The sequence below is a fragment of the Rhea americana genome, unplaced genomic scaffold (genome assembly GCF_003343005.1).
Source record: "Rhea americana isolate MKP2758 unplaced genomic scaffold, rheAme1 scaffold_243, whole genome shotgun sequence".
Taxonomy (NCBI): Eukaryota; Metazoa; Chordata; class Aves; order Rheiformes; family Rheidae; genus Rhea; species Rhea americana.
The window spans coordinates 1,149,667-1,221,755 of NW_028186361.1; the positions used below are offsets into that span (position 1 = coordinate 1,149,667).

General features: G+C 38.4%; 3 protein-coding genes and 1 non-coding gene across 6 annotated transcripts in view; 1 reads left to right on the forward strand and 3 right to left on the reverse strand.

Annotated features, from left to right (window-relative positions):
* Nucleotides 1–10,380: 10,380 nt before the first annotated feature.
* RPF2 (ribosome production factor 2 homolog) lies at nucleotides 10,381–26,489 on the reverse strand. 2 transcript variants are annotated; one of them, XM_085306646.1, is made up of 10 exons: nucleotides 26,420–26,489; nucleotides 25,116–25,248; nucleotides 24,242–24,279; nucleotides 23,520–23,559; nucleotides 20,482–20,563; nucleotides 20,292–20,368; nucleotides 18,734–18,833; nucleotides 14,218–14,320; nucleotides 13,196–13,340; nucleotides 10,381–12,820 (listed from the first exon to the last, which is right to left on the reverse strand). In XM_085306646.1, exons 1-10 carry the CDS (start codon nucleotides 26,440–26,442, stop codon nucleotides 12,638–12,640), a joined length of 924 nt encoding a protein of 307 aa, XP_085162772.1. In that variant the 5' UTR covers nucleotides 26,443–26,489; the 3' UTR covers nucleotides 10,381–12,637. The 2 variants fall into 2 exon arrangements, with proteins under 2 accessions (XP_085162772.1, XP_085162773.1); XM_085306647.1 differs by lacking the exons at nucleotides 18,734–18,833; nucleotides 20,292–20,368.
* On the forward strand, nucleotides 22,509–22,580 carry TRNAA-CGC (transfer RNA alanine (anticodon CGC)). Its single transcript has one exon. It is a non-coding gene; the product is annotated as a tRNA-Ala (tRNA).
* A 2,547-nt stretch (nucleotides 26,490–29,036) lies between the features above and the next one.
* GTF3C6 (general transcription factor IIIC subunit 6) lies at nucleotides 29,037–36,776 on the reverse strand. Of its 2 annotated transcripts, none has more exons than XM_085306648.1 (6): nucleotides 36,542–36,776; nucleotides 35,698–35,778; nucleotides 32,783–32,846; nucleotides 32,160–32,204; nucleotides 31,905–32,018; nucleotides 29,037–29,662 (listed from the first exon to the last, which is right to left on the reverse strand). In XM_085306648.1, exons 1-6 carry the CDS (start codon nucleotides 36,653–36,655, stop codon nucleotides 29,367–29,369), a joined length of 714 nt encoding a protein of 237 aa, XP_085162774.1. In that variant the 5' UTR covers nucleotides 36,656–36,776; the 3' UTR covers nucleotides 29,037–29,366. The 2 variants fall into 2 exon arrangements, with proteins under 2 accessions (XP_085162774.1, XP_085162775.1); XM_085306649.1 differs by having other exon boundaries at nucleotides 31,905–32,015; nucleotides 36,542–36,775.
* A 20,717-nt stretch (nucleotides 36,777–57,493) lies between these two features.
* Nucleotides 57,494–72,089, reverse strand: part of AMD1 (adenosylmethionine decarboxylase 1) — an 18,639-nt gene continuing 4,043 nt past the window's right edge. Inside the window, exons 2-9 of the mRNA XM_085306650.1 lie at nucleotides 65,461–65,547; nucleotides 63,288–63,414; nucleotides 62,702–62,804; nucleotides 61,826–61,868; nucleotides 61,582–61,726; nucleotides 60,417–60,509; nucleotides 60,184–60,339; nucleotides 57,494–59,631 (exon numbers count right to left, since the gene is read on the reverse strand). Coding sequence (XP_085162776.1) covers nucleotides 59,491–59,631; nucleotides 60,184–60,339; nucleotides 60,417–60,509; nucleotides 61,582–61,726; nucleotides 61,826–61,868; nucleotides 62,702–62,804; nucleotides 63,288–63,414; nucleotides 65,461–65,547 — 895 coding nt within the window. The 3' untranslated portion in view covers nucleotides 57,494–59,490. The remainder of the gene's footprint in view (nucleotides 59,632–60,183; nucleotides 60,340–60,416; nucleotides 60,510–61,581; nucleotides 61,727–61,825; nucleotides 61,869–62,701; nucleotides 62,805–63,287; nucleotides 63,415–65,460; nucleotides 65,548–72,089) is intronic.

A 72,089-nucleotide genomic window follows, 5' to 3' on the forward strand; every position in this document is an offset into this window, starting at 1 on the left:
GATTGTCCTCGACATCTCCAGACATCTCCTGGATTGTTTGCACCCTGCCACGTTGTTCTTCTAGCAAGCATGGGAATGGTTTAAGACCTCTGTGAGAACCAGGGCCTGCAATCACGAAGCTTCTTCCAGTTTTTCCAAGGTTTCTGGATTTTTCTCATTGCTGTAGTGAAGATATAATCACCTGCAGAATTACCATCTCTTTGTGAAAGCATTCTTATATTTAAACATGTAAGATGGCTTTAACAAATCCAGCCAAAGTTCCATCAAGTCTAGCATTTTGTCTGGCAGGACTAAAAACTGATGCCTACAGAAGACTGTTAAGAATAGGACAAGCACATAGTGATGCTTCTTCTTCATAATCCCCAACTCCAGCAAACTGAGACACAGAAACCTCCTGAGAGTGTTCATGTGCTTAATAGCCCTTACTGGGATTACAATAAATGGACTTATTCTATCACTCATACTGTTTTCTGGCAGCAGTTCCATAGCTTAACTGCATGTGTGAAAAAATGCATCCTTTTACATGCCACCTGTCTCCTACAAGCTTCATTTGATGTTCCTAAATTCACTACCTCTTCCAATACAGGAACGTTTTTTTTTTCCTTTTAACTGTCTCCACATCATTCACGAATTCATGGATCTCTGCCATATCCCTTTCAGTTGTATCTTTCCCAGGCTGAAGACCTGATATGGTCAATCTTTATATAGAAGCCATCCCACATCTTTCGATTATCTTTGTCCTTCTCTGAACTACCTCTGTTACAGCCCTTTTCAAGGGCTGTTGGGAAGACAGGGTTAGCTGAACTGCATGCAGCATTCAGAATATGGGCATGCTTTAAATTTATACAGAAGCAAAATTTTGTTTTCCATTTCATCTTCCTCCTTTCATAATAATTCTTAATAAATGATTTCCTTTTTTTGACTGTACTGTAAAAAAGTCACTCTAATTTTCACAAATTCTGTAATAGAATCCCACAGTCTCAGTACTGGTTAGCTCAGAAGACATCTTTTTTTTTCTTAAGGCTGATGTTAGAATTGTTTATCATTGTAATGACCAACACAGAATTTAATCTGACTGGCATTAAAATGGTATTCTCAGAAGATTCTTTTGGATCTTTCTTTTGCCTACCTTCTCTGCTGAAATGCCTGTGTGAGTGAGGGAAGAGCAGTGGATGATGTGTTTGCCTTAACCTTACTATGCTTTTCTACATGGTCTCCCATAGCATCCTTTGGCTAAACTGGGTAGCTATTGTTTGAATGGGTGGATTATAACACGGATCAAAGATGGCTTTGTAGTTGGCACTCAACTCCAACTTATCCAGCATCATCAGCAAACTTTGTCAGATCATTTTGTTACCACTGTTCAACATTGCTAGACCACAGGATCCAGCAAAGATGCAACAGAATATACATAAAACCTGACAAAAAATATAGGAAAGTCCAAACTTTCCTATGGAAAAATTTGAATATAGTGAATAACTGAGAAGCAAAATGRCAGATTAAATTCAGTACTGAGAATCATAAATGGGAAAAGAAACCCTTCTTTGCATATGTAAAATGGTAGTCTCTAATATGCAATTATCATTATAAAGCTCATCAGAGAAAAGAAATCTTGGACTTAATTTGGCAGAAGTATCTGGCAGGCATATAGAACGTTAACCAGTATTAAGAAGAGAGAATCAAAAAGAAAATGTTGTGTCAGTCATACTCGGGCAACAGTATCTTGAGCACTGCATGTAGTTCTCAGAAAGAATATAACAAAACTAGAAAAACTACAGATAAATGCAAAGGTGAAAAAAAAGCAGTATGGTACAGCTATGTGAAGATCAGAACATTTTGCTTGGGAAAGAAGTTATTTAGAAAATTGAGGCCTAAAATCATGACTGGCATGGAACAGGGGATTACTCTCAAAGAGCTAAGGGAGATCCCAGATGATGATCAGGCCTCAGGTTTAACTCAGAAGTTACTATTTCATTCAACAAAGCTGAGTTTTGGAACACATCAATACTAAAAGTTTAAGAGGCTATAATGATAAACTTCTTCAATATGACAATAGGCAAAATCATGAAAGGAAATAACCCACAACAACAAAGCACAACAAACTGGAGATTATCTCCAGCTCAAGAGGTTTTCAAACTACAAGTTTCATTACACTAGGAAATAATGGGAAAGGTATTGCAATACACCTCTGTTCAGTTACCTCCTGTATTAGCAGTCTTTCCCAAAGTACCTCAGACTGAACACTTGTCCTCATTTTAAATTTCCAGGGTGAGGCACAAGCACTTCCCTGCTCTCACAGATATTACAGTTTATTTCCCTACATTTGGGGAAATTGCATGGACAGCCCACAGAGCATGCAAACGGTGAAGCTTACCTTCGGAAAAATCACTCTCCAAATCACATCATCTCAGACCAAATGATCTCTTGATCTAAGTTGAACACAGTTGTTTCTTTGGTCTTGTGACATGTCTGAAAATTTGAAATAGGCAGGAGTCAAAATGTCCCAGTAAAGCACTTTGTTTCCACTTAGCTGGTTTCCTTCAACTTATAAAATATTAGCATCGATAGCATGTTACACTGAATATAAAAGTATGAAATATTTCCACAGTCCCAAACCAAGTTTCTTCCTCTATCCACACAATTTTCTTTCAATGGGAAGTTATGGCTTTTCATTTTGGTTTGGAACAACACAAGGTTTGCAAATGTTGCAATTCCACTTTCCAAACAGCTCATACTTCATCACAGACTGATTATGAAATGCCAGTGTATTTGTCTGGAAAACAAAGGTTCATATCGCTTGCAAACGTTCCTCTCACTAATGCAGCAGTAGATATCCTTATTGATGCAACTGTTCATCCATAGTGATCTCACTAAGATCTCTCCCTTGATAGTAAGCTAGGATGGCAGTGAGCTTAGTAGGATTTTCTAGTCCACAGAATCTGGATCCAGAAATTCCCATATCTCATACCTGCCCTATCAGTCTAAACCAACAAGCTATTTTAATCAAACAAGTACTTCTTGGCAAGCACAAAGTACATGGAATAATGATTCTCCAAACAAAGGAACAGGAACGCTTGTACTCATTAAGCGTTTCCCTTGAATTCTGCTCAGCCGCAATAAGAGAGAGAGTTCTCCAGGGCAGACGGTGTTCAACACTGCTGCAATGTGCAAAGGCAAGTAAACAGAAGTCCTCAAAGGTTAAGATCTTAAGGCATCTTGTTTTTTTGTTTCTTTTTAAGGAGAAACTATCAGGATGTGGAAAGGCAGTGTTTGGTGTGGCTCCACAGAACCACTGCCATGCTCTGCTTCAATATCTTGGCAAGGACTTTTTGTTTATGTTGTGTTTTTCACTCGGTCTAACACAACAGGGTTATGGTATTCATCTCTACGTAGGTATTACTATCCCCCACAAAATAAGTAATTGTAAATCTTCAAAACTTGTTCTTCCAGAGGGTTCGACTGATTTGAATTACTGTTCGAGTACAAAAGTGAGGATGGTGACCTGATAAAGATGAAGAACCTGGCACCTACCTTACAATCCCAGAATAAGCTTTAAGGCAAATCCCTTCAATAAGTCAGCTAAAAAAGACTGTGTCAAGTAAACAAAGGGTTTTCTTTCTTTTTTCTTTTCTTTTTTTTTTAAATGAGAGTCTCAATGGGCTCTAAGACCTTTTATAGATGGAACATGATTAATGCTCCTTAGGTAGGAAGTAAACATCATTTTATACTTTGACACACTTATGGAGACCCACAGGACTATGTGCGAGTGAGAGAGAACGAGTTTCTTTGCATATTGTGTATGATATATTGTAAAAGATCTTAAAGCTCTTACTTCAACTTTCATTCTATAAGCTGTGATTCCCCCTCTCCTGCAATTAACACTTATTTTATGTAAACATCAGTCCTCATATAGGCCTCAAAACTGGTTTTGCAGATATGAATAGATATCATATAAACTATTCTCACATCTCCTTTTCCTTTCTTACAACTAAGATATCTAGCTCAATGTCTAAGAGAAGAGTTGAAGACCAGAAAGCTTACGATTTCTAGTTTTTGCTGCCAGAAAACACCTACTCTGAAGTCATATCTTAATAGCTTGCCTGTTCTTTCTTAGCACTCATTTGTTTTCCTGACAGAATTAGGCCCATGGAAACKAGCTCTTTACCCACCAGGTCAAAAAGTTCATCCTGTTCCACTTTCTCGTAGAACAACAAAACTTTCCTGTGAACTCAACTCCCAGAAGTCTAGTGTAGCTGGCACTAATCAAATGCTGGCACTATTTTAATAAAGCACAAATTCTGACAAGTTTTTTCCTTCTGCTGTGCTAGCATTTAATATGCTTTTGCTCAAGGCTTACTGTCGGTAGCATAAATCTGTCACAAGCACAAATCTCTGAAGGAGCAAGATTTATCTTTGATAGAAACCTATACTTAAGACAACCCTCAGGATGGATTTATTGCTTCCCATGCAGCCTCCATGTTGAAAAGGCATATCACTCTTCACTCTTTCTTTTTATTTCTTTAACTATATTTTTTCTTTAACAGGGACAGCTTTGTCTGTATGCACTGAAACAGTTCAGTCACTTTACCTTGTAAGCCACAGAACAGATTTCCTTCCAGGAACTAGGAGAAAAGAAATAACTGAGAAATGTAAGCACCTATTACCTTCTTTTGAAAAGATCAGCACAGGTCTAAAATGAATTTAAAATGTTTTTCACAACTGAAGAAAACAGCTAAATCTGTCTTCAAAAGATTTGAGGATTGTGYTAAGAGGCAGTGTTAGCTTTCCAAACATAGAATACTACCATGTAGTTTTTCTGCTCATGCTCATACTAGAAGAAGCACAACTTAATATTTTATTCAAGTTCATCAAACAAAAGCATTCAATGCGACTTAAAAGCCTGATTCATAGCYATAGCTCCACAGCATCTGGGGGAAAGGAAAGTCTATTAGAAAATCTTCGTAGCAGAGAAAACCATTCCAGCTCTAATAAAAGCCACATAAGGAGATCTGTCAGAAGGTTACAGCACATAGAAAGCAGACATTTCCCGAACATTACTTTGAAGGTTGCCTTAAAACCARTCTGAACAGATTATTTAATATTTTGCTACAGAACACGCAAATGAATTAGTGTCTCTTTTACTATCCATCAGGGCTGGGTGTCAGGGGTCTACATTGATCATCCTCACAATTTCTCTGATAATTGCAAAGTAAATCGCACTTGTGGGCAGCTCCACTTGAGTCATCCTTTTTTCTAGCCAAGCGCTGTTGCCAGCTGCTCCAGCTCCACTGTGGTACAGACAGCACAGAGCCCAGAAGAAGGTGTACAAAAGCTATCAAAAGAGACCACCCAAACTGGGAACATACAGCTTTCACAGTTTACCTTTGATTTCAAAGCAAATTCCTTCTGAAGCCCAAGTCAGGCCATGTAATCTTTGCTATCTCATCCATAAAATGGTGTTAAAACACAGCTGCTTCACAGGGGAAGCTGTGATAAAGCTCATCAGCAATTGTAGGTACCTAAAACCATTGCTTTTTATTTATTTATTTATTTATTTAAGAATAGACCCAGAAATATATAGTAATTATCGAATTCCAGTACCATCCTACAGACATTATCCCCCCAAAAATAAAATGAGGATTCTGTTTTCTGCAAACAGTCAAAAGCTTCCCTTTTAACCCTCTTCCTCCTGGTGCACATGAAAAAAAATAAGACCACATTTTAGGTTAACACCATCACTTAACTGCATGGAGGCTTTAGCAGCATTACAATCATCAGGAGTCCCCTCACCTCTCTCCGCCTTTTGTTTCCTCCTCAGTGCTGCAAAAACCTGCCAGGCACACTGTGAGCTGATCTAGCTTTAAAGCAAAGAGCCCTCTTGCGCCTTCTCCCTCTTTTCCTGTTGAGCCAGTTCAAGTCCCCAGTCTGGCTGCCAGCCCCACAAGCAGCTGCACCCTCCTTACCCCTGTGTTGCCGCAGAAGCCCTTGTACCCTCGCGCCCTTATCTGTAAAGGGTTGTTCTGTTTTAGAAATATTGTTACGTATGATCTACTGCCTCTGAGGAGCTGGAGGAAGCTAACGGCAAGAGGGGTGGGTACCTCTCTGCCTAGAAGGAAATGCTCAGCAACTGCCTGAGCTCTGAACCTCTGTTCCGATGAGCCTTTCTGCTCCCCTCTGGAGATGGGAGCACTCGGAGCACAAGGAGAAATCCCACGCTCTTCAACTCCGGAGCACGCTTGAGTTAAATAGCCGAATTTGCCTTTCTGTGCTACAATAACCTTGAAGCCCTTGGTTATCTCAGGTATTTTCAGGAAAATAAAAACAAACAAATTCCCCCCCCCCAAAAAAACAAAAATAAACAAAAACAAAAACAAAAAACCCCACAAATTTGAACCTTAGAACAATGTCTTTTCAGATGTCTTTTCTTCATAAAGAAATAAAGCCCCACAAATCTCCTCTTTCTTCTCYAAGGATTTCTTGAGGGTTAAAAGCCTGCCTAGTATTTCATGCAAATAATCCTGAGTAGAGAATTATTACTGAGTGTGAAGTAAGCTAACAGGAGCTGAAACCTATCACCTCTTATGAATTAAAAGCTCATTACTGTTTATTGGCATGCTGCATGAGCACTTTAGAGCACCTCATGAATTCTTTATGATAATCTRTTCTCAATTAAAAAAGAATTAAATGGTTATGATGGGAGATGAACCCAAGTTCTTACTACATTGCACTTTTTCAGCAAAACATCCCAATGTAAAGTTCTTGATACTGCAGATGTGAGTGCCCCTCTTTCTGCAGTGAAGYATGCTAAACACCTAGCTGTTCATAACAACCAGGAGTGCTCAACTCTTCTTAAGGAGATGTTCAGCAGTTTGGTGTGAATTCATGCTGCTAAATACCGTACATTTCTTTGTAGCAGTGAGAAGAGTTTCTGCAAGAGCATGACAAAAAGAAATAATAAAGAGAAAAGACATCTTGCCTGAATCTTTTCTTCCACCTCACTTGTGTATTCCCTTCCTCACCTTCCCCTGGAGGGGAGAGGAACTTTTGAATGCTCAAGAGCTCAATTTTGACTGGAGAAAAATATTAGCAATTTACAATTAAAACTGAAAATACAACTGCTCCTGGACTTTTTCCAAATTAGGAAGACAGATACCCCAACTTAGTACAAGGAATAGGTCTTTCCACCTGAAAAACAGGAGGGGAGGGAAGAGGCTTCCAATCTATCTTCTGATAACAGCTGGTGTTAGATCCCAGTGTGCCTATCTAGGGCTAATGTAGACAGGCACAGCTGCAGCAATAATTCACCAGTATCAAKAAATCTCCTGCCTAAAGCCCAACAGCAGCAATCAACGGTTTAATGTATGCAGGAGATTGGGTGGTGGGGGAGGGAGTGAAATCACGTCAGCATCTAAAGTAGCCATAGAATTGATCCTGAGGCCTCTGTCCTCAGCACAGGCCCTTTCCACTGCACATGTGCTAAGCACAGGACTGTCCGTGGCCTCCTTTTCCATGGAGTCCATGTTAACCTCAAGAAAGAGRGAGATAAAGACAGATTTTTAAATTCTTTCTTCTTACTTTGCATTACATCCTCATGTATGTGAAAAATCCAGCTATTATGTTAAGTCTCCTAGAAGGAGATAATCTGTTGAACAGCTGGTTCTGCATGTGCTGAGCACTAGCCTGGCGTCCCCTTCCCTGGGGCTAACGGATCAGTGCCCTTGCTTGCATTCTCCCATTAGGTAAYAGCTGCAAAAATGGGGCTGTTTAGGCCTTTCCTGCCCGAGCACATGGCCATCGCTGGGCTTGACAGGACAGCTCGTAATCCCATCTTGTCTTTTGATTCTGGTTCCTGAYCCCTGGCTTTCAGGTTTTACTCCTGACCTGAACCTAACTCAGGATTTCTTGCTTCAGTTACTGTTCTGTGGTTTTCATTAGCCACCTTGACTCTTACGGTGATCAGCTGAATGGGGAATTAGCAAGCAGTGGTCAGTACAGAAAATACCTGTGAAAGATGGGGAAAACCAAATGTATGTTTACTGGCAGAGTAGAAAGAAGAGATGAGTACCAACATCATCAAGAGCAATAAATTCTTGCCAGCACAAAGGGATGGTGTGGACAAATAATAAGAAATGGGTCACAGCAGCTGTATTTCCTTTCAGGGATGTGGGAGTAAAGGAAGTCAAGAGGATAAAATTATAGTAATCAAAATAGGAGACATTTAGGGCCCATAGAAGCATATTTTAGAGTCATGAAAGGAATAAGAAACCTAGATTTTATAGGTGTTGTATCACAGGAAAGATTATGGTATTATCAAACATACTAAGAATGTGRGGGAAAGTCATTGACTATACCTGCTTTGCATCAACTTTTGCTCAAACTTTGCCTCTACTTGCCATGAGTTACTTTGTGTTTATCTCAGAGAAGCTGAAAAAAACGTTGACAGAATATGATTGAAAGTCAAAGAAAATAGGAATGAGCAAAAAAACCCAGATCACTCAGAGCAATCAGTGARCACAGTAGGCCTATGCTGATCTAGAAATCCTGAAGCAGATGACTCCTACACTGTGTAGGATAAGACTTAATCCAAAGCTACCTATAAATTTCCTCTCCTCCAATCTCCATCTTCATTTCTTTGCCCACACAGCACTAAGGTCGACCACTTACCATAATCTCCTAAATAATCAATTCCCAACCTCCTTTGGAAGGTTTCCCAGTAACTCCACCTCCTCCTAAGGTGTCTTTGCCAGCTCTTCCCCTTATCTTCTGCATAAATGCATGACAGCAAACCTCTTCTTCCTGGACATGTTAGCCCTAGCTTTCACTTTGAAATACTGAACCACTTAAGAAGGCAGTCCTCTAAAGGATTTAGGAACTGCATTGTATTTATTTAGAATTGTATTTAGGAACTGCATGGCTCCCCTTGTTTTTATTTTTTTCAGGAAACCTGGCTTCTGGTACAACTGATCTATTTCTCAGCTACGTCTTTTGATTGCATCTGGGATATGTCAGCAYTGGTAGAGGTAGTTTAGCAATGTCTAAGAGGAGAAAATTTGCACTGGTGACAGAACTATTTGCACCATATTCTACATAAGTTAACATGTATTATGTATAGCTAGTATTTTCCACTTCCTTCTCTTTAATATTTAAAATGTCTCTGTAGTACAACTCTGCTTTGGTTTCCTTATCCTGCCTATGTTTGGTAACATCTGGAATAAACCACGGTCCTCTCAGCCTTTCACCTTGTCTGGAGGATGCAGCAGTCAATGCTGTACCTATCTCTTATGTTAAACTTTCCTCYCTTCAAACTCTTTTCTAACTCTCCCCAGCTGCAACCAGGTTAGTGGGGGAGGGAAACCCATCACTGTCAAACACAGAAAATACTTAATGAAAACAAATAAGGTTGTTAAGGAACAGTAAAAATAAACTCAAACCTGCAAAATCCAGAAAATATAAGGGAGTTCATACGCTCCTCTCAAACATATAGCTCATTCCCCTGTGCTCACTCTGTCATTATGTTCCCACAGAGCTATGGCTGGGATTACCCTTGCCCAGGACTGATTCCCAAAAGCATCGGCATCACAAGAAGCTTGCACACAGTGTTGCTCTGCAATATCTACCTGTCTCTCTCCCTACRTTTTTTAAATTGTGCCACACAAAAAGAGTCGAGTAAATTCATAGTACAGGTAAACTATGAATTCTGTGTATATAATTAATGATATTACCTTTCATTATGGCAGCCTAGGTAACAGTAGCAATAAAGATGCCAGTAGCACAGGTTGGCAATATAAGTATACAAATAGCGCAGRTTTGACCACTGATTTGCAACGGCCCCTCCATTTTACTGCACAGGCACAGCCTCAGGAGCCACACTCTGCCTGCAAGGATTCTCCTCCTTGGAGCAAACTCATTCCTGGGCTCAAGGCCCTAATAAAAGTTAGCTCCAGTGTGTTGGAAGGTAAGAGGATGAAAGTCAAAAGGAAAGGAGTGAACGTGCCAGTCCCACCTTGCCCACACCACATGCACCCAGCAGCATGGCAGGCTCTGGAAGAAAGGGGCAATTCAGGCAACTCGAGCCCCTTTCATCAGCCACACTTTGAGCGCAGCAGGTTCTGTTCCCCAGCTACATTGCAGCACCTGACAAATTTCCTCACACTTTAAGACTGAGAAATAAGAGCATACCACTAAAAGGTGTTATATTTAGCCCTACTATCTCCATTCACCTTGAGTTAAATCAGATACTTAAAGTGTAGCAATCAGCTCCGATACAGAGGTGTGGTTGTACATGCTGWACGTTTGAAATAGTATTAGCCACTGCTCCTGTGGCTTAATCATTGCTTCACAGCAAGGTTGAAACTGCCCCGAAAGAAAGGTGATGAGCTCTGTTGCTAATCTGTCTTTATTCTATTTTCTCACATAGGAACAAAACAAGCATTTTCACTTACTTCCCACTTAGTTTGCACCAAAGTGGCACTGCTTTGATGGATAATTTATTAGAAACAGAGCAAATTCTAATCTCTACTAACAACATAACTTGAAAGTGATTAGTATGAAAAAGCATAGCCTAAATATCCCTATAACTCTATATCCAGGAGACTTTCCTCTTGCCTCATATAGCTAATATTTTTTGTACTGGTAAAATACAGTCATGCGATGGACAACATACAAGAATAAAAAGGTATTCAACAAAAAGCAGACATAGGTGTGGGACACCAGGTGCCTCAGGGTCCATCTYGGGTCAGCAAAAGACCAGACAAAAGACCCTGCAAAGGGTGAGTTAGTGTACCTGGGTCCTCCGGTGAGCGACTGCCTGCGCTCAGGGGTTCTGCATGTCTCTTGAGCTGGCAATATCCACAGGAGCAGGAGACTCGGTTGTGAGCTGGTACAGCCCTCACCTGTCTGAGCCTCCTCTCTCTGAGGAACAAACCAGCAGCACTGAACGAAATCAAACCCAGGATGCAACAGCCTATCTCTGAGGGTTGCTATCAAATAAATAAGTCTCACTTTTTGCATGAAGATATGACAGGATGTTGATTCAGATTATTTCCATGACAATCAGRTTTTAATGACCAAAGCTAGCTTCCAAACTAGGAAGAATATTATTGACCAGAAGTTCTTAAAAGACAGTATGTCTTCTAAAGCTATTACCAAACACAGCTTTCAGTCAAAAGTGTAGCAACTTGTATTTTGAAAAGATAGTGGGAAATGCAAATAAGTAATTTATGCAATTAACAATTTTTCAAGCACGTGGTTATAGACTGGAAAAGAGGAACAGTGTGCCATTTATTTTGCATAATGATGCAAAATATTTTTAGGTAATAATTTGAAGACAAATATACATGTTTGTATTAACTATATCCTCAAAAGGCTAAATCCTTGAGGCCCCTTGGTTGTCACACTGCCAATTTTATCAAACTAGCATAGCAAGAACAACATTGTGGCATTTACACAGCCACAATTACAACTCAGCTCTCACATAAGGAGAGCAAACCTGCCCAACAGCTTCCATCTAGGATGCAGGAGACAAGTGAAAACAACGATCTACCTAAGGATTGAATACACTTTGAGAAAACTAACAAGAAAAGAKGAAGTATTAAAAACGTATAAACTGTGTTCAGGATATACACTTTCATCATAATTACRTTGCAAGCATAGAGTAATAGCTTCCAAAGAGATAAGCAGAAAAAGTTATTTTATGTTCCAAAATATAGAACACAACACAGAACTCTGAAACTGTTTTCCCCTTTAGCTGTGTCTTTAACTGACTCTTCACTAACTCACTTAATCACATTGACTCCTGGGTTTAAACTTAGGAGGGAAGCAGATTTCAAATCCAGGCAAGAAGAAAAAGACTTGTATCTTTCAGAGTTTCTTCATATTCTATAAAAAGGACCATGGTATACTTAGATTAGTAAAAAGACTAAGTTACCTTTGTCCCTTCCATTCTAGGCACAAATCAAGCACTAAAGATTGAATTTCAAACAGTAAAGGTTTCATTTATGCCCAAAGCAAACATTAGCTACTTTGCTACCATAGCGATGAACATAGTAAAAACACCTTAATCACCACTGATTCTGCAAGAGTAAAGTAGGGCTTGGTGCAATAGCTGAAAACAGAGTCTGGCTTCTGACACARGCACATATATTTTAAGAGCTCACACTTAAAAAAAATGTTTTACAGTTTGAGTTTTGCAGTTGTGCAAAAACAGAAATACATAAACAATAAATGAATCCCAAAGTCATGTTGCTTAAATTATGCATATACACTACTTTGGTCCTGGACAGAATTTTTAAGATGAGTTGATTGATCAAGGTTTCCAACCTAACAGCCATAAAGCTGTTTGGGAAATGAGTCACCTGCTTGACTAGCATATGTTTGCTAATATCAACAGAATAAATATTCAGCTTTGGAAAATTAAGTGAGTTATATCATGTTACTTCTTTAAATAACCAAGTTCCAAGTTCTACTTTAGAGCTCAATATTCCTACATTCACTTTCAAATGATAAGTTACTAAAATTTCTTTTTTTTCTATAAAACTAAAGCTAGTTGCAGCTGAATCTTCCATGTCTGATGCATGCATATTACAGCATATATACTAAATTTGAAGGTATGAAGAGCTTTCAGAGCTGTTCCAGACTATCAAGCTGATTTTGTCTTCTTTGGACTAATGCCAGCATCTTCTTCAACTGACTTCTCTGCTGGCCTCTTTTTTAACCCTTTCATTTTCCTTGTCTGTAGTTTACCAAGATCTTGCTTCTGCATGTGGATTCGACCGTAAGTTGTACCAAAGACATCATGGGAGATATTCTTCTTCTTCTTCGCCTATAAGATAAGCACAACATTAGCATTCCTGAGGAGAAAACGGCAGTAGTTCTCACTAGAGACTAGATACCTGGCTTTACCACAACTACATCTACCAGTAATTAAACCTCCAAATTAAGTGCTTAAAAGCAAGGCTGCATACTTTGATTTCAGTTTAGAGATTAAGACTTCTCCCATTCTTATATGCTTTCAGAGGAGCGTTTTTATACCTGCAGATCACCACCATAGTGATGTGGCTCTAAAAATATCAGCTGACTTATACAGAAGTAACCTTTGGTTGGTTATCATACAGTAACTTCAATCACACAATATACTTCAGTTCTTGATCCTTTTACAGATCTATCTAAGATATAATACTCAACCTAAGGTACCTACCTTCAGGGCTTTCGGTTGTTTTAAAGACAGCTTATAAAGGTCATCTGAAGCTAAGTGGGTTCTCCTCATAACTAGATCTAATGAAGGTCCCATCTCTTCCAGTTCAATCCTTGGTATTTTACAGCCAGATTTCTTCAGAAGCACTCTGGAAGAGACAAGCAACCAAAAATCAACATTGCCTTCTGTGATAAATCTGTATCTGTCTTCATAAAGGGCAAGTTCAATCCTATAATTGAGAAGATAATCAAAACCAAACACTACTGCTGATTATTGAGAATTAAATCTGTTCCATCACAATTTGAATGCACCCAAAATCCAACCTGGATAAGGTCACTTTTTTACTCCAGTACTCTAAAAGCTGTATCATTCTGCAAATTCAGAATAACYCTCTGTGGATTATAGCTTATAGCAAAATATCCAGAGCTCTAACCCAGAAGGTTAGTATTTTTTCTTTTTTAGAATGGAACTGTATTAGGAAAAATCATTTTATTGTAAGAGAAATTATAAAGTAGCATGGAAAACAAGCTGTGAATGCTCACAGCCTGCAAAAGAAAAGCTATGAGCCACTAGAGTGAAAACCACTGATTGATGATCACAGATATTGCCTTGTCCTGTCTTTTCCTGTTTGTTCATTTGTATCTCTGGCTACAGCCCATTACCTGTTTTTCTTTGACAAACAGCTAAGCGAGGAGTGTCCCAGTCTGAGCAAACACTAGGTTTACAAAGTATAAATTCACCAAGTCAAGTTCACAATACCTTACTAATCTGAATATGTGAAAGAGTAGTCCTCCTAGTTAGAAATGGAGTTCAACAAGGAAGGAGGCAGTAAATTTAGGGCTTGAAGTGTTTTCCTTCTGCTATATGTTATTCTGTGTTGTGCTCAAAAACCTCTAAACACTACACATTTTAAATGCAGCAAATGATTGCTCAAGGCAGTTCAATGACACAAACACAGGCTAAGTTTCAGGAAAAAGCTGACAAGCATGCCAAAAAGCAAGCAAATAGGGAAAACACATACTCACTTATAGCTTCGCATATAAATTTTCCCATCTACGGCTGTGAAATGCAGAACATACTCTAAACCAGCCAGACGAATACTGGGTACGTTAGGACCTCTGAAGAAATCTGTGAGAATATTTAAACAGAATAAATGCTAGGTTTTTTCACTGAAAACCAAACCAATAGATGACTAACAAACTGGCTTATTTTAATAATGGATCTATACCACTGTGGTGATGTAAACTCCTCACCTAGATAGATATGAAGCAAGGCTATAAATAGATTCAGTTTTTCTAGAGCCGTCCAGTATGTTTAATAGGAACCTCACACAACAGTCACTACTTAAAACTGCAGCCCTAACAAAACACAGGAGACAGCCTCAACATTACAGGGGTTAGTTGTCTTACTGAGTTCAAACAAATTCCCTTGTGGTAAAACCAAACAAATGTAGAAATTCTTTCAGGAACAGGACTTCCCAGAGACAATTTGGTAGCAGTACAAATGCTAACTAAAACCAAGCACAAATATACTTTCAGAGTACTAACTTACAGGGGATAATGGCATTGCCATTCTTAAATCTTCAGCTCCAAAGTCAGGAAAAAAAAAGTATTTTATTTAGTGTTTAGGCCAAGTCATGCTTAGCTAAATATAGATTATTAGTACAGAAAAAACTGATAGTTCAGATAGCTATTTTAAGACTGCATTCAACAAACTCATACCTAAGATTCTTAATCAGAGTCAGATTTGGAAGAACATAAAGWAGTTATCAAAACTCATACACAATAAAAATTATATTTAAAAAGTACACCATTTAACTTTATCTTGACTAATCTTAACTATATTTTCTCTTATGGACYTAGGAGAAAAACAGTTTTGGTATAGCCTTTCTTTATATCTTCCCCCATGGCCAAACCAAGCAGTTTTGTTCTTTGTGTAAAGCAGCATTTGCCATTACTGCCATTAGTATTTTATCTATTTAATAAACAATACATGTCTATAAAAATAGAAGCTTAAAATATTTGCTTAGCTTGCAGAGAGACTACTCTGAAGTAAATGTAAAACGAATATTCAGGGTCTTAAATCAGGCTATGAAAAATACTAGGCAAYCAGAGAGCTTGCACTAAGCACAGCTATCTGTCCAACATACGCACAGGGTGGAGAAAGAATGTGACCTTGACTGAGGGAACAAGGTGTGCTAATAAACACAACAGAGCAATGCTGAAATACTGGAGAACTGCTAACAGATGTAAAACACATCATTCTCTTCCATTCTGTCTCATTAGCAGATTCCTCAGTTAGTGGTCTTTTCCTTTGCTACCCTTTTTTAAAAGGGTGTCAGCACTGGAATGACATCCAGAAACAAAGTCTTACTGCCAGATATTAGCTGGAGTCTAGCCAAAAATTTGCCTTGGTCAATTAAATACTCTCATTCTTCCTCCCCTCCTGGGTTGAGCTTGTAGCTAGAGGAAAAGTCACAAATAAAATACTTTGTTAACTTTTTGCATACATTTTACCTCTGACTAGATTCTCTGAGGGTATACAAGCTTATGTTTACAGCGGTTTTACTGGCAATATCACCCTTTGGTATTTTCCTGTGGCATTATACATCTTTTTACCCACAGGATGATCTCTTCCAGACAAACACAGGTGGTCAGGATTTTCTGTTTCCTGGCAATGTTCAACAGCTGAAGAAACCTTCCACTTCAGTATACCCACAGAGCCTAATTTTTTTAATGTACTCTTAATTTACAGCTCTTGCTTTGGTTGGACTATAGACTTTGTATTCTCCTTTCTTTCTATCTCTAGTTCTTTCCTCCCCTTGTTCTTAACATGTTTCTACAACATTTAATTTAGTTTTTCCTGCAGAGCACTTTTATATTTCCAGACTGAATTTCTAAATTATTTTGGAATATGAATATAYACACTTTGCATTAGTTCATATGCAAGGCTGATGACACTGTAGCCTGTGAAGCTACAGTTACCACTAGAGGAGCTCAAACTCTGTTCCAGACTTCTTTCCCAATCAGTCCCCTTCATGGCCAGAAGGAACCCACAAATCTTTGAGACACACAAAAAAATCTGTGCAAGGAAGGTAAGATTAAGAACAACTTGATGTTCAATATAAAAAAATGTACAGGTATCCTTAAAGTCCATGTTTTAAAAAGCATATAAGCARGGGAAGCAGCACCTACTCATTTTAAGATGGAAGTAGAACCTGATAACAGAACTAGCAAACAGGCAGCTTTGCAAGAGATGAAATTCTCATAACTTCTTGTGCTTGTATTATAAAATGTTTCATGGGCTGCATTTAAAAGACATATAATATAAAGGATTCCCAGACCACCACCTCACTAGGCAATGAAAATGCGATGAAGATAAAGAATGGGATGTCTTTCAGGTCTCTAAAGAAAAATGCAGCTGCCGTATACATCTCCTAAACAACATGTTACACCTCACAATATAAGTGGACTAAAGGGTTTGGTTGCCATGAAAATACTTATTCACTCTTGTCCTCCATYCCTTACCTTTAATTCTACAAGGAAAATGTTGTAAGATGATATTCCAAACATATAAACCCTTCTGCTAGTACAAAAGCAAATGAAAGCTTGGTTTTTCAGCAGTACAGTCAACTTAATGCTGCTTTGGCAACAAGAAGCTGTTAGGTAGCTAATTTTCTCTCTGAAATCTCAACAGTGCTGCTACAGTAACAAAGTATTTATTGCTCTTAAATTTTTTCTAACTTTCTTAGCAATACAGTGGCAGCTTAAAAGCATTATCTTTTGCAGGAACAGAAAGAATCAATTCTTTTGTATCAGTTGAGAGAGATTTTGAAGCAGGTCAAATTATTACCTGAATTATTTTAATTGGTGGCTGGTATCATTGAGCCTTTACACTCCCCTTAAGCTTTTCTTTTGTCTATTGTTTTGCATCTAGGTATTTCATAGAAATCAAAAGAACATTAAGACCTGGAGTACTTGGAGTACATTCAACAAGAAAAAATGGATGTTGATTTGAGCGCATCTGACTGCAGACATTCATTAAAGGCAAATTAATAGGAGGAGAGAGGACAGATGAACAACAAGAGAAACAGAACAGGAAAGACCAATTAGTCATTCGGCAACTAACAATGCAACTTGTCCTCCATTTAAGGCATCAAGCTGTTCTGCAGAAACCTCAACTGTATGAGCATACCTGGATGCCAATCACCAGAAGTGTGTGGATATCTTAACAGAYAAACTGATATGCTTTAGAAAATAATGCACAAGCTTTCTGCAATGTAAATATCCATTTACACTGACACAAACATGCAGTATTAAAACTCATGTATCTTCACATTCAATATTCACCACCTCAAAAGATCTAMAAGTAGTTATTAGCCTTTTATCTCTACTAAGAACTAGTCAGATGTATTAACAGGTTGCAAATTTTCTTCCTGCTTTCTTCCTTTCTAGTTTCATTCCAGATGAATCCACATCTCTAGAAAACTGCAGTAGTGAGGAAAATTTCATTTCTAAGGCATGTTTCTCAAGCAATCKCTGTCCGTTTGCCTAGAAAGGAGAGCCCCACCAATATTTATGTTATATGAAAGGGAGATCTAACAAAGCTGTAAGATTCTGAATTGGTGCAACTCCAGAGTGGAGCTTGTTCTTACTGTGCAGTTTCACTGTTTTATTAGAGTTAAAAATAAAATAAAATAAAATAAAATAAAATATCTAGTTTCAGGAAATCTATTAAAAAGCAAAAAACCACCACCCCACTTCTAAATCCAGTGTTACTGAGCAAGACACATTTTTGCAAGTATCAGGAGATACTGTATCATACGGCTCTAAATCCCCCCAAATTATCCTAAAAAAAAAAAAGGAAAAAAACCCTCTCTTTTTTCAGTTCCCCAGAATTCAATGCTAAACAACACGCCTTATTTTCCTTGAGATAGGAAAAAGCTTTTTGCCATTTTSTTTGTACAGCTCTGAGATTGCTTTGAAGTTTTGACATAGCTATTATCTAGCTAATTTTTATTGCACATGCTCATTCCAAATACTCAAATCAACAGTGTATTTGTTAGAAATGCTCAAATTTCTAACAGAAAATGCTTTCATTATTAAAACATAGGCTCAGKTTATACTGATTTGACTTCTTCTGAAAGCAAAAAAATCCACTTTCTTAACTTAATCCACTTAATTCAAAGTTAAATGCTTCAAAACTATTATTTGGTTATAAAATTGATGAACCACTGCAAGTACAGATTTCTGAAAATGTCAGAATCCCCCTCCCCCCCAACCAAAATTATGAATTTCAGTGAGCAAGTTTCAACTTCAGAGTCTTTCAGGTCATTTTTTCCTCCTCTATTCTTTTAAGTATCAGTCATGATGATTAGTTCACTTTGACTTCATGTGACATGAAATCTACAAAAACCACTTCTTCCTCGTCTTCTTTTAGCACTGAACATGAGCAAACATTTATTGATGACAAACATTTCCTAATAGATCCTATCGTTACAGCTTTATACGATCCTACTGCTCAATCAATCAAAATACTGACCAATAAGAAGGCTTTTCAGTCTTCTGTATTCTTCATTTAAATCAAACATGTCACCAGCAAATATCAACATAGGTTTTGTTCCTTCAGGACATTTACTGTTCTGCAGCATAAGAATTTTAAAACAAAACAAAAATTCAGACCATGTTATGGAGCATATTATTGACTTAATGGCTGAATATCTTTTCAACATTCAATGCAGAAATACTATGATTTATAATCAATATGGACAGACACAGATACTTTTTTTTWWWWWWWWAACTTAAATTTTTTAATTTGGAAGGATTTTGTTTGTTAGACTCTCTACCATAAAACATTGGAGATAACACCTTGCAGTGAAAACAAAAGTCAATTTGACTGCAATTACTAACAAGAAAACTATTGTTGGAAACAAACAAGTTTGTTTTACTTCTGACTGGTGAGTACACAGAGAAGGCTAAGAGAATAGTTTAGTCAATCACCTAATCATAATTTTAGTACCAACAAATACAATTACTTGACTATAATTTCCATGCTACAAACAGAATTAGGAAGATACATCCCCAAATCTGACTTCAAGGTGAAGGTTCACCTTTAGGAAAAGTAATTTATTCACTGTCCTCCCAGACTCTGCCTTCAGTTTACAAGCTGTTGTGAAAAATGAAGACCATAAGTATTACTTTTTTGCAGTGTATAAACTTTTTTTCATACAAAAATATGCACACATAAAATATGTTTTAGTGTAGCCAAAATAACCCTAACATGGCCATAATAAAATAATTTTTCTCTAGGTTTAAATAATCAAGATGTTAGCCCTCAATCTGAATCAAATATAGTTCCCTAGAAACTGGTATTTCAGTTTCTACAGAAGGCTACAGAAAGTTTCAGAATCATTTCACAACTTTATAAATTACTGTCCAAGTGACACTTGTTGGTTACAGTTTGGAAACACTTTACCCTGACAAAAGCACTGCTTGCCAAAAGAAACAATCCTGCTGTCATCTTAATTCATCCTGGAATCAGCAAATACAATTATATGGTGAAGAGGAGAGAAACGATCAGGCAACCCCTCTCACCACTGGGTTGTTTTCTACCAAATAAATTCTCCACAACATTTTGCTGCGTAACTGCACAAACCTTTTGGTCAGGACATGGCTACACAGAGGTGCCTCTTCTGGTGGCTGGCTCACATTCTGTTTTTTAATAGAACTTCAATTTTAAAAGTAAAGTCAGTTTATATAGGAACTTCAGAAATTTCCTATGGGCAGAATCTGACTGAGGAGCTTCATAAATATAATGCATTAAAAAAAAACATTAAATGCATTAAAGAAATAACCTAAATCTTAAAAAAAACCCCACACATCTGTAAAGAATCTGTATGCATACCACAATGCTCAAAAACAAAAAACMACCAAACAAAAAGCACAAAAATAACATTAAGGTACACAAAGCTAAATAATCCTCAAATACCACATGAAATATTTTTAGAAGACCCTTCTATTGCTTCAAAGCACAATAAATGCCAATGCACCAAAAAATCTACCAGCAGATGTCACTGAAATGCTTGTGCTGCTTCCCTTACCTTGACATCTTTTAGAGATACAAACTTCTCAATGCCTAGCTCTATCATATCTAAGACATGATAATCAAACATACGACCTGTGAAGAAAAAAAAATAAAAGAAAAAGAAAAAGAAAGAAAATTCAGCCATTTAAATATTTACTGAAAGCTAGACCTTTCATCTAGTTACAAACTCAAGTGAGGTATGTTACCTATTATCAAGTTATTAGGTCGCTTCTTGTTATGAGATCCAAACAGAAACAACGAACAATCCGATTTCTTGGAAAAGAATTCCTATGAATGGAGAAAAGAAAAAAAAATAAAAAACTCATGAGTTCCAGTTTGCAAGCATTTAAAATATTTGGTGAAGGTGTATGTCACAAGCATATGAGTTTAGGAGCTTTTGCTGAGAAGAGCAACTGAACTTACCAGAAAAATTTTGAGCATCTCCAGGTCCACATACACTAAAATTGACTACTGGAGCCAAGTTTCAAGTAGTAGTTCATTTCTTGTCTTATTTCCTATGCTCTCACAGACCAAGTCAGGCAATATTTTCTTGTCATTTTGTCTGTAACACCCTTTCTCATAATTCCCCATTATTTGTTTTTACATAAGGAGAAGTGRTTGAAGGTGGCTTACCTAAAGAGTAGTAAGTATTTAAGTTTGTAATGTCACATTTGAGTTACTTAGCTAAGCTTTATGCAGTATTATAGCCTTGCCTAACCACTTCTTAACAACTSGTTAATTCCTTCAAAGGGAAGCCTAGGTACATCTGCAAATTTCTAAGATTCTCTCACTACAGCATAAGAGTCCTTTTACAGAGCACTCTCACATCAATTTGTTACTTGATTAAGACTAAGATGGTGCTGAAAAAAAAAATCAAGCTACTGGTGACTATCAGAGAAGATGTTTTCCCTGGAGGTGCAGATGGAGAACCTGTCAGAGTGGTGCATCAAGAGTCAATGTTACAGCAATTCCTTCTGAGGATGTCCAACTCCAAAGCCTTAGTAGGCACTGCTGCTTCTCAGGACAGTCCTCCTGCACATTAACAGTGCTTCCTGGRTACATCTGCACACACACGATTTATCCAGTACTTCCCAAAAGTACTAGAGTTTCTGTACCTGCACTTAGCAGCTGTGAAGCAGAAAAAAGTCACAGCATCTCCTCTCACCCCAACCCCCTGGGAACAGCAGCAGCTGAGAGGCTGCTGTTCATGAGAACAATTTGTCTAGCCTGCAGCTCCTCCTTTTGGGACTTCAGGAAACATTACCACTGGGAGCAATCCCAGGCTGGATGAACTGCATATACAAATCACAGTTCATCGCTGAGCTTTACCACCGGTCACTGAAAAATACTGACTCTAGACAGATCAAGAATAGACCCAGAGGTCCCATGGAAACACTCACTCACACAGCTCCGTTAAAAATCATACAGTTGTTACAGAAGTTGCAGATATCGAAGTGCACTGATTAATTAAAAGGTTGCAACCAACTCAAATGCCTCAAATGTATCCCACGTATACTATGCATCACGTAGACTGCAATACTGCCTTTATTAAAAATGCCTCTAACCAAGAAAAGAGAAAAACAGATTCATTTGACTTTCCATGCATTTCTAGTCTCCAATTATTATTTTATTTTTTTTTTACACAGTTCTGAATGATCCTTTTTTTCCCCCCTTGGATTGTTTTCTGGTTATGAAAATTAAAGTTCCCTGTAGGACCCCTTTCAAAATATCAGAACAATTTTAGGCGCCATGTTTTTCCAGAAATTATCAGRAGATCTTATCAGTGGTCACCTAATGGTCAATTGGTTCCTATATGTTTATGAGAATAAGTCATTCAACCATGTGATTGTAAGGGGTTTAGTTTCACYAGATAACATTGCAAATCTTGCCTTGCTAACCACAATAATTTTCCATTCCAACAGAGTGTTCTACAAGATGGTTATATTACTGCGCTTCATGCTGAGAAGCAAATAGAAGAATATGCTGCAACACCTCAGCATCAATATCTGATGCAGATTAAGTATCCTTACACATCAGCACACCTATGCTTCACCTATGATTCTTTTCTGTTCCTAGCACATTAAAATTGCTTTAACTCCACTGACCAGACAACTCCATCAATTCACTGTCACTCACTGTCAGCTGCCTTCACTTTTTAAGATCTGTATCATTCATTAAGGCTCACTAGCTATTTCTCCCCTCCTCTTCCTTTCTATTTACAGAATTTTTGTAAGGGGATGTAGCTCAGTGGAAGAGCRCCTGCTTCGCATGCAGGAGGTCCTGGGTTCAGTCCCCAGCATCTCCAGGGTGGGTTTTTCTCCTTTATCTCCACCCCTCCCCAACAGGGACCAGGAGGCATTGCTCCTGCCCAGAAAGTGCAGGCTTGCCCCCTGACAGCAATGTTTTGGGGGGTTAGGTTTAGCTCAGTTGGTTAGAACGTGGTGCTAATAATGCCAAGGTCGCGGGTTTGATTCCCATATGGGCCACTCGCTTGAGGGTTGGACTAGATGATCTCCAGAGGTCCCTTCCAACTTTACTGCTCATAAATAAACTCGCCCTTAAAGCACTGGATCAAGACCAAATCCAGACAGAGGCATATCACTAAATGGATGTTCAAAAGAAAAACCCTCCAGGCCTCTGAAGAGCCACTTTTCCAACCTCACTGCAGGCCAAATATATGTATTTAACTGAAATTGTTCATTTTTTCCGACAGTTCTTGTTTGAGCGCTGCAATAGAACACACAGCTACAATCTTGTACTTGCACTGCTGATACATGCGTTGGCATGTGGTACTCCGCTGTGATACTATTTAAACATGGCCAAGAGTCACGGAAAGCAATGACTCCTTCATTTAAGTACTTTAACCTATATTTTCACCAAACTGAAAAGGAGCTGTTCATATGATATGGCATTTTAAAGGACTGACTGTTAGAAAAGCAAAATAAAATCCTTYATTCTTCCTTTCATATCAAGCACTATTACAATGCTACATAATCCTAAATCTGTCAGTTTATGGAAACATGCATTTAAGGTTAAAAAAAAAAAAGTCATAACATGAGGATTCTGTCCTACAGTCACTGGAAAAAAAAATGCCTACTGACACCTACCTTCAGCTTATCCAGATTTCCTATAAACTTTTTCTCAGCTTACTCCTCACAGAAAAATTAAAAATTATCCTCCCAKTAAGTTCTTCATGACTTTATAGCTGCGAAATCTCGTAAGTGACCATATGGATTATACTTACCAATGATGTTTGATCCTCAAAAGGTCTAGTAATATTTTTCCTGAGAGGGGAAAAAAAAGAAGGAATAAAAACCCAGATAAGAACGCATTTTTCTTCTTTTATGACTCCCAGTTCTCTAATAACAAGATTCTGCATTCTACTGGAAGCTCCATCATTAGAAATTGTTTTATTTCAAACTCCAACCCACGTTAATTCAGTCAGGTTTTGCCCTTTTTAAGTACTTTTCTTCAGATTTCCTGTCTCCTGACTTCCAAAACAACCATTGGTGATGTTAGAAAAAAACTGCCTTTGCTTGTTCATCCAAAACATATTTAATTTAGATATTACACTTGTGTTTGTACAGACTAGGCTCCCACTCCGAGCAAGACATAGCTATCATCATAATCGGTAACTCGAGTTYGTAAGAATCAGGAAGAATAACTTCATCCTACTTAGCTGACACAGAATCTCACTAGCTGTTTGCACAGATCAGAATTAGGGAAATTGACTGTTGGAGTTTGCTGAATTCTGTTCTATAGCACTTGACAAAGAACCAGACTCAATCCAACACTAATCACTTGCAGCTTGTTTCCAGCCTACTGAAACTGAGGATGAATTTCAGTCATCTTCTGCAGCCCTTTCCATTTTTTTCAATGGTAGTAGCTTGCATCTCTAATCATACTTTGAAATTATTGAATGCCATTTGTCAGAAGACTCAAAGATGTCAAAATGCAACCACTTACTTCTTATATAGKACCGCAAAAGGCTTCTTCACAGCATACTGCAAAACACACAATCAAAATTAAACGCGTATTATCTCTYGTACCTCTAAAACCCTACAATTTAGAAGATCACTTTAAATAAAATAATTGTTTGTGMAATCTAGACTAGAAAAGAAGTCTGCTCAAAAGACCTGTTCACAATAAAACCTTCCAAGTATAACAATAACCTTGGTTCTCAATTAATTGCAAAGGGAGTTATTTCTAAAAACTAAGAACTAATTAAGTAACTAAAAAACAACTGAAATCAAAGCCATGTAATAGAATCCTTTTATTTCTAGGGATRTGAGGAAAAATAGAGACTGAACAATCATCTGATTTTCAATCAGCATAAGATGGGAAGAAAACAACAAAGCAAGGAGAGAAAATAGGGTAAGAACAGCTGCAGTATTTTCGTTACAGAGTTAGGAGACGGGATGTAGGCAGTGGATTGGCAAACCTAATTTGGAGAGAGGCTGAAAGCRCTACATAAATACACAGAAGCAGTGTACAGGACCCTGGCATACAATTTCAGCTATATGATGCAGCCCCARTTCTGTATCTCCTGTTTTCAAATTGGCTGGAAACACTTTATATACTGCACAACCATATTAATAAAGGGAACAAGCTCAAAACTTTTGGCAAAGAGGAAACAGGAAAAAAAAATCACCACCCAAGAGTAGGCAATGATACATTTTAGAGTATCRATCACAATTAGAAATTTGGGGGGTATGGAGAGTACGAAAATATTGATCTTGCAGCAGACAACAGATAAACTGTAAGAAAGAAGAGAAAGTACCCCTGGTGCAKTGCAACAGGTTATAACTAAAGGCTACACACATATATCCAACAAACTTACGATGTCTTTAAGCACTTCAGTCACTGTTAAGTTTGCATTTCCTCCTTTTATAAGCATAGCATTTTTCGTATTTTCTGTGAGTTTGGGTTCTCTCTTCTCAAGAAACCTTTTTGCTCTCTTAGTTTTAGGCTTTCTGTAATGATAAATTACCAAAAAATCTAGTATTAGTTACAGCATCCGACAYTGCACAGAACAAAGATCTGAACAAACTGTGTTTAAGCAGCATGACTCTGATTCAAACTAATCCCAATCTGCAGAACTACAACCAGTGCTAAAAGTCCCTCCTGAGATTAATGTGTTTCACTAACACACCTCTTCTGCTCTTTCCCCCCAAACTAGTAAAGGTAGTTTTACAGTCTTGGCCTTTTCAGTTTCTGTCAATTTAGATTTTAAGATGTAGCATATTTCCACACACTACTAAAAGGCTGAAAGCTTTCTTTCACATCAGCCCCTTCCAAGTCAGAAGCTGACAACTGAGACCAAAATGAAGCTCCCTGAAGACCATTAGTGGCATCCAAAAGAAAAGCAGTAAAAGTGCTTAAACCTTGCATATCTGTTGATATGAACCAGATGCAAGTACCACGTGTTATTCTAGGTGATGTAAACTAGGCAGTATAAAGTGGTTATACACTATAACCACTTCTCCTGTAATCTCATGTTATAGCAAAGGAAAAAAAAAAAAAGATTTAAGTTTAGCAGCATTTAGCATGGGCATACATATACAAATAYAATGCAAATTAGTAACCACATGGCTTTAGAATCACGTTTCTTCACCGGATAAAGCTTTTCATATTTCCTCCATGAAGCAGAATAATTACGTTTCTCTTTCTTTTTTAAACCCAGGTACTTCAACTATAGGTGAAACTATAGGTGAAAAAAAAATCAAGTTCTTCCAGGTGAAGAGAAACTCGCATAACTCGCTACTAAATAAAGTGATCACCACAGTTCCTTTAAGTTACCATGGGGGTAAGTGCAGTCTTGCCASGTAAACAGATGAGGGGCGTTTGGTTCTCCTTCGTGCACGTTTTCCCCGTGCCTTTCCCCCCTGCCAACCTCCGCCTCGCTTCGTTTTCCCCATTCCCCTCCCCGCCCTCGCCAGAGCCGCACTCTTCKCCCCCGTCTTAAAGCGACCCGCTGTTTAACGCGCCCGTGCGGCGCTCCCGAGAGCGAGGGGAAGCCGCTCCGCCCGGCCCAGCTCGGCTCGCCCCGTCCCTGGCCAGCAGCCCTGTGGCCGCCCGCCCCGCGCGAGGCCGCGGCGGTCTAACGGCCGCGGCGGTCTAACGGCCGCRCACCGCCCCACTCACACCACGCGGTCCAGCGCGTCCATGGCCGCCGCGGGAGCGCCTCCCGTGACGTCACGCCCGCCAAGCGGCGCCGGGGTGGCGGCGAGCATGCGCGGACGGGGCGGGGCCGGGCCGCGAGCACGCGCTTCGGAACGCGAGCACGCGCTTCGGAACGCGAGCTCTCGCCGCGTTCGCGCCTCGGGGGAGCCCGGCGCGACTTCACACGGCCTCGCGCGTAACATGGACCAAATGCGACGGCTTTATTTGTCGGAAACGCCCAACGTTTGCCAGCATCACTTTTAAACTGTTGCCTGGCCCCTAGCTAAAAAGCTTCAGGGCTACTTTAAAGGCTGCAGACCTTTACTAAGTTGTTCAAATGGTTATATTGCATTTGCACAATCTTCTGACTGCAGGTTGAAAATCCTTGGTATCAGATACCCAAAACACATAAAACCGAAAGAGTTATAGCTCCCCCCCCTTCCTCAGCCTGTTTCTTTTAAGTCCAGGTGTCTCNAATCTTCTGACTGCAGGTTGAAAATCCTTGGTATCAAAAAAAAAAAAAAAAAAAAAAAAAAAAATCCCTATTTGCCCAACTTTCCTCAGCCTGTTTCTTTTAAGTCCAGGTGTCTCTGAATCTTCCCCAAAGGGATTTTTTCATCTTGTATTTAAGTACTAAGACAGGAAATGAATGCTCTTCTCAGTAGACTTAATGCCATATACACTGATAATTATCACAACGCACACAGTACTTAACACCATCTACAGCAAGTAGCTGTTGCGATGGTACATGTACATCTACAGACAAGGACATGAACAATATAAAAGAAACAGACAACGATGATTATTGCAGCAGCTCTACATCCAGCTATCATCCTCATACTACACCCTTTTCATTCTAAATCAAAAAAGGAAAAAAAAACTCTAACTACACTTGAAACAACTGATTTTTTTTTTCTGGTGAAACAAGTAAAGCAGTAGAATTTGGTATCAGCAGCAGTGGATTCATAGCGCMTGCTTTCTGGAAGAAAGGCTGAAAATTTGGGTAAAAAGCAAGTATGACTGCAGCAGTTAGAAATAATAAAACCAARTTTTCAAACATTTAAACACTATTATGAAGATGCTCATAGTTTAGCATGTACAAAAATGTTTAAAGAGATCAAATACAGATTTCTCAGATAAACTAGAACAGCTATATACAACTGAGAAAAAAGGTTGCAAAAAGATCAGAAATCAATTCTGGTAGAATACTCCCCACATGTAATTAAAAGACATATATATGTGTGTGTGTGTGTGTGTGTGTGTGTGTGTGTGTGTGTGTGTGTGTGTGTGTGTATACACACACACACCTATGTGGCGACAGATTTTGTAATTGGTAACACAGTGTAAGAAGGAGTTGCTATGCTGCCATGTTGACAGAGTAAATCCATGGAAGCACCTCTGCTCTCAGCAGTGTAAGACACAACCGCAAAACACTGTTCTCAGCACCCTCAGTCTCCCTATTGCAGACAAAAGCTTATGTTACACCAGCTCATAATTCCAAGATCATTATTTCCAGTTACAATACTGTAATACTACTCTATAAGCAATACAGAAATAAAGTTTGAATAATGCTTTTAAAATTCCACACCTCAATCTGAATCCAGTGTGAAGGTTCAGAGATCTCCCTGAAACYGACTGTGCAGACACTTCCATGGAATATCTATGCCCAGGCTGGAGGGCATCCAAAGCACCTTCCCTCTTCCTCCTCACTTTTTCCCTCCCTGCCCCCAGTGATCAGCTGTTTCTACACAGAAAAATGGAATAAGGGGATTGATGTTTTGAAACTGATGTACCATTTTAATGACTTACCTTTACTGATCCTGTCCTGTGTACAATGCTGGTGATGTCTCCTGTGATCTTTACTAATTAAAGTGTTAAATAATCATCACATTCATTGCACATTGTTGCAACTAAAGGGGGAAAGGAAGAAGGGTCAGGAAGAAGTCATTTTATGTTTAAAAACTTAAAAAAAARTCTTATGACTCTACTATGTATTAAACTTTTATATTATTTTTATATATTATATATTAWTATGAAAATATAATGGCAATATAAAAATGAACTATGTAATATCAATGCACAGACTAGGTGGAGACCATGACAGTCATAAGAATCAGTGTGGAAACCACTGATCCATAGTTACAGGACCTTAGGCATTAAAGAAAACAAAAGCTAGAGGAAAAAAATCAGAGCCAGGAAATTACTGGAGAAAAAAAAGCAAGACTTCCACACATATTAAACAGAAAAAGGGGGGGGGGGAGAAGAGGGACATATGTGTCATTAAGATGCAGATTTCTGTTGCTGACAGATCCAACTACACAAAGCCCTGAGCAACCTTGCCTGAATTCAGTGTTGACCTTGCTTTGAGCAGGAAGCAGGCCTAGAGAACACCTGAGGTCCCTTCCCATCTAAATGATTCTAAGATCAGTAAAGGAAGAGGAAGAAAGATGCTACAGAAAAACACAAACTAAGCCATCTGATTTGATGAGTAACAATCTTAACAAACAGGTAATTAAAAAGTTAGACTTATTTGATTTTTCTTTCTATAAATGTGGTGCAAGAACAGACATAGTATGTGACTGAATAATACGACATCACATGAAACTAYACCTGAAAGCATCAGGACTTTATTCCCCCCACTCATTACAAGATGTCCCAGAGYGTACAATATAAAGGTTTACATTCCTTCTTATGTAACTGTTTCCTTCTCTTCAATTCTGAGGTAGAGATACAYACATTTCCAATTTGCATTTAAAAAAATCAAATACTTAAAAAACTCTAACCATGATCCAGACATAAGGGCAATGTGCAAGAACACAAAGTCTTTTTTTCCACTACTAATTGCTCAGACAAATTGGTCATCAGGTCAAGGCCTTTAAAATTGGTCCATTAACTCCATGAAAAAATCCTGAAAGTATCAGAGCTGATGTCATGGTGGGGCATCATCTAAGGCAACACTTCTAAGAGGAGACTCCYCTGCCCTAGAAGCAGGGCTGTCAGGCAGAGGTACAGAGGCATCCATTTCCAAGCTGTGCTCCTTCTCCAGATCGCAATTAATGTCAGAATTTCCTCTGTCGCTCACCTCTCCCTCTGAATCTTCAGTCAATTTGTCCTGGGCCTGAGCTGACTCCTCAGAATCTTCCTTTTCACGCAGAAAGCTACAAATCATATTAGGCCTGCTGTAGGAAAAATCTCTGTCCTTGATCTGCAACCATTCCACACCATCTGTCATGAAGAAGAAAAACAGGCATTAGTGACAAAAGCAGTTAGAGTTAACAGTAAGTATTTCTTAAGGTCACTGTTCCTTAAGGCTGAGCCAGAGCAAAATATAAAGAAAAGAAGCGCTTAGGCTGGAAAGCAGTCTTTCAAGAATTAGGTCCAATACTAATTTTCGTGCTCAGGCTCACCATACGGTTGAAACTTCATTTTCCTTGAAAAGTAGGGCTAAGAGTCACAAAAAAATATTTGATAAAGAAATATAAATTTAAAATGGCAGAGAAACTTCCCTGTTGATAAATTAACAACAATATGCACAGGCTAAGCCAACTGTACTCTATATTACATAGCAATAGGTTTCTCTTCTCTGTCATTCAAGAAGAAAAGATCCTGGAGTCACTGTGGTCCCCTGAACTCAACAGCTCAGTGCCTAAACAGCAGTCACAATGGAGACAGAGTGTTAAGGATCTATTAGGAAAGTAATGAAAAGCAGTAACATCATTATCCTGAGATAAAAAAACCATGCTATGCTCATGTCACAAGTACTGTGTCCTGCTCAACCTATATGGTAAAACTAGAAAAGAGAAATAAGAGTTAGCCAGTAAGTTAGCTCTACATGGGAGAAGACACCCCCACATACGCACAAAAAGAAACCCAAATCAATCAAGAAGCCCCATAGTAAAATACTACTTTTTGTCTGTATGATAGAACTGCAATTTGAAAGCTAACTGCCATCAGAAGTGGTGGAAGTCAAAAGTATACACAGATTCAAAAAATGAATGGACAAATGAAGAGGACAGAGCTTTTATAGACTATAGACATCAGTTGTCCAGATGAGCACTCTTGCTCAGAATATTCATGAACTGCTGGCTGCTGAACAGTGAAAGGATATCCAAACAAAAGAATCACTTATATATATGCTTTCCTCCTTGCACCTTTCCCTGTAAGCATCTGCTACTGCCATAGTCAGAAACACAAATACAGGACTGAAATACCTTTGGTCTGATCCAATTGATTTGGCAATTCTATTGTATTTAGGTGTCAGACATCACACTGGAAAACTCTCAAAATAAGTTACGTATCATTCAAAATGCTGGGAAGATGCAGTGAAACGAATACAATGTTTGTTCACCTAAATCTTCGTTCGTTTGGTGGTGCAATAGGGAATGACATTAGAGATACTGTAACAATTTGTGCTATCTCCTGAACTTAACAAGCTCTTAGAACACATATCCTAAAGACTCCGAACGAAATTAGAATTCCCCTGCCCATTTCAATAGATCTCTAGGAGGTACATATTGTCAATTTACCAGATGTTTYGGTTACTTACAGTATTAAGTTTCTGTCAAATTACACAAAAACTGTTTTAGAGCAAGTATCATTGCTCCCTGGGAAAAAAAATTGCAATACTATCTAATCTAGTCTAATACGTTAGTATATAGAGACGAAAAAATGGTGCATGGTACTGATAAGATGCTGACTTGTGATTACAGTTCTAGATGACATTTCACACTATCTCATATGAGCATATTCCAGCTGAATATGCCCTCATTTAATGTCAAATGGCTACACATATCCTTAAAATACAAAGCAGTACCACTGACTTGAKGGAAAGAAGCAACCAAAAGCAATAGGACATTGATAAAAGAGTATTACTGTATGTAGTGGGATACTTTGTATCTGAATATGAAAAGAGTACTGACTTCTAAACAAAGAAACACCACGAAAATAAAGCAAATTTGTAAGTATCGAGTTCTGCCTATAGAACAAAAATCAAAATATATGGTCTAATAGGTATATCTTTGCAAGTGAGTTAAACTCAATTACAGTTACCTTTAATTCAGTAAGAACAATTCAGTTATAGTATATAAAACATGGAACTTTTTACCAGGCTATTACAGATCCAAAAAGCTATTAGGCAAATTAATGGAAGTTTAAAAAAAGAAAAAAAAGAAAAAAAGATCAATGAAAAACTACTACACAGAAAGATATCACCTCTAACTTCAGAACTAGTGTCAAAATTTTTAAGATGACAGAAAAACAAACCACAAATTATCAGCGTATGTTTGTCTTGTTCTTACACTCCTCTCTAGGCACCTCCTACTAGTCACTTTTGGAGATACTACCAGGCAGGAGGGATCTCTAGACCGGATATGAGATGTGTGTGTTTGTTTAAATACGTGTTTGTTCCCTAATGGATTACATTCCTATGCATGTCAATGTCCCTATGTGTAAAAACAGAGGTACTAACCGACATTCTCCTCGCCTTCCTTCTTCTCTGTCAGAAGTGTCCGTGTCATATTCAGTTTCTTCATTGTATGACACTTGTATTTCAGCTGTAGCTTTTGGTTGCCTTCTGCATCTACTATGAAGAAAGGAGGAAAAAACAATTCCCAAAATCCAATTATTATAGTGAATTCCATCACCAACTGAAATCAAGACGAAAACTCATTTTGAACCCCACAGGCTATCACAACAAACAGGACATCAAATTATGTTAAATTACCATGCTCTGTGTTTTCTTCAAAAACCAGACAGGTTCCCAAGGTATCTGTGGAAAACAAAGTGATAGAGTTTYAGGGACTAATTTCTATCAGACAGAAACATGGCATTCACTGGGGGAGCATTCAAAATATTCAAATTTCTGGTCCTTTCTGAGGAGCCAGCATTTGGCAGCTACCTTGCCAACTCAGAAACAGGATTATCAGGCTCACTGTCTGTAGGTCTCTATAAGGGAGTATTTCAGATCATTTTCTTCCCAGTTTTACCACCATAAGGCAAATGATAGAGCTAMGGAATGCAGAATATGTCAATCCTTCTTACATAGGACACAGTAATGCCCCAGAATAAGCACTTACTATGTCCCACACTTTTCCCTCTGAACTACCAGCTGGTACACTCCAGAGCCAGCTTTCAGRCGTCCTAGCCAGTAGGTAATGTGAATGCATGGTTAATTTAGAAGAATGAACACAGACTGGCGCTGCTCTACACAGTGTTACACAAACCTTGCCCAGAAGTTCAGCACTTCCAAGTCCAGAGTTCTCCATTTGCAGTGAAATTAACTAACTTTAAGAAAGTTCTTTTGATCATGTAAAAAAGGAGAGAGAACATCCATGTTGTTTTTCCTACCTTCATATTCTCCAGCAAAGACGTATCTGTCTACTTGCAAAATGGGCCTCTCCGTCTCTATTCCCTACAAAAGGGGAGACAAAATTACACASACTCCAGGTCTCCATCAGTCAAGGCAAGCTCCTTGATATTCGACCAGTRAAGACAGACACAGTAGAATCCAGATTAAATCATCATCCTACATCAATTCTTGAAGAGGTGAGTACAGTTTAAAAAAATAAAAAAAAAMMCAAAATGTAACATAACTTAACAGCAAAGTAAGCTTCCATCACATTGTTAAYGGGAAATAAAAAGTTTCTTTTGATACTAGAGAAAAATAAGATATTCCAGATTGTAATTTTTTCCTCAAGCTGTCAGTTTTCATAGGAATAAAATGACATTTCTAAAACAAGATTTATACAAGCAGATGAAAGTTTTGTGAAGGCTATGATTTTACAGGTAGCCAACAAACCCCTGAAAGAAGAAGGAGGAAAAACAATCAAATTAATACTTAGTTATGCTCCTAAAATGTACTAAAAATCTTTAGTCATTACAATTGATGATGAGGTCTTTCGAATAACTGAGGGGAAAAAAAAGTTGTTTTTATGGGAGGCTTAGTTAAGCAGAGGTAGTAGCTATTAGAAAGCGATTAGTGAAATCTTACTGTACAATCAGTACTTTAAAATTGAAAACAAAATAATTTTCATGACAATTTTTCAAYCATCATTATACATGTTACTTTAAGTTTAAAGAATGGGCCTACTGATACTGTTTYGGTATTACAACAAAACCAGCAATGCTGAACTGCTATAGGTTAAGTATGAGGAAAAGTGTGAAGAGAAAGAAGGAAGAAATAAAAAAAAATTAAAAAAAAAAAAAGAGAGATCAGCATACAGAGGACTGAAGAAGTTTAGATCAAACTGCAGCCAGCTCTTATTGCCTCTTAAAAAAAACCCACCACACCTCAGCTGTAAGCTAACAAACAAAAAGTGGGTGTATTTACATGAAAAATGTAGTTATTTTTTAAAATCTCTACCTAACAGAAGTTCCATAAACTGAGACTTTTGGAAAATACAGATGGTGGGAGAAGTCCAGCAAAAAGCATTACAGAATCTACTCCARTGTTAGAAGCTTCTGCCATTACTGCGCAACTACACTGTGAAAGTGCTAGAAATTGCTGTCATTCAGGGTTTTTTAAATGGGGAATGGAGTAAGGTGCCAGCAGTCCTATCAGCTCATTCCCTACCTGTGCAGTAGGGTCTCATTAGTTCTATTGGCATTGAACCCTTTCAAATATACAGGTCAGGTTCCCATCATAGATCTTAATATAAACATATCTAAAAACTACACTTTGTTAAAAATGTATGTCTGAATAGAATATATTAAGGTAAAATTCTTTAAATAGTATATGGTAATCAACATTATTCAGATTATGAACATAAGCATATGCTAAAAGTTTTCCAAGATGAGAGACTGTGATAAATCTAAACACCCAAGGAGCATTGCAGTTTGCCACAAATTTAGCAATTTTCACTAGTATTTTTAACAAATAGAAGTATTTTTAAGATCAGTAGGATTTAAGCCACGGGATTCTCTTTCTGCTGTGGAAGTTGACAGTATCAGTAGCATTAAGCTAGTATGTAGAACGTGAATTTTTTTTACTACAAGAAATCCACAAAAATCCAAAAATKTCAATAGTATACAGAAGTAATGTTTTTAATATTCAAAACAGTTTATTTCTTTGGTTAAATTAGCATTCCACTTTGGACTATGAAGAAATGGAGACCATCTTTGCCTTATATCACCAGCATCACAGAAAATTTGATAAGCAAAATAACACAAGACACAATCTTTTACCGGGGTTTTAACAACAGTTTTCCATGATGCAAGACAAAAAATCTCAAGGACTGCTTTGTGTGGAGGAGAGCAGGCATATAGAGCAGAATAGGAGGAGAGCAGAATAGGATGTGGTATAAATACACAAAAGTTTTTCTAGAAACATTACAACAGAATCCCAAAGCATAGAATTTAAAGGAATCATATTAATACTATTARAAATATGCAACAGTTCAGTTACCACAGAATCATCTGTAAAACACATTTCAAGTGACTTGGGTTAGACTTGGGAAACAAACTGCCTTAAAAAAGCATCACATCTCTCCAGCTGAGATTTTCAGAATTGACTTCACTACCTCATACACATTCTGATTAACGGCATACTCAGAGACATTCTCCTCCATCTTTGCAGCTGACAGTTTATCAAATGTCCAATTTCAGAAAATATTTGTATACCGATTATACTTGTACTCTCTACACAGCTCTCAATCTAGGGTTTTTTTTTTTGGACTAGAAATTAAATTTGTCCCATACAAAGAAACTAACTAAACAACTCAAAATAAAAGCCACGGGATAGCTAAGCCTTATTTTTGCAATAACTTTGTAGTGAAGCAAACAACSTAACGTCCAAAAGTGTTTACAGAATGCTTAAGACTTGATTTACATCTGCAACAGTATAGTCTGCCAGGAAGTATCTGCAAAAAAGCACAGTAAATACAAAATAATTTAAAACTATATGGGCTTTACCTGCCAGGTGCGTCCAACTTATTTCAAGAAATGCACTTATCAAATTTGACTTAAAAACCATTAAATTTAACATTTTTAAACTAAGAGCACATCATTCTCAGAGGAAATAATGGTCCTAGCTTTTTTTTTCCCAGACATTTGCCTAATGCTATATTCAGAGACCACATGTCATTTCCAGCATAGGGAGCCCAATAATCTGTAGCCAACTTATTGTCAAGACAGGCATGTAATTCCATACCAGAGATTTGATCTAAATTTTATCAGCTTCAAGGAATTTGGAAACACCTCCTAAATTCCTCCTTGTTCACAGGTATACTGACTTACCCCTTTCCTTTTGTGCCGTAATCACTCACCAAAATCTTGCATTTGTTTTCACATTTTTCTAAGAAGTCTGAATCAATAATTCCTGACAGTTCCACCATGACCAGTTGTTCCTACAAAATAAATTTACAATATTTAATCTATAATTTATGTATTTGAGCTAAGAGRAAAAAAAAAGGAGCATTCAAAAAACCAGATCTTCAACATACTCCMAAAGTAAGTCAGGCTCCCAAATCCTACTAACTCTATATTTTGATTGCAGAAAGCGACAGCGATGATTCTGCAATACACTGAGAAACGTAGTGGTCCACTATTCCATCAGACAACTGTTTCACCTCTGAATTTCACAGCCTTTTCTTAGCTACAAGAGAGTTTATGTTGCACCCTTCAAAAACTAGTTCACTATGGTATAAAATTTATGAATTACATCTGCTACRTATTTCAAAATATATGTTCCTTACTATTATCTTACTACATAACATAGCAAGAAAGTTAAGCAAAATTTTATTTTTAATGGTTATTTTTATCTGTTTACAACACATTGCCTTGAAGTCAGCTCCTTTCTGTAATTCTTCATTTTGGGTGAGGAAAGCACATATGCATCGATCCTCGAAAACCTTTTTTCCTAAAGACATGAGAAGTTTTTAAGGATCACCATCTACTAMGCATCTATGAAAATACACAATATTAGAAGCATAACAGCTAGATTCTTTACTTTAGGGCTAGCAAAGCATTATCTTGTTTTGGACGTCACGGGGGTAGCAAGTGAACTTAGTAACGTGCTTTCTGACAGCACTACTTCCACAAGCCTTTGAGTGAAACACCCGCCACGGGCACGCCTTCCCGTGGCGCTTGTGCGTGTTGGCGCCGACTAACCTCCACCTCTTCTTCTTCTTCTTCTTCCTCTTCCTCTTCCTTCGCTGCTTCTTCTTCTCCTTCTGCTCTCTCGCCCTCCTCCATCGCCTCCGCCACCGCCGCCATGTCTTCCATGAGCGTTTCTTCAGCGCGCGCCACGTGAGCCCAGCGCCGCCATCTTAGAGGGCAGCCGCTCCCTCCTCCCTCCGGCGGCGCCGCGAAACGGCTCCCGCGGCCGCGGCGGGGCGGGGCGCGCGCGCGCGCGCGCGCTTGAGCGGCCGTTAACAGTCTGGCGCGCGCGCGCGCTTGGGCGGTCGTTAACAGTCCGGCGTGAGGGAGGGCTGTAACGCTGCGACGGGCAGCGGAGTGCGGGTCCCTGGGGAAGGGGGAGGAGCTGGGCTGGGGTGCGGGCTGAGGCCGGGGTGTCGGGTACAGGGCTGCGAGAGCAGGTAGGCAGCGGCGGGGCTTTAGCGGGTGAGGAGGCGGAAAGGAGGAGTGGCGACGTGGAGGAGGCCTCCTCCCCTCCGCCGGGGCGGGAAGCGCCTCCCAGGGTCGGAAATGTGCGCCGTGTCGCTGTGCCTGCCCGCTCGTCCCGCCCGGGCCGTGCCCGCCTGTGGTGGCGCCGTGTTGGCGGTCGGGCTCTCCGTCTGTGAGGCTTTTCACAGACGCGGCGCTCTCCCAGCGTGCAGTCACGGCCCGTGGCTCAGTCTTCTTTTTCCAAGTTGAGCAAGGCAAATAAACCCTTCTAAACAGGATTCCCCCCCCCCCCATCCTAGTAGTCCATTTCTGACACCTGCTCAGTCATTTCGCTTGTGTGCTAACCTTGTATGCACCATTGCAGACTTAAGGCTTTTTGAATTCTCCTGCAGTGACAGGAGCAGTTCTGTGTTTCAGCTGAAAATGTTCTTGCTTTGTGCATGGTCAGGCTGTGTTTGCCGTTCTCATGGCTTGTGCCTGATGCCTCCTGGTTATCTTGTCAGGTTCTTGTGCATGCCTTTTTTATTTCCATCAGATAAAGGTTTCTGAGATAACATGATAATTTAATTCTTTATAAGTACCCGATCTTGCACTCTATAATCCTCAGTTTCATACAGGTTCCTGTAATGTAATTCCTTTTTTTTTCCCTGTATACTATCCTTTTATCCTTTACTATACTGTACTATACTACCCTATTACTATTGTTTCTGATTTGTGCCAAAAGTTTCTTCCTACTCTTATGTCAAAATCATTAATTAAAATTATAAATAAAAACTTGTCCCAAAGAAATTCACTGTAGATTTTCTTTCTCTACTTAACCTCCATCTTACAAACATAAATGCCTGTATGGGCACCATGTAGGTGTTCAACAGTGTCCATATAAATGTGATATTCTGCATTGCTGCTTCCTAGAAAAAAATTGAYGATCTTAAACATTTGTTTCTTTAGTAAGGCAGTGCTAGGCTTTATTTCATTTTTCATTAAGGATCGTGTTTTTAGTTGCTCTTTCCTTAGAACTTGCATGCCACTGTGGTAAGGATAGATAGCCTATAAAACTCTGTTRGCTTTAAGTAGAGAAAAAAGGTTCTGGGACACTTCCACTTTTAGCAGAAAAAAAGGCAAAWTGCAAAGGCTTGAATTTTGACTATGGAGGGTGACAAGTGCAGAACAGATGTTTGATGTTTTCCAAATGCTGTTTGTCAGATAGTTTAAAATAGTAGTTTGTGTCATTCACTTAGTGTAGGCTGCTGTATTTAAGGGTTTTAGAAAATAAGAGAAATAGGTTTGTGAATTTCTGACTTCATGTTCTCCCACTAAGAGATCAATTAAAAAAAAAAATTTAGAGAACTCGTTTAAAAATTTTTCTGCAGGTTTTTAACGATCTTCTAACTTTTAATGAATTTAAAGCTTTTAAAGCTGTATGTAAATGTTGCTGACTTTAGCTAGTTGATCTTATGCTATTTAATCTGAGTGCATGTGTAGTAAATCCAGCCTTTTAATAACTCCTAGGTACTGGTTTGTATTCATTAAATGAGAGTACTTAGCAATTACATTTTTGCACTGGATATTCCTGTTTTTAGATAGAATTTATGCAACTCTAAATGAAATTCTGTCTGAATAAAGTAGAATAAAGTCTCTGTTCAGAATGTATATTTAAAAATTAATTGTCATAACTAGCAGAACTTTTATAACACAAATTCTATCATCCTCTTTTTAYGGATGGAGAACTGAGGATGAGTTAAATGACTTGTCCTGGGCAAGTCTTGCTTATGAGAACACTGAAATGTGTGCCAGCTCAGCCTGTGTAGTTCATAYATTGGCATGAACTGCTGATGAAGGAGCCAGTACATTTGTTTAATTTTATATCAGCCTAAGTGTCATGTAGTATCTGGGGTCATTTCAGTCTTCTAGACATCATGAGTCAGAGCGTGCAGTTGTATGACTGCAAATTTTTGGTGTGTTACTGGTAAATGTATTATCAGAGAGACTCTAGCTCATTATCAGGTTAAGCTTACCATGGACGTTAATGGCTTGCATTGATCTATCATACCTTGGGAGGGTATTTCAACAACTCAGCTGTTACAGAGTAGGATTAAAATGATGCTGTAGGGATCCTCTGAGTCTGCCAAGGAGATTGAATTGCCTGATGAGATAAATATGGAAATASATCCTTTGAGGATCCAGGTTTTGGATTTCTGAGACCTTTGCCTCAGCTAACAACCCTGTCAGTACTTGAACAGGTTTATGTGTGCATGCTGCCAGAGGCAAGTGTCTAGCTGGTAATTAGGACAGTTTGAGGATGTCAGTGACACCCAGATGGTGAATTTAAAATAAATTACAGTGTTTGAGATCTACATATGCAATAGGTATGCATTAGTAACTTCATTTAGTGTACTTGCAGTTTAAGCATGTTCATGTATATTTTAGATTGGTCCTTGTAGTTTGCAAATTGTAGTTAAGTGAATTTGTAGATTAAAGACTTGAACTATCTATTTTAGCAAATAAACTTTTTTTAGCAAATAAATATTTAGCAATTTAAGTTATATTACAAGAAATTAGATGAAGTTCACTAAAACATATAATGAATGAATTCTGACTTTCTATTTAGTCTCATTATTTCATTTTCTTTTATTTTCATGCTTCAAATTCCTTCTTGATCCTTTTGCAGAAGGATCGAGATTCTCCGATRCTGGCACGACGCTGTCTATGTGAAGGTTAAATGTTTTGTAAAAACACAGGATAAGATAGAGCCTTTGTTTATGTTTTTTCAGTGTTTTCTGTCTGTTTAGACTGTGAGAGTCTCTGGTCTAAAACCTCTTGTATTATGAAGTGAAAAACACAGAATTTGGGGGTTAAAAATTAGATTATAAAAACCTGTACGTGTATATATAGTCTCATCCATYTGTAGTGCTTGCTGAATTGATTGCCTCAGGAAAAGAGTGTTGCAGTTATAGGCTTATTTTAAACTGGGAGTATAACTAAAATTTATTAYGTGACAAAACATGATTACCTCTGAATATCAGAAGGAAGTCCTCAGTAAAACCTTTCCTTTTGAAATGAGTAAATGTACTAATACAGTTTTCTGAGGTGTACTGAAACACAGAAGAAAGCTCCTAAGAGATTTTTCCTAGACCTCGGATAAGAGGTCAGAGTTACAAAAGGTGAATCAGCCCCAGGAAAGAAGTATTTTGTTGATACTGTTAGAGRGAGTGATTTGCATTTCCCTAAAGCTGCACTGCCGAGCCTCTTCAGTTAGGAATTTGCAGGCCAAACCTGCTGGATTCCTTTGCGTCTGTGCCTTTGTCTCATCAAAAAGCTCCTTTAAGATCATGTAAGGGAATCCTAGCAACCCTACAAGAAAAGCATGGCTAGAGAAAAGCAGGAGAATGTAAAGGGGGTGCTTCATTTCTACAGTGCCTATGTTATTTACTGAGGCTATGGAGTGAGATGCAGCACAGTAGGAGAGAGGGAAAAAATGAAGTTCAGGAGACTTTTCTGTTCCAATAGTTCTTTGTCTACACGATCTCACTCCAGTTGTTTTGGAATCAGCACAGTAAGAGCGTTGGTAGGAGAAGGGATAAGAGGGCTTAGGAGCAGACTCAGCCAGGCGCACATGATTCTACAGTAGTTTGCCGGATTTTCCCTTTGCTCCTAACAGCTGGAATCAGATCCAGTATAGTAGGCATTTGTAGAAAGGGTTGGATGTTTGCTGAGTGCTCTCTCTCCTTAGTTGTCTGGTGACTCAGTGCCAAATCTCATGGAGCCCTACTGGCTCCATGCCAGTCTTAGGTGTGTGGGGGTGCTTCTTGTTGCCAGGGATCTGTATTCCYGCTGTCTGCCAGTCTACAGATTCTTGGAGAGAGGGCAGTCATGGTGGGAGGAGGGAATTGAGAAGCAGCATATGGGTGTCCTACCACCCCTTGCATCTCAGCTGTGAGAGTGGGAAGGGTGAGAGAATCGGAGGTAAAGAAGAAGAAAGAGTGGGGGCTTCTTTTAAGAAAGATGTCCCCCTTCCTTACATGCACATAGAGGGCAAATAGCACTACTTCCGCCATACAACCAGAACAGGCTGTCCTGTACGGGAGAAGGAGCACAGAGGAGTAGTCCTCATCTTCTCTCCTGCTTGCTGGGATCAGATAGCAGGAGATGAGCGGAAGGYGTGAGTGAAGACCAGGAGAAACTTTTTGGAGACATTTTCCTGCTCTCCTTTTTCAGAACGTTGTCACAGATGCCAGAGAGCCTGTGCACCTTCTGGCCTCCTCTGGCAACAGTTTTGCTTCTAGATGGAGTTTATTAACTTGTTCCCTGGTTAGCCTCTTAAAAGCTTATTTGAAGATCCCTGCTACGTACCAGTTCAGCAACTGAGGTGAGGTAGTGGATTTCAGTGATTGCTGTTCTGGTCTTTTCTGTCAGGAACCAGGTAGGTTTTATGAGCTAAAGCTGGTGTGTTCAGAATTGGTGAGGGTCCTCCTTCAGATTCARCCATTTCGGCTGAAGATGCTACTGCCGCCAGCTGCTGCCAGTGCTGGACAACAGGAAGTCGTGACTCCTGCACATTCAAGTAATGAGTTTTAGCTCTGTATGTGCCCTGTGTTAGGCAAAATCTGAGTTCATCTCAAACTACTATTTAAATTATTTAAGCCAAGTGGTTAGGCCTGATAGTTGKCTAACTTTGTCTTGTTGCCTTTTCCTCTTGAGAGATAGGTAACAGCAGTTAAAGCAATGAATGCTGCCTCCTCTCTACAGCCGGCTCAGAGCTTGCAGCCCCTCCTTTATTTCAGTGAGGAGCTGTGTGATCCATCTAGATCGGAAGAGGATGTCTACCTGTAGAACTGGCTGGCTGATGAAACATTAGTGTTTGGAATCTTTTTAGATTATTTAGCATTAATTTAAGATACAGAGACATAAATTCTTCTGCCTGTTGGGCTGAGAGCAGATAAATGTCCTTGACTTCAAAGGACACTGGGAATAATCAGCATCTTTCAGGGCCAAGCTCTTATTTAATCCATATTCATGCTTAAAATACATTTAAAATACATGCTGAAAACAATTGAATATAAAATGTACTTGGCATACTTTTTACATACAATAATGTAAAAATAGAAGGTTATATGTTTCTTATTTACTTACTCATTTTAATCAATGGTCCCTAGGCTTATTTTTATTAAAATTAAATATTTTTATTGAATTGTATTCTCTTTTCCTTGTATATGAACACTGCTTTGCTTGTTAGTGAAATGTCGTTAAAGGCATATCTTATATCAAGAACTGCCAAAGTGGTTTGTGAGGCAGGAAACAAAAAGTACTTATTAGTCAATCTGCATAAGAAATATCAGACTCTTAATTCAGTAAGCTTTTATTGAGGTGTCTCTTGGCAGCAATTTGGAACTCCTGGTAGTTTAATTCTTTTGTAGTTATGCTCACTGACCTACAGAAAGYGTTTCCAGCCCAGTATAAAAAGAAAGAATTGTATTACTGAAGCCTGAGGGTAAATGCTGTATGAATTTATTTTTCTTGCTGTGATATTACTACAAAGTATTAAAATGTTGCTTTTTATATGTTAGTTCATACTATATGGATGAGATCATAAACATTCTGTATCTTCAAAGGGTAGCACCAGACTGACAAAATTTAAGTAGGAAATAGTGAAAAGTAATCTGAACAAATAAATTTCAATTAAATAGCATACAGAATGATGGACTGGGTCAGTTATTTGTGTGTGTATCTATGTAACTGCTAAAAATCTATTCTCTATAAACACCAAAATAAATCCAGAATGGGAGGCTGCTGAGCAGGGAGGTTGGACTAGATGATCTCCAGAGGTCCCTTCCAACCTTACTGATTCTATGATAAGAATGTCTATTTTCAAACCAGGACAATGCTGTACTGTGCATTTTAGACATTTGATTCGAGGAGGGTAACCAGTGAAACACTGTAATGCCAGTATTTAAATTACATAGGGAAAGTGAAACCAGACTTTTGCACTGCTAAAAGATTGAGTCAAATCAAATTTAAAAGCTAACTTTATCAACAAGTAATACATGATTTCTGTAGATTGAAATTCCATTCCTAAATAGGAAATGCATATTATTAGGATTGTAGTACTGGGATGGTAACAATAACTTCCTGCTGAGGAAAACTGGACAGAAGCAGAAAACAGAAAAGGAAAGATTGACTACCTACTCTTAAGTATACTAGGTCATGTTGATTGGAATCATGAGACAATTAGGACACAGTTCTAGATGCCATGAATTGTTTAATTTTAAGCTTCTTAGAGTGACTAGTGAAGGAACACGCAGGACAAACTCTGGACTTGTTTCTTGATCACCATTGCTCATGGTATGCTTCAAAATGTTATTATGGAAGATCTGTTCTGAAATGGTGACCATAATGTACCTGCAGTTGATATTCTTGCAGGAGCCAAAATCCACTCTAATACTGTTTAAACAAACAATCAATCAAACAAAAACTACACCAAAATGAGGCTCTGTATGCATTAGAGTGCTGCATACCATGGCTTTTTGCCTCTTGGCTCATGGAAACTAAGCTGTCAAGAAGTAAGTTATTTTTATGGATTAACTGATGGTTAAAAAGTAGAAAACAAAGGGTAAAAATAAGTGGTCAGTATTCAAAATGAAGGTTAGTGGAATCCCATGGGAATTTGTAGTGTTAAACATATTCATACTTGTAAAGATGTGTTGGTAAGTGAGGTACGAAGCTGGATGGTAATACTGCATTTTCAGACTCATGAAAATGAAAGCCTGTGATGAAGACTTACGCGGGAATGATGGGGTGATGAAATGGCAGGTGAATTTCAGCCATCCTCTGGCTAAGGAAGTCCCGAGCCAAAGATTGCGGAAGACCATGAGGATCTGCAAGGTGAAATATCATTGTGTGCCTGCCCTATTCTTGTGCTCTTTTCCAGGTGTTTGCTACTGGCAGATTTAGGGGGGGAGAGTACTGGCCTGCTGGACCCTTGATCTAGCTCAGCGTGTGGCTCTTCAGGGTTCTTAAAATTCTGGTTCAGAATGACAAACCAAGTCTGTAGCAGGTAGTAAACCTGTTGGATTCCTTTCCAAAGTACACAAAGGCAAAAATTTACGTGGACTCACTGGAAGACTAGACAGGTTCTTGAAGAAGAGATCCACTGGGGACTGTTAAATTGACAAATCTTATTGGGCTGAGGACATCAACTGAACTAAAAGCAGTTGGGAGTACACCATATGTATTTGTGTTCTTCCCTAGGTGTCCGCTTCCGGCCACTCTTGGGGACAGAACGCTGAGCTAGCTAAACCTGTATGCTGAACCACTGTATCTTCTCCTAAATTATGTTAAATAGCTTCATTTTTCATTCCTGCTATTTAACTCAGCTCTCTCTTGTACAGAAGCAGAGGAATATAACAGAGTAGATAGATCACAGAGATGACAGGATGAGGGGTCTTTCATTTCTCATTCCTCAGAAGATCCCACTGTCAGTTAACATACTGAGACATTTGGACAGCTCAGAATTACTGCTTTTTACTCATTAAGGCATCAGTACCCGAGAAAGGTTGTTATTGAGCTCTTTAGGAATTCTAGTGCAATATGATAGTTTTTCCCATGGTAAGTGAATTAAAAAATATATTTTACATGTGCTGGTGTTTTAAGAAAAGAGTAGTGCTGTAGCTATGACAATGGAAATGACATGGTCACATGTGGTGGATGGTGATGCAGAAGCTTCTACAGAATATTAGATTCCTATCTCAGGAGAAGATGTACATTTTTATATATATCTTTAATAATAATGAATAAAAAGTTAATCATGAAAATTATCAATAAAATACAAATATAAATATTATTTTCATAAAATTGAAAAGCGAGTTAATCAGTCTTTTTGAGGTTTTTTTAAAGTTTGTTCATAGATGTGCTCCGGCACCACACTGCTGTGGCTGTGTCGACATGAATGCTAGCACTACCGTATCATGTAAGATTTTGTTGCTTCACTTCCCAAACGGTTTGTATTATGTAATTAAAGTGCAATTATTTGGAGAACCACTTCTTAAAAATAGCTTTTGTTACAGCACACAATGCCTGGGGTCACTTGAGGGTATGTCTACATGGATGGGCGCAGACAGGGCTGCGTTCGCTCCGCCTGTGCCCTGAACCAGCCAGCTGGGCGCCAGCGCCAGCCTAGCAGCTGTGCAGCCACGGTTCGCGTGGGGCTGAGCCTGAATTAATCAGGCTGGCTCAGAGGCGGCATATATTAGCTTGGGCTCACAACTGTCCTAATGTGGCCACATGATTTCTGGAAAGAAGCCGGTCTTGCATCCAGCTGGCTCAAAGCATGAATAGAGCAAAGACGTGATTGTCTGCATCCATTTGTAAGCTAGTCAGAAAGGCAGGTCAGGAGATGGAGTTTGAGCAAATTTCTCTATRTTTTTGTAGAGATTTTTTTAAAAAAAGTCAGCTGAATTACCAGCTACATTACATTAACATTAAGCTCATGGTATTTTCAATATTTCAGAATTTACATTTTTGATTTGTAAACCATACCAGAACAGATTCTGTTTTGAAGAGAGTAATTTTGAAGATTTATTTCTTTTCCTAGAAATACAGATGATCTTGATCTGAGATCTCAGATTTTTTTAAAAACCAAAGGTATACTAGCATCAAGACTTAAAGGGACTACCTTCCTCTATTACCTATATTTGCAGGGGAGCATAGCTGCTTTTTTTTCAGTCCAAGCAATTGAGAGAGAGAGAGAGAGAGAGATAAAATTGTCAGCTCAGATTCCAAATTAGACCTAGACAGCTCTGGAGGGAGTTACTAGCTGTCTGAAAATATGTCAGCAGTGCTTACTGCTGATTTGATTTTTCCTTGCTGCAGAGGTTTGCTCTGAGAGCAGAAGACTTTATACYTGCTTTTACTGATTTCTGAATGGTGGGTAGACTTCATATACTTTGTACAGTTCTGTAACAAAAATTGGCAATATTGAAGTGAGGTGGCCTTGGCCTTTTTAGCTGCTGTTTGCTCTCTTGGAGATTCTGAAGGCATGTTCATGCTTAGGATCATCTGTACAGTCAGTAGCAACAGAGACAGTGTCGTATCCTTTACATGCAATTAATTCAGGAGTTTCTTTTCCTACTTCAGTTCTCTGATCCCGAATGTTTTTCTAGCAAAAACCTGGGGATTGATACTGAGTTTTATTTGTTTGCATGTATGTTTATAAATAATGCTTTGTACAGTGTGCCCAGCTTTTCAGCAAGGTTGTTGTGGTGTACAGATTCTGGAAGCTATCTGTCTTCCAGCTTAGTGATTTACTGTTTTTTTTTCACTGCTTTGATATGTATCTGACTTAGAAGTGAAAATGTGTGTCAGTGTAATATGAATACATCTTTTCTCAGGATGAGATGTGGAGGGAAATRTGTACAGGGAGCATTTAAAACTCGTTCAGCCACTGTGGGATGTTTCTGAAGTACACCGTTCAGAAAGTCTTGTCAGATTTGGTCTTGGTCTTGGCACTTTATTTTTATATAGGAATAGGAAACAAATAACCTGTTACTTTTCCAAAGAAATAAAAAAAAGAGTTGCAGATCCAATCTTTTAACCAGATTTTTAAAATAATCATTGTTTAAACATACAGGCATGTGTTGTGGTTGGATTAGCTTCCCAGTYGGTGAGCTTCTAACACCTTATTTTGTAACTAATTTTATAATGTTTTTACTGTAGCTCTTGCATTCTGAGCAGTTTATACTGAACAAAATATTGTTCCCTGAATGTGTGACTGATGCTAAAGTTCATTCACCTGAACATGCATGACATGAGATATTAAAACTGAGATTGGTATTACATACTGCTCTGTCCGTCAGGGCTTTTGTACTGTAATTGAGCAACAGAATTATAGAGAGATGAGAAAAGATAGATGCCCTTTAAGTTTAAACWGACAGATCTGCTTTTGATCAGATATTACTGCTTTGACCTCCCTAAAGGATTGAACATGACATTCCAAATGCCAGACCTGAACATTGTAGCACTTAGGTCTATCATTAGCATCTATCACGGGCTCAGGATGCCCCTGAAAGGAAGCAAGAGATTTCTTGCCATCTGTTTAAGAAGTAGAAATGTATGTTGCAGACTATAGGACAGACTTTTAAAAGCACATAAATACCTAAGTCCCGATGAAAAAAACACCAGATGCCAATTCTAAGATACACAAATATTTCATTTTCAAGGGAGCAGACTTTTAAAAGTGACTGGGGCAAAACCCAAGTCATTCTTTCTTTGAATAATGGTTACATAATACAGTCCGCTACCTCTATACGCTCAGGTATGCAAGCATACTCCGTCACTTAAAAGCAGAAATGTTTTTCCCACTGTAGGAGCTACAGAGTGGCATCTTAGACTTGCTCTCCCTCATGTTCAGCGTGTTAATTCACATAATGRTGTGTAACTGGCACCATCTCAGTTTCGTTAAGCTCAGCCAGCCATCAGTGTTCTGGCACCCACAAATGCAAGGCAAAGCTTTATGGGCATTACAAATACCCTTCTGTCATCTTCATTTTGGGAGCAAGCCAGATGGAAAGATTCTGCTGGTATCAGTCCAGCTTAGGACTGGTCTGGGCAAGGGATTGTGTGTTTGGCAGGAGCTGCAGAATGGCCAGTTCTGGCATTTCTAGCAAGAGCAGTGGTTGCTGCCTACGTCTCCTGCTACTTCGGTTTCTCTAATCAGCTCAGACTTAGTAGGCAGCAGCCTTGCATTTGTGACTAGAAGCAACAAATAATTTTCCCTCTGGCCTCCCTCTATGCCATTTTAATCAGCCTTTCCTCCCATATTAGCAGATACTGCTGGTAACTGCGTGCTTGTTGAATGATTTTGTTGGCTTTTCTGCCTCTCTGGAATTCCCCAACTGCGTCCTTTTTACAGGGACTGTTCTCAAGAATCATAGAAACTACAGAACTAATGCTAGTGCAGCACTGAGGCAAGAGAAACTATGCTGAGTATTTTCTGCTGTTGGAGRATCGTGAATTTCCCTGGAATTAAAACTCTACGTCTTCAGGATCGTGACTTCAGTCAATGTCATTTTGTCTGTCCAAAGGAGGGCAATTAGTCCAGAGCTCCTGACCTCGAGGACACATATGTCTAACCTTAAGATTTTCTCATTCAAAAGTATCCTCATTACACTGGGGAGTCAGGATCATTGCCTATATAGGATGRTATCAGCCAACCTCTGCATGTTGCCACATTTTCTAACATCTCAGTTGCCACTGGTGCTTCAGTCAACTGAAGTGAAATATCCTTGTTTCTRTACTGAATAGCTGGTTCATAAGATCACAAAAAACAGTAAAGACTCGAGTTCCTGCAAGCAGTCTTACTGACTCACTGGAAGTGAAGGTTTCAAGATGAACACTTATATGTCACATCTCATTCCTGTTCAGCCCTTGAAGAGTTTCATCAGACACTTGTCTAGCTCTGAGGTGCTTTCAGATGATGTCAGATTTAATTGTATTTCAAAAGATGCTCATCTGTACACTAAAATCCTGCATATTTCTTTGGGATTGTATGGCAGCTTGTACTTGTGCTTCATCCTGTGTTGTTCCTCAGAAGCTTGGCTGAACCGAGTGTGCTCTTCAAGGCAGGACGGACATCATATTACATGGCACAAGTAACTACTCCTCAGATCCCAATAGAATCCGAGGATTCTACCTATGGAGGTGGAAGGCATGCATCTGCAAAGGCATAGCTTTCCATTCTCTTTCCATCCCAGGGTGCATAAAAAATGTATCTTCCTGCATAACAGGTCCAYTAAGAAATTGCTTGGAATATACAGGTTTCTGGAATAACAGAGACTCAGTCCAGTGCAGGTCTATGAAGATGATCAGAGGGCTGGAGCACCTGCCCTACGAGGAACGGCTGCRAGAGCTGGGCCTCTTCAGCCTGGGGAAGAGAAGACTGAGGGGGGATCTKATCAATGTKTMCAARTACCTKAAGGGAGAGAGSTGTCAAGAGGRTGGGCTCAGACTCTTTTCAGTGGTGACAAGAGACAGGACAAGAGGCAACAGGCACAAACTGAAACACAGAAGTTCTACCTGAATATAAGGAAAAGCTTCTTCCCTGTGAGAGTRACGGAGCACTGGMCCAGGTTGCCCAGAGAGGTTGTGGAGTCTCCTTCTCTGGAGATCTTCAAGGCCYGCCTGGATGCAACCCTGTCTAGCGTGCTCTAGGTGACCCTGCTTGAGCAGGGAGGTTGGACTAGATGATCTCCAGAGGTCCCTTCCAACCTTACTGATTYTGTGATTCACATTGCTGTCTTAAAGCTCAGGCTCTGTTGCTAGTTCAGTTACACTTGCAAATAGAAAGATCAAAATAATATAACATGCCTTCTAAGTCTTGAACAATCTTGAATACTAAGATTTTTTAAAAAAATAYGTCAAGAAGTGTTATAAAAATGGTATTTTAGGATTGTTAAAAATTTTGTTTCCATATTTATGTATAAATATATGTAGGTGTGTATTTATTTAATATTTAAAACATATATTACATGTGGAATACAGAGATTTTGTTTCTTGAGTCACCATCATGTAAACTGAAAAAAAGAGAATATCTTGATCGATTCAGTCAGTATTCAGACCACTTGTTTTTATAATCGTCTATTTTTTACAGTTTTATTTTGCTTTTTCCCAAATTTGTCAATGTCCTCAGGGATTTGCGTACAACATTGCACRTTTAAAAAGAATAGACAGAGCTCTGCTTCTCTAAGCACAGACAAATCAGGCAGAAGACTTACCTTACTCAGAGCTTCCCCTCTTTCTCAGGCAGCGCTCAACCCACCAGTTTTGTCATTATACTTTTTTCTCAGGGTCATGTTACCAGCCATTCTGTGGTTGTTGCAGGCTCTCTCTTCCTTCTGTACATATTTCTGTTTCTTCTCCATAACATACGTGCACATAAATACACACAAGATCACMCCAAGCAACACCTTCCACTTGTACCCTTCTGCTTTCTGAACAGYGTTTCCATGTTTATTTTAGACTATACATAGGTTTCAGCAAGCTTAAACCAAGCTTGTTGTTGTATAATAATATATTTTGGTTTAAAAATAACACTAGCTTGTTTCTCTAGTGTCCAAAGAACACTAGAATTCATATTGTATGAGATGAAATACTCTCCTGCTTGCTGTTGCTTGATTGAAATCTGTAAGATCAGGAAACAAATGTAATCCRTAGGTCAGCTTTTGTGCTGAAGTCCTATAGTCCAGCTTTATTAATGCAAGAAACTGAGAAGTGCCTCGACGAGATGGCAGTTGTCCAAGTTTAGTAACAACAACCAGGACTGCAGTTCTTTAAAAAGGAGCTAGACAGGACACTTCTTTTATGAAAGCTGGTTTAGACATACGATTTTATGTGTCTTTGTAATATCTTCTCTATTAAAAATAAAAATCAATAGTAGTTTTAAACTTTTTCCTGTAGCTGGTTTATTTCTTACCTGCTGCATGACACAGTAACATGAGGAGCTGAAGAGAAAATCCTTGGTTGGTAACTTCTTGTCTGCTGAGCCCTCCTGGGTGGTCTGCATAGTTTAAATATTTTAGGAATGAAGTACTCAAGCGATTACAGTTTCAAGAGAGCAGGTAATCAGAGAACATATCTTCCGGTTATGTAGTGGCACRTCAAATGGAAGAGTCAAAAGGCACAAATATAAATTGTTCAGCTTTTCCATGTTGTGGTGCTTAACAACATAGTACAGCTGCAAATTCACTTGTTCCCAGTCTGAAACCAGAACATTAAAAATTATGATTGTCTGCCTTAAAACAGTGAAAGACAGCTGAACAAATTCAATCCTAACATTAAAAACAGTATTAATCAGACAAGAGTACTGAAAATTGTCACCGTGGCTGTTTGCTTGTCAGTTGTGCATCACTTCTGCTGGGTTTTAACTAGCTGGTTTCCCGCTCGGTCTCTAGCAGTTGTGGGTACTGTAGCTGCAGCAATTACAGCCTGCAGCCTCTGTAGTTTTGCCTTGTTCTTTCTTAGGTATGTCAGCTCCTACTACAGTGTCTTAGGTAAAAATGTACTTTCTGTAACAGGAATGAGGTTTTTTTCCCCTTATTTTTTCTGTTTCATTATTATTATTATTATTATTTGGTGTGTGTGTGTGTGTGTGTCCCCATAGTTTTAAATGTATTCACTAAACAGTTGGGCAAATCACATAGGTTGGGTCTTTACTGAAATAAGCAACCGTAGCAGTCTTTTTGTTTTATAGCTTAAGATTTTTTTGCTCTAAATAAATTGGAGGATATAGAATGTTAGCTCTTCAAATAAAAAACCCCCACAACTTCTGCAGTATCTGCATACATCTGGAAAACACCTGTCTCCAAGATCCCTTCAAATTGGCATATTTGGGCTATGACGGCGATGGTTTGGACAGAGCATTACATCTATCACCTGTGTCAATAATGTGCTTTCAGGCAATATGTGGCATGTGAGAAACACAAATCTAGAAGTCTAATCAAATGAACGTACGATGATTACTCTGTATGACATGTGATCTGCAGAATATCGTAAGAGTATTAGGAATGTTTTAATAACTGAATAGAAACACTTGCGTCCTTCCCTCTCCTCCTACCTAATGCAGCATTGGAGTAGCAGCATGAAATACAAAGAGGAGGAAGCAAGCTTCATCCTGACCACAGAGAAGACAGAGCGAGCTTGGAGGAGGACACCCTCGGAGAATCGCCCTCAAGGGCTAGGCCTTCCTCAGTTTAAAGTCCGATCCTGAAGTAGTGTTGGAAACGCGTGTCSTATCTGCATGGGTTGACCTTCCGACTGTAACTGCTCAGACACGTGTTGGGAATCCTGGCCACAGGATCCCAGAGCAGCCAGGCAAGAATCTTGTGGTTAAGTATAGCCTGGTTTTACCTACCTTTAAAAAAAAAAATTAGCTTTGTAATTGGAAATCTGACCTTTTATCTGGCTAAAAARAAACCCCATTTTCTAACCCTTAATACCATGTGCTGTTAAAGTTGAATCTAGTAAACCTGAGTCAGAATACATCTCTCTATGATGGAAACAAGTCCAAATTTAGAGACCAGAGATGGTTCTAAAAGCCATGGTGTGATAGATGGAGCTGTCAGGTGTTGCATTTTACAGAGTAACTTTGGCAGGCACAGAGGCCAGCGCCTCGCCTGGAAGAAGCACCTGGCAGACGTACCTCATTGATCTGACCGAATTTATAAACAAGAAAAATGCACCTGAACATTTTTCTGATCTGTTACATCTGTGTAGCTACTATATGCAGTAAGACCACACATGTAAAATAGGATGGAGTTTAGCCCTGAAAATAGAACTAATAATTCTGTTAAATCCTATTCTGGTTGTCTCACTTCTTTTTTAGCTTTTTTTTTGGTGCAGCATTATTAATAGTGTAAAACAAGCAGCACATCCTAATTTTTGCCCRTAAGAGGATGAAATTTAGTACATGGGGACTAAAATCAGTAGAGTCAGAAACTCCACCTTTATTGTTTTTTTACAAACCAGAACTTTGCATCTTTATGATGTTGAGGTACATATAAAGATATCTGAAATTATAAAGCAGTGACCCTATAGAAATTACTTGTACAACAGCCATGTAAGTGGCCAGATTTAACAATAAAGCTGTTAATTCAGTCTCAAAAAGCTATGCTTGTTTTCAGGGAAGTTTTTCTATTTTTAAGTCCTCTTGCGTTTTCAAATTAGTGTTGATGAGGATCACCTTACTCAAGATGCACCATTACTTTTGTCATTGATGTGAAAGTTGAAAGATGTTCTTGAGGGCTGTAGCACTGAATTACAATTCCACTATGGAGGATGAAGTCCTGTCAGTAGATCTATTGAGTCCCCTGGGARTGAACTTCCAAGAATAAATGTTCATTACTGTTCACCTCCCAGGGCCCCATCCTTTCCATTTTAATCAAAGCAGTATTAGCTGCAAGTTAAATTCTATTTTTCTTTCYGTTACAGTAATCATTCATTAGTTACTAGTTTTAAAGAGAGAAAGCAATCTGCTTCATGAAGCTTGCACATCTCTGTCTCCCCAAGTTCTGATGATGGAATCATCTAATATTTGGTTACCTATTAAAGGGGTACATGTAACTGGAAAAGATAAATACTACCTTGTGTTCTACCTCCACATGCCTGTTCTTGTGAACACAGGAAGCTGAACGGTGGAATTGACAGGTGCAGTGCTGTCCTAATGTTTGAATAMCTTTTCTTCAGATTCTAGAGTTTAAATTTATTTTAGATACTGTAGAGGTATGCTGTGTCTTGGTTTTAAATAGGTATGTTTCTTTAGACAACAAAACATAAACCTAGTAGCTCAGAAACTAGAAAATGAAGAGGTCAATGTTTTCAAAAATCCAGYGAATTTCTGAATCTGATTCACACAYGGATGTTTCTTTTTCCACTTGGGGCTAATAAATATGCAAGAARACGTGACACATCCTCTTCACACCTCTCAAACGCGATGGTGCACCTAGAATTTTCAACCTAACAGCAGCTCAGGTAACTTGCACTTTTATTTAATTGACAGCATGCAAATCCAACCTTGACATTTGGATCAGTGAGATTCCAGGACTGTAATCACAGTTAATGTTTTACTTTGGAGCGAAGCACTTAAGAAGCTATAAACAGGAAGCAGCTGCTCTGGTAAGGGCTCCGAGGACGTACCGTGTTTTGGCCGAGCGCTATGCAGCTCACCTTGAGCAGCGCGTTCCACRAGCCCTTGCTTCTGCTCGAACGGAAACAGAACATTAGAAAGCCTAGATCAGTGCGTAGGTGTACAGGTAAGGACTGTCCATCATGCACAAGCTTTATGGTTCTGCACCTGAGTAATCTTCTCCCTGACCTAGTAAAAAAGATTATCTAACCCTTGCTGCTATGAGATTACAGTAATTGATGTGCCAGAACCTACATGATCAGATATAAAAGACATAAAAGATGCTTAGCAGATGATATTTGAGTCCACAAAATTGCATATAACAGTTAATCATACAAAATGGACAGTGCAGGAAAAATTCAAAAACTGCATGGATGAGAATGTCAAGATTTCCATATGAATGTGTCTACATTTGCTCCTAAATGTGACTTTATGTTTTAATACATAGCATACTTCTGTGTATGTTTTAAATTTATATGCATTGTCAAAAGAACAGAATAAAGTTGCTGATAGTCTCTTCTTTTAAATAGGTATTTGGTACTTCATTACTTAAATCTATGGTACATACAAGATCTGTATCATGATACACCACTCACGCAGCAGAAGCAAGACTCTTCATGGCCTGATTCTTCCCTTTTTTTAATAGCAGCTTGGATATTTTAAGTACAGCATGCAAATAAGTAATAGGTAATTAAATCACTAATTTGAAAATTGGCTAACACTATTTCCTGCAGTACTTCCCTGTGGGTGTGCAGTGTGCTAACAGCAAGGATCAGATTAGGGTAAAAATTGCTGGTAATCTCCTCCAAATAGCAGAGACCTGCTTGAACCCTAACTACGTGAAATAATACTGGACTACAACAGCATCAGTACTTCCATTGTATGAAATGAAACATGTAAAAAGTAACTTCTGAAATTAAACATGCAGTTGAAAGTTGAATGGAACAAAGTTTCAGGAAGCATATGCAATACTTTAGTCTCATGTTTTTTGATGACAGCCTTTCCCTTCCAAGTGCTTGTCTGTAGGCACATTTGCACTATGGATGCACAGGCATTTGAAATTGGAAGGCTTTCTTTTTTTTTTCTAACATGAGTGTCTTTAACATGCAGAGATCCCTCTTCCTCTGCATTCCTTACATGTGGATCCTCTTTGCTTATAGTTCCATACTGCTGAGTCAGAGCAATTTCTCAGCCGTTCATTAACTTTTCTACTAAACTATCATTACCGTGTTTTCAAGAGAACTGAACAGATCATCACTAAACTATCCTGTTCCTTCTAGGCTTTGGCCACAAGCATCTGTCTCCTCTACTTTAACCCTTCAGCAGGCTTCAGATTATAAACACTATTTGGAAGCTGTTTTTCCACTTCCAACAGTTTTGGCTGTACAGCTTGGGAAAAATACAATGCTGAGGACATTCTCTTGAAGTGGTTCCAAGCCTTGTGCCTTCAGTGCCATTGCTTCTGGGAACATTCATTGGGGAAATATGAGTTTACATCACCTCAGCTGGGAAGCCCAGAAGAGGAGAGGAGGAGAAGGGAAGGGGGGGGGCAATTCATTCAACATTTCTGTCAACAAGTATTCTGTACTAACAAGGAAAAAAACATGATCTGACAGCTACTATCCATTTCTAAAGTTGTTCTGCAACCAGAGCAGATTCTTCTCTGTATTCTCTGACTCAATGTATTAAGGTAGAAAAGGCCTAGGACTGAAGTCTTCCAGCTTTAATGCCTATCAGGATGGTTTATTGCAAGCAGCATGGGCTACTCTTCCCATTCTGTGTTTAAATTACACCGGGGCACTCAGGTACCCAAACATCTTGCCTGGAACGCTTTGCCCTAACTGCAATCTGCACGTGCCTCCTGCCACACACACRTTCCATGATGATGGCACCAGCCATCTCACCTTACTCTTTATGATCACTAGCCAGCCCATCACCTACACTCCTAAATTTGCACTTGCCTCTGTTAACTTTGAAGCTCACCTCTTCTTTTATTGGGATAATGTGACTCCAGACATTGATCACTCCCAGGCTGAGCAAAAATGCCAAAGGAAAAACAAACAAACAAACAAACAAACAAACAAAAAAACCACACATGTTGAAGAGATACCAGTGAGAGCAAACTACCATGGAAGCATATAAGGCACCTCCTAGGCATGCAGAGATAAAAATAGAAACAAAATTTCAATTACAGAACTGTGACATACAAAAGACCTCCACAGGTACAGCAACTGCAGCAAAAGAMAGACTGGTGGGCCCACTCCTGAACAGAGCTGATAACCTAGCACCTTAGGACACAGAAAAAGCTGAGATATTCAGCACTCTCAGCCTTAGCTTTAACTGACGTCTCCTCTCAAGCCAAGTCTTTACACACTGCCCCTAGTTAGCACGTGCTCCCTGTCCTGGGGGATCAAGTTAGGGACTACTTAAGCTGGACATGCACAAATCCATGGGACAGAACAGTATACATCTAAGGGTGGATGACCTGCAGAAGCCCCTTTCAACCTATTCCCCCCAAGTTCCATTTTAATGTAAGCTTCTGTCAAGCTGAGCTTCACTGAGATAAGAACACTTGGTTTGATTGAGTTCCAGTCTCCCTAAGGACATCCATCCCTCCTCCTCAGTGGTTATTATCTAAGTGATAAATCAATTAAGGGGAATCATTTGGCTTCAACTTGCAGCCTTTTTTCTATTTCACTATCAAAATACAGACATCTAATTTGGCTGCTGACTAGTGCCCATTACCAGCACCATTTACAAGTGTTAAGTGAAAAATGTGAACACTGCCTAAAACTGACAGGCAGTAAAATTACTTGACATGACAGAATTGTAAAGTGACAAAAATAGAAAAACTTTCATTAACTATTTGAGTGCCTACAGCCTAGAGCTAATCTTTAGTTTTGTGAAGGCTGGTCTTGAAAACACAGCAGTTCTTTAGACTTTAAGTTGCCACTAACTTGTCTATGAGAAGACCTTTTGTTGCTTTAAGTTGGAATTTCTTCTTTTAAGACTTAGCTGGGCATTTTCAATAGCTGTGGAAGATCTGAAATACCTACAAAGTTACCCTTTAATATCCAAAGTACAAAAATCTAGCATTGCAGAAAAGGTTCTAGGTGATTAGTGTTATCTATATGCAGAGAAGAACATACAGCAACTAAAGCCTTTAACACTGGCACACAGATATCCCTACTTAAGTGATTTAGGAGAATATTTGCTCTGTAAGTATAGTTCAATTGAATCTGCTATTTCTGTTGGAGTATTCATAAGGGATCTAGGAAACTTCAGTGATGTTGGCTGCATCTGCTTGGCACTGAAACAACCATTAGCTTCCAGTGGAGCTTGCTGTCCAGATTATGTGCATGCTTACTTTACCTTAACATTACAAGACAAACTTAAGAGATCTGTAGTAGTATGTATATATATATATATATATATATATATATGTATATACACACATGCATGCCTGCCACAGTTTGGTATAAGACCTGTAGAAACAGGAGTTGTCTTAATTCAGATGACTGTAAAATATTTAACGCTACCAAAAAAAAAAAGATTAAATAAAGACATGCAGATCTCAATCTTTCCTGTGGGTATTCATTTAGGCAAGCATTCAGCCTCAGAAGCATCTTATATATTTTCATTAGGCTTCTTYTGACATGCAGTCACATTTTAAGCTATCAGCTTGTTAACAGTTGAGATCCATCCCCTAGAAAGGCAAAGCAAGTTTTGTTACAGAACTAGTTCAGGTCAAGGAATACACAGATCTACTTCAGAATTAAACCAAGTGGTACAAGGAGTATGATAGGTAAAATTGCTAGATCACTACCAACAATTTAAGCAAACTTTTATTGAAGCATTAAGTTGTGGTACAGATTTTTAAATGATCAAAGTCTAACATCACAGAAATTATAAACACCATACTCCCCCCATCCTGATTACCCTAGATAGTTCAATCCATTCAACAGCTTTCATTTTATAGCCAAGACTTATGCTTCTATTTATAAAATGTGTATTTTTCAGTATTACTTGGAAAGGGATTTTCAGTCTACTTAAAGGACCTCAAGCCAACAAATGTCAGATCAGTTGTGACACTTTAAGAACAAAAACCACAGAAATATTGGTCCTCAGTATTAACACCAAAAAGCACTAGTCAATTATATGCTGTAAATGGCACAACATTGTTAAAGAACTTCAATCAACAATATGCTTAGAAGAACTCAATGTTCCAACCACTTGATTTCTAACCAAGCAGACTTTAGTTTAGAAGCACTGAAAAAGTGCTTCCTTTATAAATACGGAAGGAACAGAAAACCATTATGTCAACCCAGAAAGAGCCAAAACATTGCAAGGACAGGAGAGAGGAAAAAAAAAAAAATCTGTTTTATAGTTTTAACTTGCTGGTCTCACAGCTGTTAGAATCCTATAGTATTATTTGCAAACATAGCTGAAAGTTTGCCAGCTCTTTAAAGCCTGCATTTTAGTCAATACCCATTAAAGTGACTTTGAATTACACTTATTCATGTTCTATGAATAGCATTCTACTTCACTCCTGTCCAGGTGTCCCAGACAGTTCTTGTTRTATGCCTTCACTTAATGCCCTCAAGTCACAGTAAGAGGAACCACTGCATTAATTAGGAGGAAAAAACAGATGAAGTCRCAACACTCAAATACAACATAAGTCACATGCACAACAATGTCACAGGACTGTCACAAGATAGAGGCATTGGCTTTGCTTGGAACAACAAAATGAAGTGACACTGGACCAGTTTAGAAGCATTCTTTTTACAGTTAGAAGTGTCAGCTTGTTTTACTGAGAATAATCAAAACAACGTCTCCAGCCTGACAAACTCCACTCCTTTGTTAGATTGACTTGCCAGCGCTTATGAGCACCAGCTTCTTAGAGACATTATTGGTGCCTCGGAAAGATGTTTGGTGCCAGTATGGATTCGCTCTTTGCGAAGCAGTCATACAACTATGCCAAAGCACTTGAACCCTGACTCAGCTCTCCCCCTTTTAAGTCTTGAACCTTCTTCAAATTCTGCCATTGTGTAGCAATATGACAGCTTGGGGATATGGTATATAAATATGAGCATTAAGCCAAGATGAAGTTTAGCCTGCAGCAGTATCTATACCCAAGTTTAAGGGTGAAAGGCTGATGCATAAGCCCAGTGCTATAGCATAGCTGAACAAATTCTTATAAGCTTGATTAAGAGCATGACAGAAATCAGTGATTTTAGAAAACCACCACCTGCAGTAATAAAACAATTTCTAACTGTATTAAGTGAAAGAACTTTCTCCAACATGAAAGTGTTAATTAGGAATCAGTTTCATTAGAAATCATACAAGTTTGTCAAAAACTGTTTTAGACTGAAATCACAATATAGATGAAAAATATTGGTGACAATTTAACAGAGAACTGTCCCAGTGAGTAGATTGAGGCTGAAGTCTAATGAGGACGAAAGCCTTGTCTGTGGGGAATTTTTGGTGATACCTGGAGAAAAACTATGCTGTGTGTAATTCTACCTGGCTTATTTTTACATGTGTTGTAAAGTTTCATACAGTAAGATTTTTCTACATGCACTTCAATTTCACAGCAAGAGTGGCATAGAGTACCTAAACACAGAAGAGAGCATTCATGCAAGATATCTAACTCCTTGATATAATAATGCATACAATTCAAAATGGTTATACTATGATTACACCTAGGGCTTTCCACAACTACAAGGTGGTGGGAATGGAAAGCATGGCCCCCTGAATCATCAACTAGAAAGCAACCACCACCTTCTATATGGGATCTCCTTTTGCGTTTTTTCTTCATTCTTAATCAACTGTGCTGTTGCTGGCGATTCTTTGTAAAACTGGTAAAAACAAAGTTGTAATCACTGAATTGGGCAATCTGGTGATCAAGACGTTTAAACCCTTCAATCTTCTGGGCAGAAGAAAACACTGTACGACATTTAGAGCTCTAGAAAACAAGTGAAATTTACAACTTAGTTTCTAATTCTTAAACTTAATTTCTTAATTTTTAAACATAAGACTGGGAGATAGACTAATGCAGTAAGCACTCAATGTCTACTTTTGGGGATATTGTTACCAATATGCCAAATTCTTGCATGAAAGCACTGCAGGAAGTTTCAGTCCCTAGCAATCCTGCTCTTTAGCTGCTACATTGCTTTTCTATCAGTTACTGGCTGGCAGCATCAGCTTTAATGGCCACAGCTGTCAGTTATAGAAGCATGGCTAAATCAAGAAAAACACCAAAGAAAAACTGATGCCTCCACAAATATTCCAATGACTTTCTACAAAGTTTAAGTTGGACTGCCTTATCTCTTAGTATTAAGTTTGAGATTAGATTTAGTGCATGCCAAAAGACTTCCACTTTCCTAAGTAGTTACCACCCAAGTTTATAGGCAAACTAGAAACAGCTGATGCCTAAGTGAAAAATAGATCTTTGTCACCACTGATCTACTTGCAAACCTGGCATCAGGAGCTGACATGCTAAAGACAGCAAACTCACCTGATTAACAAAGAGGGTTGTCACGAATTTTCCTGGCTTGAAAACCTCTACAACTTTTCTAATCAGGTCATCATAAGAGGTCTGACTTATGTTTGTTTCAAAACTAACATAAGAAAACTCTGGTTCTGGAGTGATGTGAATAGTCCAATAAGTTCCCTGAAGAAGAGAAGACTTATTAGCATCAAATGATTAAATTTGTTTTAGTATGAATATTCAGTAAGTGTAGAACTTACATCCGATTTCATCCCATTCATTGAATACCCACAAGGATTGAACATTGTAGCATCAATAACAGAACCTGGTATCAGGTCACGAATTCCACTCATCTGAAATAGAAGTTAAAATAATACCACTCAATTTATTATGCACCCTTGCACTTATGTTTAAGTCTGACTCAAAGGCAGAATGAACACAGATTTAGGAGACAGGACATCAGAATTTTCTGAGAGAGAAGTCACTTTGATACCATTTTGTGCCACTAAACAAACTTGCYTGACATCCTGTCACTTAGACCAGTGACTGAGTGCTCAGTTCTGTACAGGTTACCATCTACCAAAGCATCTGCTACAAACAGAATCAGACTGCATAGCTCCAGAGAGCACCTTTGAGTTATAATACATAATTGTTCCTGCAACTAAAATGGAGAACAACTTTTGTGCAACCACTGTCCACAAAGTGACAACTATTTACATTTACTAGGGAGTGTGAACATATGTCCTTATACTCCGAAATAACTCCAAGTACTTTGATTTCCCATATAGTACTTGAGCTACAGCCAAACCTTTACAGCAAGTACAATAGTGAGAATCAAAGCAAGGAGGGAGGAACAGATGGAGTCACTGTATTTGTCAGTGAAGCATGTTCACACAGAACTTTCCTGTTAATTGGAAAAAAGTTAGGCAGGAAGCGAGACAAAGCTGGGCCTATCAAATTATGCTTACACTTTAGAATTTCCCCTGACAACCAAACTACACTTCCCCTACAACCCAAGCTATCAAAATAACTCCCATGATTTAACCTCAATTTTGATAACTTTATTCCTTTGGCACTCACTATTCTCTGTATAAATCTTACCTTTTCTACACCCCCCCCCATCCTTCAGATATTGCTAAGATGTTTGAACACTTATTTCTCCATTTTCTAAAAAAAATCCAATCACTAAATCATTGCAAATTGCCTACACCAGATTAAAGTAGGAATACAGTAAATGTGAACTTTTATTCCCCCAAATCTTCTACAGTCAAACCCATTTTATTCCCAGAACTCTGAAATGATAATCTGATACTTTCTATGAAATCTCTTCTGCTACAAAATAAAGTCTATACTAAATGTTAAGTGAAGCACTTAGGTGCCCAATATACACCATCCCCAAAGAATGTAGTTTTCAAGCAAACATACACGAGTGACATCATTTGCAGTAACACCATCTTTCATGTAGAACTGGTCCATAACTACTGGGTCAAGCTCACTCATCAGAATTTCCAGCGTCTGATCAGGCTGATTGGATATCCGACTCTCYGGGAAATCCAGAGTGTACAGGTACCTACATAAAGTACAAATGACTTCTGTAATAAATATTAGCAGCAACAGGTTAAGTTGTAGTATATGACCCAAAGAGATTTCAAAGTCTTCACATACATACCAGCAATCAGAATTCATACGTCCCATGCAATAAGCTGCTCCATCTAGTAGAAACAAAAAGGTCTTGAGTTAATATATCACAGCTCATCCTTTATGTAAAGGATTAACCTTGTTTTATATTTGAAGATAGTGCAAGTCATTCATAGAACATTAAGAGGTCCACTGATACAATTAATATTCATTATCAAGTAAGCAGGCATTTAAATTCAGAAGCATAAAGCCAATAATCAGAGAAACAGGTTCCTTGGAAGGTAATCTCAATATCCCAGTTCAGACCCTATTAGGAAGAAATTCAGATTAAAGCTTTTACTATGCACAGATAGAAGCCCTAGCAGTTTCAAGCATCTAATGATTATGATTAGCATTTATTTTCAAGTAATTCAGATCAGTATTTCAATTTCCGCATCACTTCAGAGAAGTTTTCTGACAGAAACTCAAGGTTTTTATAGGTTTTTGTTGTTAATATGTGAATTCAATATTTACTGCAGTGATTCTTTGGGCACGATTTTTCCAGTTTATTTCAACCTCCCACTTTAAAGGGCTAGTCTACCTTTTTGCTGAGGCTTTCAGGGTCAGTGACAACTGGATTCTACAGACTTATTTACCACATACCACTTAGAATTCTGTAGACTACTTCAGTGAAGGGAAGGTGTTAAGTTTCAAGTTTATGATGTAAAGCTTGACCTTGGCAAACTAGTTTCAAAATTCAGAAAACCACACACAGCTTTTGATTCTTAAGCAGCTGAAACTTGTGCTGGCTGTGAAGCTCCCAAAGACTGCTGAATGGCCTTCACAATGTGAAGCACACTAGTCACTTTTCACTTTGTATGTGCACTTAACACAGGTATACAACTTTACTAAAGTTTCATAGACTTACTTGGGAAAATTTCATTAAGAAATTCTACTTCTTCCTGGAAATTCCTATGTGGGTACTCCTGGTGAGACGGCTTCATGAAATTCTTACGTGAATAAAAGAAGCTCTAAAACAAAAACAAAACAAAAAACTTAGATACTTAAAAATATATGTCCATCTTGAACCTAAGAATCTAGGAAATGCCCAAAAGATACAAACATTTAGTATAAGCTTTCACAGAACAATTTTTCACTGTAAGAACACTGATACCTGTACTTCATCTTTCATTTGAGGCATACAGCCATACCTGGCTTAATTTGAAAGTCAGCACCTATATCTTACAAATTTGTTTTCTGAAACGCAGCTCAAACTTTAGCACTGACAACTGGGGCATGGAGAGCTTTAACCYTTAAGTAATCTTACTCAGTGCAATAGCATTTGTAAATTAGCATCCTTTAAAAAGGCAAGTAGAAAGCTATGCTCTGTAGCGAAGCAAACTTATTACAGAAACCATACATGAARGAAGCCTCAGAATTAAGATGAGTGAATTAAAAATAATAAAAAACATTCTGTACATTCTAAGGAAGATGTGGCATTTTTAGTACCTTACCTGAATTGAGTCAAACCCACTGTACTCCCTAGCAAGCTCCAACAGGGGAACCAGTGCTTGCAGTAAGAGGGTGGTACCACACGTCTTCAAAATGAAACGTCTCTTGGAGACAAACATGCTACTCTCACTATTAAAGAGAAAAGTAAGAAAAATGAGTTGCATTCTGTATAAAATACGAGATTTTAGTTCAAATCCCAGCAAAATGCATTATTTCATAAATGAATATTCAGGATGCAGTATATAAACGTGCTCTGCAAGTGTATCAGATCAATAGGTTCTAGTCAGCATTTCTAACAGTTGCTTGGATCTCCTGAAACAACTTTAAGACTAYGGATACTTGGCACTTTTGAGTCCAATTTAACAGAAGCCTAATATTTACATTTATTCCAGTTTGAAGTCAGAAAAGTCACCTAAAATTTCTGGCCTCATACTCAGGAGTCATATCAGCAATGATACAAAATGTAGTCCTTGGCAACTCAGGTATGAATGTGGTCTCAGCTCAATGAAAGCTTCAGCAGCAGCAGCTGTACAGCTGTGCCTTAGCATGCAGATACAGCTTTCAAATGAAGTATGCACATATAATCAGTGGAAACAGCTTAAAATAAACTCATTTCGGGACACATCAGTGCTGACAGAAGTTTTAGCAGTAGCTGTCAAGGAAAGCACAATCTGAATAGGCACTYTGCACACATTTTCAGTATGTTTCATGCAATACTAGTAGTTCACTGCATTCATTATACAATTATCTTTGGTTTAAGAATAAGCTTTCCATACTCTATTACCCTACAGTTAAAGCAGCTTTCTCCTCTCATCACTGTAGTGGGTGAAATCTAAACTAGCAAGACAGCAGAACAAATTTGACAATAAATAGCTGCAAGTGTGATACTGCACAACTAGCACTGTACAGGAAAGAGTGCATGCTTTACATTAACAGCATCTTTTCTTCTAGAATAGATTGAGGTAAGCAGGTATACAACATAGATAGGCCCATAATTTCTTGACCCAGCTGCAGAACATGGTCTTAAACATGAAATCTAGCTTCCTCAGCTAAAAAAGCTGGTAAGAATATCCACTTAAAAACCCCCCAAAGCTTCAGAATTGTATGGATGCTGGCTGCATCTTCTAGAAAAGCTGACTATTGGGAAGTGATAAATCAGCATCTGTCTATAKGAACGTAAGTCCCAGTATGAGATTAGAACTATAGCAATATGATATGTCCTTATGTGTWAGTTAGTTGTATATTATATACAATGTATACTGCTGATTTTTGTAAATCAGGTATTTACTGATCCTCAATTCAGGGGGACTCTAATTAATAATGCAACTGGAAAACCTAAGCATGCACTAAAATTATTTTCCCAAATGACTGAACAATGGGAATGAAAGCCTAGTACATGTATTTAACTGTTTGGAATGCTGTTTAAAAATGGAAAAGTCACTTAATCCACTATATAGTTTAACTAGTTACATTAAGTTCTTGTTTAAAAAATATGAAGCTTGGGGGAGGGAGGGAAGGCTTCAGCAGTTTCACTAGCTTGCTCTTAGCTCAACCTTACCCTGAAAAGCTTTCAAATACACAAAATACAACAGCTTGTTTCTGATCTGAAGTAAAGCAGAGAATGTCAATGCAATTCTGTKTTCACATAGAAAAAAAAGCAAAGATGAAAAACATGGCAAAAGCTGTTTGTCCTTTTGACTAATTGTGCTGTGCAAGACAAGAGAATCTGAGATCTCTTGAAAACTATTTACAGATGTCCTCAGCTCAAGAAGTTGCTCCATTTGATTTTAATATTCTGAATCACAAAGCAGCCTATAGAGTCTTTGCTGGTCTAAAACCAACACTTCCATGCACTGTTCTGCTGCAGTAATACTAAATTTTTTTGTATCTTCTTAATCGGGGAGTTATCCCAGGCAAAATCCAGTGATCTGTTGGTAGTAGTTTTGTATCAGGTGCAGAAGCACTACAGCCTTGACCTTAATCTTTTAAAGATAAATACTGATAATTATGAAGACACTTCTGTTATTGAACAGAAGTGACAGTATTATAATTAGCAGACCCTACAAGTTGGTCATTAACAGAGCAGGATCTTCATAACCTAAGATTATCAAATGGATCCCACACAACAGTTCAGCTATTTTACTTAGAGACTAAAAGAATAAGCTAGTGGCTTACCTGAGTACATAAGCTTCCTGTTTGTCAGTTTTTGTCACACTTATGATCAAACAATGCACATTCTCCAGAAGTTTGTCCCACTCAATCCTGTGAAGTTAGATTTGAGTCCAAACAGTTAGATTTTTACCTAGATAACTAAATGAAGTTCTATTGCAAGACAATGTCATTGCCAAGGTGAACAAATCTCTTTCCTAGCAATGTAAGCAGATTTCTGATAAACCAGGCACTAAGCAGAACTAGCTATATGAAGTTATGCTTGCACAATGTAAAATTGTCACAAAATACCTGAAAATCCACTTAAGAGCTAGAAAACCTACCACCCTTGGCAGCCTTTGTTGTTACCCTGGYTTATTAAAATCAGTCTTTGCTCCAAGACATTTTCATGAACCAATTCTCTTAATGTTTTCATAGAATGGACTTCGGCTTTCATCTACTACTGTGTATCAGCGTTATGTCACATGGATGGTCAAAAGTACCAAAACTCCATCCCTACTTACTACACAATGAGTTATAGCATACAGAGTTACTATCTGAACAATCAACACTTGCATTATGGGACCAAAGCTATCAGATTTAGAAAATAACTAGCCCTAAGGACTGGAGCTAATACATTTCAATAGTCTCCGTTCTTCTTTGCAGAATCAGGATCATGGAATTCCTTTCATCTCYAGGTCTAGAAAATTTGCACAGCAAGTAGTTTTAGAATATTACATTTACAAGAAGATTTGAACTACTTTCATATGGGGAAATTTGAGCATATGGAGGGGCTAGAATTCAGTAGAGTGGTTAAAAGTTTAATATTCACTACTGCCATTTTGCATTCTACAAGGATTTCCATTAGAAAACTGAGAATCAAAGGGCTCAAGCCAAAAAGTTTTGAACTACTCAAAAACGACAGACTTGAACACAAACATTTTGGTCATTCCTTTAGTCTTATTACTACATCTGGTTAGCAGAATCCAATACAGTAGTAGAGTTCTTTATGGCACAGACACTTTCCCAAAGTCACAGAATCACAAGTCCTCATCAGCTTCATYCCACTTCCCTATCTCTCCCATCCCACTACATATTCCCTCTGTATTTGTGCCGGCTCTTGCGCTCAGACCTGTAAGGGACAAAACTTACTAACTCAAACTGAGCTGCCAGCCACACCACTGACCTGAAACAACTTACTCTACAGCTAGGAAATAGAGGGAACAGTCATACTTTCCCAGCACTAAGTCATCAAACTGGCTCAGCTGCCCATTTAAGTTTCAGCTTAATCCTTCCTGAGTGGTCAGACCTGCCTTTATTCACACTGCAACAGCTCTGTAGTTGCACTTCAGGCCACAACATTCATTGTTAATCCTGTCAGAGTTCCTCTGGCAGCTACATGCCTCTCCCCTGAGAAAACTGATCAGTTGACAATAGTGAAATATCACTGCAAGTGTTAGATGCTGCTGTACATATATCCATCTCCTACTTGCAGGCAAGATGCATTCAGCTCTTAAAGCAACAGGCATTTTCTGAGGTGTTTCAAGTTATTTCTCCCTCACTTGAGAATGTCTCCTAAAACTTAATTCTGTACCTTTGCTACTAACACAGGCTCTGAAAGGAAATACTCAGGTATTGCACTGGCCAATGTAAAATTATAAAATATTTATACAGTAGTCAACCAGAACATATTAAACTTATACTCACTATATAGCTTTCTTTGAGGCTTCTGCATCTTAAAATCCATCATAATTAAGTGCACATCTACACAAGTTTTTATAAACCCTGAATAGTACAWTTGGTACTAAAAATCAAAATAAGCTTCTCCTTATAAACCCAAGCAGTGAGCATTCACTAAATATTTTTTCTGAAAATAGAGATCCTTATGCTTTGCCCTGGATTTTTTTTTTTTTTTAATAGCAAGTACCAAGACAATTAATCCATAGAAACATGACAATAAAGGATGCTCAAATCAGTACACGACTTTTTTAAACTATAYCTGCTCAAATAAAGCCTCAAATTTATTCAGCTGTGCACTTCTGTCATGGGCTGTGCTTAGCACTCACCGTCTTTGATCCTCAAGTACATACGCAAACAAAAAGGTATGTGCTCAGCTTTTCACATTTACCAGGATTTTCCAACTAGCCAACATTAAGCAGAAACTTAATTCTACCTTAAAGCACCCTTTCATGCATTAGCAATACATGCATTACAGGTAATCTTTGTCAAGTAAAAATCCCCCTCAAAGGTGGTAACTTTGTGAAAGACTTCACCATTACACGCTATTTCATAATTCCTTGTTGTGAACTTCCTAGCTGTGAAGGGGCAAAATCTAAGTGAAAAAGCAGAACAAAAGACTAACTCCCCCAAAAGGTAATCAGGGGCTTTTGCTCCTCAAATATCCCCTTTCAATGGAGAATATATGGATTGCATTACTATTTCCAAAACTATTTCCCAGATGCAGAGATCAGGACAATCCCCAACAGATTATTTGAAGCCTGCTTCCCTACACTGAAAGTTAAACATACCAGAATGATACAGCTGCTAAGAAAATTTTAGTGGACTGCATCAATTGTAACACCAAAGTGGAAAAAAGTTTGAGACAAGCTACTCATGGTTATAAAATAGACTAACTTAGAGTATTAATCATCTCATCCCAAAGCTGTAGAACTCTGATCCTTTTATTTCTAATATCTGACACTCRTTGAGAGCTAGTAGTTTGTCCAATAGGCAAGCAATGAGCATCTTAGATGGTTGCACTTGCTTAAAACACTTACTACTGAATGCAATTGGAGTAATCCTGCCTCAGTTTTACCATCTCTCCTACCAATCAAATATGGACAGAAAGCTGTTTTTATACTTGACTAGCAGAACATGTTAAAAAAGCACAGCAATTTATTTTTGAACTGAGGTTGCAATGTTTAGCGCTTTCTGATTTGTAACCAGAACCTAACTTCTGCTCAAACTACTACAAGAGTGTCAGAAGAGAAATACCTCTTACAAAATTAGGCCAACCAGTAGTAGGACACCAGTAATTGAAGAGATTATACAACTACATCAGAAGCTTATTCCTGTCAACAGTTAACCTCCAGAAGCATAATCCCCAATAAGAGTACTTTGCAAGTACAACTCAGACTGCACTGGGGAAARAGTTCTTTCCTAAAAATTCTTGCTGTACTGTAGAACAAGTCTTATGAAACATCTAAAGACATCTTAAGCTATATACATTGTCTTGTATAGCTTTACATAAGAACAGCTGTCAAGACTGTAGTAATCACAGTGATAACTAAAGCAGTGAAAAATACATTACTCTAGTTCAGTATTCTATTTTAAACAAAGTCTYGTGGTAAGGTACAAGACAAATTTGGTTATCTCCTAAGTGTTTTGCAGTCAGCATTATCAACTGCCTCATTAACATGCTATAGTATAGWTAGTATGCAAATTGCTACCAACACCAGAACAGTGAAGAACTCAATGYCTTGTCTAAACTGCCTATGCACAGGAGCCAGGAAACATGGAGGTTGGCTAGTATCAGAGTCACAACATTAAGTTTCAAATGTTCTGAAAGGTACAGTACACAGACCAAGTTATMAGATTTGTAATTCAAGAGTTTTAGAACATTTTAAAATATCATCTAGCAGCTGGTATTTTCTGCTGACTTGCAGATATGTGAATTATTTCCCATTAGAATTACAACTCGAGTTTAGCTTTGTAAATTGCTAGTTAATACAGGTTATCTTGAATTATGTTCACRTAACAGTTTAGACACAACACATTGGCAACTAGATAATTTAACTTCAGCAATATCTGTAGAGCACACAAGCACTACACACCCTGTGTACGCTGAACATAGACATACAGAAACACTGTCTGCATCTGCCTTATCTCAAGCCTAAATCTCCAGGGATATACACCTACTCTTGAATTAAAGAAACTCCTGAATGGAAAAATTGCACTCACAGAAGTGATTCCAAGCAGTACTTCATGCAAAACACTTTACCTGCAAGGAAGACAGAGTATCCTGCTAAAGAAAATCATTCCCTAATGCAGCATGACACCAAGATACTTCATCAATGGCACAAACAGATCCTTTTATCTTTATCAGTATACAGAGACCATTGGATTCCAATGCTTGGTGTCTGACCAAAAAAGAGGTATTCCTAAAGTCTCATTCTTTTATCAAAGGATAAAACACATCTGACCACCAAGGTGTTTAAGGACCTAGTGTTTCCCTAGTGTTGGGAACGCTAGGACTTAAAAGACTTACAGGCAACATTTAGGCAACTTAAGTGTAATCTTCTGAGTTCCACCTAGTTTTGCACTAAGCTGTAAAAATCTTGAAAGCCACAATAATCTGGCAGACACCTTATTTTCGATAAGCATTTTTACCTCTTGATCTTTGATTAAATAGCAAGAATAAGTAGAACACAACTCACGGCCAACCCTCCTTGTACCTTCATTGTTTGAGAAAATATGCAGTTAACACTGCTACAGTACTGAGAGCTGAAGAGAAGGGGCAAGAGGTAGGGGAAGAGATGCAGAGACACAGCAAGTGTTTAGTCAGGYAGTACAGTACAAATCAAGTATTCACAGGACTTGCATCAGATTTTACTGTATTGGTGCCTAGCATTTTTGGCCTATCAAGCATAGGCCAAGTGTGTCATAATACCAGTGTCTTTCCATATTGTCCATTATTGCACTTTCTCATTATGAATCCATACAATATACATAAATAGGAAACAAATCAAAAGGTGCTTATTTTTACTTGAGAAAAGCTGATAAACTGTTAAGTTATCAGAGTCATTAACCTATAATTCTGTACCTTCAAGATGGGCTTAAATCTTCAGATGGCAAATACATAGCCACATTGTTAGCTGAAGGAATGAAGTAAGCTTACTTTACTGGGGGGATAGTGAATGCACTACTTAGTCATTCCTAATTCCAGAGCTCACAGTAGGCTCAGGAAGAAGTTTTCAGGTATTTTAAACTCAAGCACAACATACTCARAAAAAGTGTGTCAAATTACAAGCAAATAATTGACAATCCATAATACTAAAATATCATATTCCTGAAACAACAGCCCAGATTTATGAACAAATTCAACTTTACAGTTTTAGTCAATAGATCATAGTTTTGATAGAAAATTAATCCACTTAAACTGAAGCTTTCCAAAGTTTACCGTATTTTCATTTTAAGAAGCAGGAAAGTCTTAGCAGATTGGGCAAGAAACATTGTTGCTTCTGAAAGTACTAAGGGGTAGGCTTGATTAAGACAGAATAAGCTCTCAAGAGTTTTAGAGACATCTGTGGAAGTGATCTATCCATGCTAGCAGAACATTGTCAATATTCCACCTGCAGATTAAATAATAGTATTTCATACCTAATTGGAGATTGTCTCCAGCTTTGGAAGCATCTCTGTAACAGGAAACAAGCTTAATCGATTCTAGGCTTCAAATGTACATCAGTAATCAGGTGGTGTCAAACATGACAAGCAAGTAGATCAGAAAAGCAATTACATATCCTTATGTATGAAGCAGAAGAGCATAGAGGGATGCACATGGCARAGGGGAAATGGGAAAGTAAGGAAGAGCACACTGGCAGGGGAGAAAAGGCACCATCACAGAATCTCCACGACAAACTTACATCTGCTTTTCAAATCATTCTCACCTTTAATATCTTTCTGTTTAGAAACAGTGTATGTGCACTATTTCATATATATGCATATACATACATACTTAAACCAAGACAAAGCAAGTGGGGGAACATCACTTGAATTGAGAAATTAAAAGCAGCCAGTCATAGTTGATTCTGATAAACATCTATTCACAAGTCAATTATATAGAATTTATTATCAAACTGGGTAGCTGAATTAGAGAGTGATCAATAATGAAAGCTAAGAAAGAAGGCATACAACCAGGCACATACAGAAAATCTGGTTTCTGTCTCAAAATATATAAGYAAGCTGATACAAATATGTAGTGATATGAAAAAGGATTCATGAAGGAATAACTTCATTCAATGAGGTTAAGATCTGCGCGAGTCAGAAGTCAAACAAGCAGTATCCTTATGACAACTCTACTTAAAGAACTTTGGAACTTGTATAAACCAACATTTAAACAATATTCTGCAGTTTTATAATAAACAGGCACAAAAATGGAAGGATATATTGCTTAAAACTTCCCATTTCTATGGCGGAAGAAGTAGACAAGAGTTACTGGTTATACGATCAAGCATTGTAAAGATAGCTGTATCAGGTCACATTTGCTCTGTACACAAAGGAGAGAAGAGTTAGTTTTCAGCAAACCCTCCTTTTACACTTAGTTTTTTAAGCAAACATGCATTACATGAGCTTAATGAGAAGCACTGAAGTTAAAGTTAGTRCTTCTGTGGCCTTAAAATCATTAACTTAATTTCACTTTTCAATATGAGTAGGGTAGGCATCTTCAGGAATCCGCCATTATTTCAACTGCAAGACCTTTTGCAAAACTGTTTAAAAAATGAGCAGAGAGCCTCCAGATCTCACCAGCTAAGCAAAGCCCATGTTTACTCATTTCCTTTTGTAGCTGGGACCTTTACAGAAGGTATTAAAGACTGAATATATACCAGTTTCTGAAACATCTTACACTGTATCCAAATAATTCTCTGGAAAGTAGGCTT